At 34.6% G+C, this 70,972-nt stretch overlaps 1 protein-coding gene and 1 long non-coding RNA gene across 7 annotated transcripts; one reads left to right on the top strand and one right to left on the bottom strand.

Moving 5' to 3' along the window:
• Window positions 1-23,999: 23,999 nt before the first annotated feature.
• Window positions 24,000-25,135, bottom strand: LOC104892924 (zinc finger protein 10). The gene has a single exon (XM_010678947.4). The coding sequence runs from the start codon at window positions 24,585-24,587 to the stop codon at window positions 24,054-24,056; it is 534 nt and encodes a 177-aa protein (XP_010677249.2). The 5' UTR covers window positions 24,588-25,135; the 3' UTR covers window positions 24,000-24,053.
• Window positions 25,136-30,480: 5,345 nt separating this feature from the next.
• Window positions 30,481-58,148, top strand: LOC104892925 (uncharacterized). 6 transcript variants are annotated; one of them, XR_007274503.2, is made up of 5 exons: window positions 30,481-30,655; window positions 32,824-32,925; window positions 44,634-44,752; window positions 49,874-50,171; window positions 53,114-53,471. It is a non-coding gene; the product is annotated as an uncharacterized LOC104892925 (long non-coding RNA). The 6 variants fall into 6 exon arrangements; XR_002039917.3 differs by lacking the exons at window positions 49,874-50,171; window positions 53,114-53,471 and adding an exon at window positions 57,953-58,148 and having other exon boundaries at window positions 30,492-30,655; XR_007274501.2 differs by lacking the exon at window positions 53,114-53,471 and having other exon boundaries at window positions 30,492-30,655; window positions 49,874-50,790.
• Window positions 58,149-70,972: the final 12,824 nt, after the last annotated feature.

The following is a 70,972-nucleotide window of genomic DNA, read 5'->3' as shown; positions in this document are numbered from 1 at the left end:
GGGTGTAGGAACATTGCCGTTGAGTTTGATTTTTTTTTCTTGATGATCAGTAGTCACGAAAAGAAATATCAACTTTTGGATTGTGATCGTAGCAAGAAGAAGAAACTCCGTCATTTCAGTTAAGCAATTAGAAGAAAAACGAAGAGAAAAACATGTGGCTGTGAATTTTGGTTGTTCCTAGTCCCAAATAAGGACTACGCGTATTGGGTAGTCGAGGTTAAGATGGAACATGGGTTTCATAATCACCCATGTGAAACTACGACACATCATGTAAGCCATTAAAGGTGCATTTTCGTCTTTGAAGCCTAATAGGAGGCACATCTACAATTGTAGAGATGTATTAATGTTGTGCATGTACATGTTATGTTTTATGCACATGTTATGTTTTGATGATGAAAATTAATATAATATGTTATAGCATGAAAGTATGCAACAGTTGCAACAGATGCATGAAGAAAGAAATTGATAAACGAAGACTTTGAAGAAAAGAAGAATCAAGAATGAAGTTCGAGTTTATAATTTCTTAGAATAGTAACTTTAGATTAGAATGTAATATGCTTAATAATATGCAATGTGCTAAATATAGAAATATAAAGTTAATATAATTATTATCTTCTTTGAGTTAAGAAAGTAAATAATTATATTAAAATTATATTTCTATATAAAAAGGAAATAAGTTTTCAAAATCAGAAATCAAAAGGAATTAGGAAACCGAGTTTTTAAGAAAAATATTTTTCTGAAAAATTGCGTTTATAAAAGATTTTAGTAAAAACAAGTTTTATAAAAGATTTTGATAAAAACGTGTTTTGAAAAGATTTTGATAAAAACAAGTTTTGAAAAAGATTTTATAAAAATCGTGTTTTTATATAAAACGAGTTTTAAAAAAGATTTTGAAATAAAATCATGTTTTGATAAAAGCCGTAGATTTGGAAAAAGATTTTATTTTCAAAAACGTATTTACAAAATCAGATTTTGGTTTAGAAAATATTAGTGAGTTGAAAAAGAAAATCTATATGGAAAACTTATCTTTGTTTGGTTAAAAGATAAACATAGAAAAAGATAAAGTTTTATCCCTTAAATCAAGGATTAAAAGATAAAGATATTTTTAAGTGATTTTCGTCCTAAACAAGTCTTATAAAAGGGAATCAGAATTCACTTTTAAATCTTACTTTTCAGAGAAAAATCGAGTCTACTAAAAGCTGAAAACTATTTCCTTGGCACTGAGCATAACACTGAGCAGTTAGGTTTAAGTTACTATTTCATAATTGTAATTGTCCTCTATTTGCTTGACTAAGAAGCACATCATTGAGGATCGTTCTTTTTGTAAATTTTACATTATAGAGAGTGTCAACACTTAGAGTTAAGTGTTGGGAGTCATTACTAGGGTTAGTAGTGAGGGAATCGTATTGTATCAAGAGTTTGATATTTTAGGATTCAAAGAAATAAAAGAGTTTTTGTTTCTTGTGGACGTAGATCTCAGAGGTGAGATTGAACCACGTTATATCTTGTGTCAAATCTAATATCTTTTAAGTTTGTTATTCGCAAAAACTCAAATACGCGATTTACGAGTGTTCAACTCAGTGCCAGGCACTGAGCCACAAAAGGATTTTTGCGAAAAACGATTAGATTTCACCACTCAATTCAACCCTCCCCCCTTCTTGAGTGTTCCCTTGGGTTCCAACAAGTGGTATCAGAGCTTTATTTTCTTTAAGTAATTCCTTATATTCTGTTTCTAATCCAATTTTTAGCGTAGTCAAATTTTTTATTTCCCTTTTCATGTTATCAAAATTATCATTCATGTTTTGACAATCACCAATTACGTTTTCAAGCAATATGACAAGCTTACTTTTGGAAAGAAGATGAATTGAAGGTTTTAAAGAAGTTAGACTTACCTCACTGTCTTCTTCCTTGTCAATCAGGTTTCCTTCATCATCTTTGTTTTGAATAGGAAGAGGTCCAGTCTTTATGATTCTCCAGCATTGAAAGTCAGAACCTTGAATGTAGATCCTCATCCTAGTCTTCCACCATCCATAGTCTTTCCCTTTGAAAATTGGACACTTGGAATACTTGTCGCAAAGTCGTCTTGTGTGTTCATGGTTTCTATTCTCTAGATGTGAGTCTTACGAGAATAGCTTGCTCTGATACCACTTGAAAATAAAACTCTGATGAAAAGGATTGACGAGAAAGACTTAGAGATAAACACACTAAAACAAGAAAAAACTCTAGTTGATCGTAAATAACTCAGTGCCAGTCACTGAGTTCCAAGCTGAAAAGTCGAGTCTTGAGGAACAAATTGAAAATTTAAATCACGAGTTGAATGAACTTAAAAACTCAAGACAACAATCTGAAATTGTCCCACTCACGCTACCTAGTGATGATAAAATAAGAGAAGAACTGGATAAGGTTAAAAAGGATTTAGAGATTTCCCGAAAAAAAAAGTTGTGATTTAAACACCTCAGTTGAATATTTGGATTCACAACTTTCTGATGCTCGAAAGATGCACGAAAAATGGACCAATGGGATGAATGCTCTAAATTACCTAACTTGCACCACAAACAACATGAACAAAACTGGATTAGGTTATTCTGCCCAGCAACCCAGTGCCAGGCTCAGTGCCAGACCATTCGAAAGAGACTTTCGAAAGAGAAAATACGTGGGCCTTCCTGAATATCTAATTTGCAATTTTTGTGGAAATAATGGTCACCTAATTGAGGACTGCAACAAAAAGAAAAATCGAATTGCAAAGAACATTAAACATGTTACTCAAATCTGGGTTAGAAAAGACATTCTAGATGCTCAACGTAAGAAAAAGGGACCCAAGCAAATATGGGTTCCTAAAACTAACAAGTGATTCTTGTGCAGGTAAACGTGAGAGGAAGCAACCTATGGTATCTCGACAGTGGTTGCTCAAGACATATGACTGGTGACAAAACACAATTCCTCTCACTAGTAGCCCACAATGGAGGGTGTGTTACATTTGGCGAAACAAAAAAGGGAGAGATCATTGGAATAGGCAATGTCGGCAATCTCTAACACACTCCATCGAGAATTTATGTTGGTAAATGGACTGAAACACAACTTGTTAAGTATATCACAACTGTGTGATAAAGGTAATGTTGTTGAATTTCAGGCAAATTTGTGCCAAATCTTGAATATGAAAACTAGGGAAGTAATATTGGAAGGTAAAAGATTAAACAATATCTATATAATCTGTCTAGATACCTTACCTAATGAGAAAATTTCATGCATGAGTCCCTACAAGATAATCCACTACTTTGGCATAAAAGACTTGGACATGTTAGCTCTAGACTGCTTAACAAATTGAGAAAAATGGATTTAGTAGATGGTTTACCATCCATAAACTTTGATTGGGAAACAATTTGTAATGCATGTGCTAGATGCAAACATGTTCGATCATCTTTTAAGTCAAAGACATTTGTTAGCGCCTCTAAACCCTTGGAACTAATTCACATGGATCTTTGTGGCCCAATGCGTGTAAGGAGTAGAGGTGGTAGCAAATATGTGTTGGTACTTGTTGATGATTTCTCAAGATTTGTTTGGACATTATTCATTGGTGGAAAGATGAAACATTTGATGTTTTTCTTGTTCATATTCGAAAAGTTCAAAATCAAACAAATTGTAAATTGCTGTCTGTCCGTACTGATCATGGCATGATTTGAAAATACAGATTTCGAAAAATTTGCAATGACAATGGAATTGATCATAATTTCTCTGCACCAAGAACACCACAACAGAATGGAGTTGTAGAAAGGATGAATCGTACTTTAGAAGACATGTCTCGAACATCATCTTTACAAAGTGGCTTACCTAGAAATTTTTGGGCCGAGGCAGTAAGTACTGCATGCTATATATATAACAGAACTAAAGTACGATCCATCTTGAATAAAACTCCATATGAACTCATTAAAGGTAGGAAACCAAATATCTCTCACTTAAGATGTTTTGGATGTACTTGTTATGTTCACAACAATGGCAAGGATAATTTGGGTAAGTTTGATCCAAGAAGTGATGAAGCAGTGTTCATTGGTTACTCTCCTCATAGCAAAGCATATAAAGTATACAACAAAAGAACAATGCGTATGGAGGAGAGTGTCCATGTCATATTTGATGAATCTGATAAAAGCTTACAAGATGTGCAGGTAGATGATGACGAAGACTTCTCTATTGGACTGATTAGAGAGTCACGAGACAAACCACATGATGAGAATCAACCTGAAACAAGTTCTGAGGCTCAGAGCATGGCACAGTCTGAAGAACAAATCAACAACTGCGACGAGAATGAAAAAGATGCAGAGGTAACTGAAACTTCGAAGAAGAAGTGTTGGCAGAACCAACAGAAGCTGAAAAAACGAAAACAACAGTGAACGCTCAGAGCATGGCACTGAGCCACAGAACGAAATTTTCACTCCGAAGAAGTGGAAACACCAAGGATCACATCCTACTGACCTAATACTCACAGACATATCAAAGGGAGTCCAAACTCGTTCATCTCTTCATAACTTTTGTGCTTTCAATGCTTTTATATCTGAAATAGAACCATCTAATTATAAAATTGCATTGACTGACCCTGATTGGATTTTGGCTATGCAGGATGAGTTGAATCAATTCAAAAGAAATGAAGTTTGGCATCTAGAACCTCGTCCCACTCATCAATCAGTAATTGGAACAAAATGGGTTTTTAGAAACAAACTGGATGATAGTGGGATGATTGTTCGAAATAAAGCCAGACTAGTGTGCCAAGGCTTTAACCAACAAGAGGGAATTGATTATGATGAGACCTTTGCCCCTGTCGCCCGTTTAGGAGCTATTCGAATTTTGATATCCTTTGCAGCTTTTAAAAATATTAAACTTTTTCAAATGGATGTAAAAACTGCATTCTTAAACGGGTACTTAAAAGAAACAGTGTATGTTGAACAACCTCCTGGCTTTATTGATCAAAATTTTCCTAAACATGTTTATAAACTAGATAAGGCACTTTATGGTTTAAAGCAAGCTCCTAGAGCTTGGTATGAACGCCTATCTATCTTTTTAATGGAAAATGGCTTTAAACGAGGTTCAGTAGATAGGACATTGTTTCTGAAAAGTAAGGGGGAAGAATTGCTAGTTGTTCAAATTTATGTTGATGATATTATTTTTGGAGCAACTACAGAATTATTAGTCATTATTTTGCTGAACTAATGAAGAGTGAATTTGAAATGTCTATGATGGGAGAATTAAGTTTCTTCCTAGGTTTACAAATCAAGCAACTGGATAATGGCATCATGATACATCAACAGAAATATGTGAAGGAACTATTGAAGAAGTATGGTATGGAAGATTCAAAGACTTATCCTACACTGTACCTACTGCACTTAAGTTAGATCTGGACGAAAATGGTAAGAAAGTAGATGAAACAATCTACGAGGTATGATAGGTTCTCTTCTTTATTTAACTTCAGTCGACCAGATATTCTTCACAGTGTATGTCTCTGCGCCAGATTTCAATCATGTCCAAAGGAGTCTCACTTCAAAGCTGTCAAACGAATCCTTAGATACTTAAGAGGCACAATAACTTATATCTATGGTATCCTAAAGGAGGCAACTTTGACTTGATTGGTTTTTCTGACGCAGATTATGCAGGTTTTAGTAGATGAAAAAGTACCTCTGGAACAGCCACCTTCTTAGGTCCTTGCTTAATCTCATGGGCTTCCAAAAAGCAAAATTCCGTGGCTCTTTCCACTGCAGAAGCTGAATATGTTGCAGCCGCATCTTGTTGTGCACAGGTATTATGGGTAAGACAACAACTTAGAGATTTTGGTGTTTTAATTGATAATGTGCCCATTATGTGTGATAATACAAGTGCCATAAACATATCTAAAAATCCTGTTCAGCATTCACGTACAAAGCATATAGAAATCAGATATCATTTTTTACGTGATCATGTAGAAAAAGGTAATATAGCCCTTGAATTTATTTGTACTGAAGACCAAATAGCTAATATTTTCACTAAACCACTTGCTCGTGAAAGATTTGAAAAACTTAGATTAGCCTTGGGGTTGATTTCTAGTGCCTAGTTGATTTATGTGTTTATTTGATCCCTTTACAAACTTAAGAGTTCAAAAGATTATACCTACACTAAGTCAGATGTTTGATTTAATCCAAGACTCCTGAAAAGGCTATTGATGTTGTCCTGATAACTGACATCTAAGTTCTTCAGAAAAATTCCATGAAAAATTCCAACAAAAGTATCACAATTTCGAAATTTCCATTGATGTTGCTTTGATAAAACCAAAAATAATTTCAAAAACTTTGTTTTACAACTTTTTCGAAAAATTATGCAAGGCTTTCAACATAAAAAATAAGTGGACTATCACCTACCCTCATAAACAAAACCCACCTAACCCTAAACACTTCCCAATACTCGTCCCCTCTTTCAAAAACAAACCCTACACACTTCACCTTCCTTTTCCCAAAAACCGGCTCCTCTCAAACACAACCCTACCCAACCTTTTCCCTTCTCTCTCTAAATGGGTCGAAAAATGGTGGCTAGGCGGCGCTATCTCCGGAAAAACGCCCCTCCCCCTACTCCCTCACCGACCCCCACACCCCCGTCCTCTCCTCCGCAAAATCCGACACCCCCACCATCACCACCGCACCCTTCTTCTCCTCCTACTCAGCCTCCACCGTCCCAACCACCTCCGAAGTCCACAAAATCTCCACAACCCTCGCCCTCTGGTCGTCGCCCTAACACTCGCCAAAGAACTGCACCAAAACCCTCCACCCGCAAACGCAAAACTTCCGCTGCCACTGAGCCTCCGTCGTTTGAACCCTCTTCTTCAACGCGTCAAAATCCGGTCACAACTACCGGCGCAAAGGTTCTTTCTAGGCGAGTTTTTGCAGATCCGTGGCGTAAGCAACCTGTTTTCAAGTTTTTTCTTGACGCCATACAATCTCAAGGTTGGTCTAATTTACTTTCCTTTACTGATGCTGTTTTTGAAAAGGAAGTTAAAGAATTCTATCAGACTTTGGAAATTTCACATGTGCTTGAATTAAAAGCCCAAGTTAATGGAAAATGGATTCATATGGGTGTTGATAGGTTGGCCGAAATTCTTGGGGTTCCTGCTTGGATTTCTGAGTATAAAACACAATCTTGGCCGTTTATTTATGGGGTTGATAATGCTGAAATTAGCCGCACCATTTCTGACCATCCTCTTCCACATGCTCAGATCTTTCCTACCTCCTATCTCTCAGCCAAAAATAAACTGCTTCGAAGTCTGATAACTAAAACCATTTTGCCTAGGGTCGAAAGCCGTGGTGAGGTCTTGATTATGGACCAAATTCTGCTTTGGTTGTTGCTTCATGGTCATCCAATTAACCTGCCCATCCTCATGATGCTACACATGCAACATGTTTCTCAGTCTCCTCATTTTTATCCGTATGGTTTATGGTTGACTCGGGTTTTCCGCGATTTTGATGTGCTGTTGCCTACTTCTGTTGGGGTTACTGTAAAGGATGTTATGAGTGATGGTGTTTTGAGCAGAATGGAATTATGTGTTTTAAAAGAAGAATTGTTGAAGAAAGATTTTCTGGGATTTCAACCACGGGAAGCTTGTGAAGGTTGTTTGAAAATGATGGAGGACATGCGAGTCATGAAGGCTCAGATGCAGCAGCTCTTGGCTCGACAACACGCCAGTGACGCTCTAGCTGCCCAACGTCACCGTCAACTTATGTCCAAACCTTGATCACCCTCTTTTTCTCCTAGTCCTACTTTAAACTGATGATGCTGGCTTGTAGTTTTTTTTGGATAAACTTGTCGTTTTGTTAAACTATTTTGGTACTTTTGGATGTTTCTTTGGAACTTTCTGTTGATTGTGAATTGGTGTTGGTTGTAGCACCAGCATCACTAGCTCACTTGGTTGAGCTATTGGATTATTTGGAATATTCTGACTATGTGTGTTTTTTGTTCTTTTGTGCTTTTAGAATGACAAAAGGGGAAAAGAAAGCATATAATATTGACTAGAACTTGATGATATCCTAGGTTGAGATAATGTGAATAAAATAATAAATGAGCATGAAGGACGAAAGTGAATAATTAAGCTATTAATCTGATGTACGGATAGTTCTAAAAGGGTAAATAATCAATCCATGCATTGTTTGAGGGGAACAAAAGTCAATATGCATACTTTAAGGGAACAAATGTTTATTTAACAATATTATATTCATGGTTTGTTATCATAAAAAAGGGGAATTTGTTGTGCATGTACATGTTATGTTTTATGCACATGTTATGTTTTGATGATGAAAATTAATATAATATGTTATAGCATGAAAGTATGTAATAGTTGCAACAGATGCATGAAGAAAGAAATTGATAAACGAAGACTTTGAAGAAAAGAAAATCAAGAATGAAGTTCGAGTTTATAATTTCTTAGAATAGTAACTTTAGATTAAAATGTAATATGCTTAGTAATATGCAATGTGCTAAATATAGAAATATAAAGTTAATATAATTATTATCTTCTTTGAGTTAAGAAAGTAAATAATTATATTAAAATTATATTTCTATATAAAAAGGAAATAAGTTTTCAAAATCACAAATCAAAAGGAATTAGGAAAACGAGTTTTTAAGAAAAAGATTTTTCTGAAAAATTGCGTTTATAAAAGATTTTAGTAAAAACAAGTTTTATAAAAGATTTTGATAAAAACGTGTTTTGAAAAGATTTGATAAAAACAATTTTGAAAAAGATTTTATAAAATCGTGTTTTTATATAAAACGAGTTTTAAAAAAGATTTTGAAATAAAATCATGTTTGATAAAAGCCGTAAGATTTAGAAAAAGATTTATTTTCAAAAAACGTATTACAAAATCAGATTTGGTTTAGAAAATATTAGTGAGTTGAAAAAGAAAATCTATATGGAAAACTTATCTTTGTTTGGTTAAAAGATAAAGATAGAAAAAGATAAAGTTTTATCCCTTAAATCAAGGATTAAAAGCGTGGATTCCTACTCCAACCAGGCCAGGATCCAATAGAAGCGAGGAGAGTTTATGGAAGATTACCTATCTAGCTAGATTCAAGATGGGTAAGATTAAGTGTCATGTTAGCATTCCCGAAAGGGAATTCGTACAAATGGCTCAAGAAGGAATGTTGATTCAATTTAGAAAGAGGTTTGATGGTCATGCCTTTAGTGATTTTATTAAATTAGTAGAATTAGTCGTAAGGTATGAAAGAAACCTACAAGCTGAAAGTGCAGCAAGGCACCAGAGTTTCTTTGCTCAGAATGAGGAGCCTTTCCACTTTGAAACTGCACAAGAAGTGGATGTGGAAGAAATCATTCATGGAGTACCTTATAAATGTTCTCCTTTAGAGAAGAAAGAGTTTTTGGCTTCAAAGGATATGAAATCTGGACAAAAGAGGACATATACTTTTGATGCCAAAAAGCTAATGCTATTTTTGACTGGTTGTTATCTAACAAAAAGATAAAATTGGTATGGAGACATAGAGTAAGAACTGCTGAAGAAGCTAAGGGTAAAAATATTGTGAATGGCATGATGTAAATAAAATCCAGGATAAAATTGACAAGAAAAATAGCATGTTTTCTGATGATGAAGATGTGAATGCAGTTGGAATCGATGAACCTTTTGAACTTTTCAGTGATATGATAGAGGCTAATAGTGTGTTTACTAGTTACCTTGCAGGCATCTCAAGCTACTGAAATAGGTAGCCAACTCTTCAACAAATTGCTCGATGAAGGAATCTTTGCTATGCCAAAAATAGCCAATGAAGAAGGGTTGGAAGATATGTGCAGATGACACATGAATGGGTTACATAACAGACCAGTGCCAAGTGTTCATAGGATTCCTGACTAGGCAATTGAATCTTAAAATATTGGTTGTCTCAGACATGGAACAACACGCCATGAAGCTGGAAGAGTATCAGTCCAACGTAGCCAAAGCTAAGGCACATGCTAAACCAAACCCAATAATGCATGAGGAAAGAGCTTAAACCTAAAAGGAAGTAGCGCAAACATTCCCATTGCATGATAGGGCAATAGAAGGGTTGAAGGCTCTAAGGAACAGAATATGCTCACAATGTGCAGAGAGGTTAACCTTTGAAATGGTTAGAACTCATATTATTCCAAATGATCCTACTTATGTGCCTGCTTATCAGCATCCATTCTAGAAAAGGTCCAGAAGTCAAGGACCAAGAAAATATGACATCCCTTCCTCAAAAGGAAAAGAAAGGGAGCCAAGTCATACTCCTATTCTCAAAATTCTTAAAAGAAGGGTGAAGTCCCACAGGGACCAAGGGGAGATAAAAATCAAACCTGCAGTTAATCCATTGCCACTACAAGATGTCCAAAACATACCTAAGAGTAGGATGAGAGAGCTAAGTGCAAAAGCTGTTGCAGCAAGGGCTCAAATTAGTAATCAAAATATGCAGGAGTCCCTCATTGCAAATGTAAGAATTGATTAAGAGGCACTATAATATAAGCTGGCATCACTAAATTGTTACCTATGGAGGAGGAATAATGTGGTGAATCATCTACGAAGAATGATGACCAACAGCCTCAAGGAGGTGATTCTCTTATGAAAGGATTACCAGGAAATGGCTTTAATGAGGACTATGGTTTAGAGTTTGGGTCTGACTTACTGGTTCAGACAATGACTTAATGTTGGATGGAAACCAACTGATGAATGAGCCTCAAGCATAAATGGGAGAGAGCCAGAGCGTGCAGTGTAATGTGGTCATGCTACCAACAGAGTTTAAAAAGCCAGGAGATCAATCGAAATTCCAGACCAATACCACATCATGGGTAGATGAAGTTGACAAAGAAGAAAGGGCAGGTAAATTTAAAGTTTCTTCTTCTTGAAGTTTGTCATCTTATTTAAATGCACCTCACAAGAATGTGCCGAATAAGACATCTCTAAAAGCCAACCTAGAGAAATTAATCATAGATAAAATATTTAGGTTAATTGATGTTGACAATAGGCACACTAAAGCTTTATTTCTAAATGTTTATTTTGAGGGAGTTCGTTTAGGCAAAGTATCAGTGGACACCGGATCTACTGTAAATATTATGCCACTCTCTCTGCTAATTAAAAAGTTAGGGAAAACCAGAAGGGATTTGCATAATATACAAATCAACAAAACTGGTTTCTCTGGTTTGTCAGAAAAAGTGGAAGGAATTACTATCCTTAAAATTAGAGTAGGAATCAAAACTACTTACTCTGGTTTCTTCATAGCCGAAAGTGACACTAATTATAATGCAATTTTAGAAAGAGATTGGTTACACCATAACTATGTTATTCCATCATCGCTCCACCAAGTCTTAATTTTGTGGAACGATAACACTTATGAAATGGTTCAAGCAAATGAGGAAGTTTGTCTAATTACATCTCTTGATTCTGTTTTTATTAGGGATTCTCTAAAGTTATATCCAACTATCAACATTGAGGTTGCTTTACAACTTGAGTCACAAACTTACCAAGAGATGGAAGACTCGGGTGCAATCCTCATTGAAGAATTCGAGGATGTCCTAGAAGTTGAAGACATTCAATCAAAATATGAATATGTGCAACAAACGCCATACTATAATCAACCCTTATCTCTCATTAGTTTATAGAGTTATGACGTATTTTCCTTATAAAAGTTTATTATGTTTATAAACCAATAAGAATGTTGTAAGGGGTTTACGCTTATTGTTAATCAAGTAATGAAAGATTTAGTTTTTAGAAAATACCAAGAAGAATTTCTTATAAATTCTAATGCATGTTGCTCAACTTTATACGGAACAGAATCCTCGGAAGAGGAGAATGAAAAAGTATGGGCGAAGAGTGAGGATATTAAATAGGAGGTTCATGATCCACTAGAGGAAGTAAATTTAGGAGACAATGAAAATATGCATGTGAACATCATGTGAATTTAAAGACTTTTTGTATGTGAACATCATGAAATGCCTGGCATTGATAGGTAAATATAAACTCCCTATTAAGGATGGATTTAAGCATGTGGAACAAAGCCTTGGGAGATTGGCGCTTAAACTAACAAAGTTCATACAAGAGGAGATAGATAAACTCCTCAAGCCAAAGTTTATAAGGCCTTGCCAATATTCTGACTGGATCTCCAATATAGTCCTAGTGGTTAAGAAAAATCGCAAAATACGAATTTCCATTGACTTTAGGGATCTAAACAAAGCTACACCTAAAGATCAATACCCCATGCTAGTAGCTAATCTCCTAATAGATGCAACATCAAGATATGAATACATATCTTCCATGGATGGTTATGCAGTATATCACCAATTAAGGATTGCACATGAATACTGTCACAAAACAGCCTTCAGATGTCCAAAGTCATTGGGCTTGTTTGAATATGTGACAATGCCATTTGGGTTAAAAAATGCTGGAGCCACATACCAATGAGCAATGGACGCAATCTTTAAGGACGTGATTGGTAAAAGCATGGAAGTTTATGTGGACGACATACTTGTAAAGAAATGATTTCTTAGTACACAAATAGCATTTGGTAAAGTCATTGACCAGAATGAGAGAATATCACCTGAAAATGATACAACTCAAATATGCATTTAGAGTTAAAGCTAGTAACTTTTTAGGATTCTTCATTCATAAGAATGGAAATTGACGAGAATAAGGCAAAAGCAGTATTAGCAACCAAGCCACCTTATAAATAAAAGGACTTACAAAGATTCATTGGACAAGTCAATTATGTTAGAAGATTCATGGCTAATTTAGCTGGAAAAACTAAAATGTTTTGCTTAAAGCATGAATAATAATTCAAATGGGAAAAGGAGCATCAAAAGGCCTTTGACCAAATCAAACATGACTTGGCCAGTCCTCCTATATTGATTCCTCCATGAAAAAATGGAAAACCATTAAGATTGTATCTATCTGCTTGTGAAGACACAATTGGTAGTCTCCTTACTCAAGAAAATGAAAAAGGATGTTAGAACAAGAGAATCGCAATGACAGAGAAGATAACTTTCAAGACTGTGCCGTGGTAGGAGGCCACTGACTTGAATGCAATTATGGCCCGACAATGGTTGTTATCGAACGTGGTCGGAATGCTCCCCAAGGTTAACACATCAGCTAAGAATGCCACCACTAGCAAACTGAGTTTTGGAGAAAAGCACGAAAACCCAGGAAGAGAGAAAAAAAAGAGAAGGAAGAAGAGAGTGTTTTTTTTTTTTTTTGTGTCTTTAACTGATCAGAAGGCACTGATTTATATAGGGAAAAATCAGGCCTAAAAACGGGTAGCAATAAATTGGGCGGATTATTTGGGATTTGCCATGAATACTGTAACGGTCAAAAACGTTACAGAATTCCAACGGCCACACACGCGTAGCTCCCGGGTCCAAAACTTTAGTTAAGTTAAGTTTATTCCCCAAAGCCCAAGGCCCATGGCCCTGGCCCGGTCCGGGCGGGCGGCGCGCGCGCGCGTGTATGATAGCAAGCCCAAACCAAACATATCATCCAACCACAAAAGCATCTCTAGTTACAACTCAATAGATGGAAGGAGGGATGGAATATAAAAACATGAAGAGATTCCCTCCCTCAAGCAATGTGGGACAAACAACAAATTGAGCCAAGGCTTTTCCAAGCCTTAACTCCAACGATCCCCCACAAAGGCTCAGAAAAGCAAAAGAAATTCCTGGGTAAAGAAGGGAAAGTACTTAAACACCAATATCTTTCGATTTGAATTGATGCATAGGGAAATGAGGCAACAACTTACTATCTAGTGAGTGAATTTCTCTCGAACTCACTAGAGTTCCGTGGAGACCCCCACAACATATACCTACCTTAAGATCGTGCAACCTCCACGATACATCACAAGCGCTTTATAGCCATGCGCATTCCTTGGGTCTAATAAGTGGTCTAGAAATACAACCTTGTCTTTCATAGAAGGCGGCTTAACCTCCACACTTACGTAGGTAGTCCATCAAGTGTTTCTCAATAACACCACCCCGGAGGGATATGGAACTATTAAGAGCAAAATGCTCAACCTCTCAATGTATATCCATCAAGTGCGTCTCAGAAGCACCACCAATAGGCTATGGATAAAAGCACTACCATGTGTCATAGGGATGGGAAATGTAGTGCAAGTTAAGATTTTATGGCTTCGTTTGACCTCAAACGGGTATCCACCTTAAAATCTCAACCAATGGGCTTTAGCCCCATCCCCCTCGACGACTCTAGGACAACTCTCCTAGATAACCCCTTAGTAAAGGGGTCTGTAAGATTTCTTTCAGACCTCACATAGTCCAAAGAAATCACCCCATTTTTCAGGAGTTGTTTGACGACTCCATGTCTGATCCGTATGCGTCTCTTCTTACCATTGTAGACACTGTTCTTAGCAACACCAATGGCTGCTTGAGAATCACAATGAAGAGAGACAGGTGCACCCTGTCCTCCCTAAAGGAACATCAGATAACAAGTCTCTCAACCATTAAGCTTCTTGCCCTGCCAACTCGAGGGCAATGAACTCAGATTCCATGGTGGAACGTGCTATACAAGTCTGCTTAGAAGACTTCCACGATATAGCACCACCACCAAGGGTAAACACATAGCCACTAGTTGAACTAATCTCATCATTACCAGATACCCAGTTTGCATCACAAAATCCTTCAAGAACAGCAGGAAACTTAGAATAATGCAAACAAAAATCAACAGTTCCTTTTAGGTATCTGAGAAGACTATGAAGAGCACTCCAGTGTTCATTACTAGGGTTATGTGTATATCTACTAAGTCTACTCACTGCATAAGCTATGTCAGGTCGAGTACAATTCATGAGGTACATCAAACTACCTATAATTTTAGCATATTCACCTTGAGAGACACTTTCCCCTAAGTTCTTAGTCAAATGAATACTAGAATCATAGGGAGAACTTACTGGAACAACATCAAAGGAATTAAATTTTTTAAGCACCTTTTCCACATAATGAGACTGGCTAAGGGAAATGCGACGGAAGACTCTCTTAAGTCTGACTCCTAAAATCACATCAGCTTCCCCCAGATCTTTCATCTCAGATTTTGAAGATAGAAAAAGTTTAGTATCATTAACCACCTTTAAGTTGTTACCAAAAATCAGCATGTCATCCACATAAAGACATATAATCACACAATCTGATCCTATCAATTTTGAATAAACACAAGAACCAGAGTTACAATGAAACCATTTGACACAACAGTACTATCAAATTTTTCTACCATTGTTTTGGTGCTTGTTTGAGTCCATATAAGGACTTTATTAACTTGCACACTTTATCTTCTTGACCTAGCACCACGAAACCCTCAGGTTGAGACATGTAAATCTCCTCCTCTAAGTCACCATTCATGAAAGCAGTCTTAACATCCATCTAATGTATAACTAAGTCATGAATAGCAGCAAGAGCAAGCAGGGTCTCAATGGTGGCTATCTTAGTCACAGGAGAATAAGTGTCAAAGTAATCTAGTCCTTTCCTCTGAGTGAAACCCCCTGATGACAAGCCTAGCTTTAAACCTCTCAATAGTTCCATCAGGTCTTAACTTCTTTTTAAAGATCCATTTACTATCTATGGTCTTTGATCCCTTAGGTAAGTCAGTTAACTCCCAAGTAGAGTTAGACACTATGGAATCTAACTCGCTCTTAATGGCCTCTTTCCAAAAATGGCATCCACAGATCTCATTGCCTCATCAAAGGTCTTTGGGTCCTCTTCTATCATGAAAGCATAAACTAGTTCATCACTCAACAGGTCAACACAAGAACTTTCAGATAGAAAAGCAGTAACAAAATCAGAACCGAAGTCTTTTGCTACTCTAGGTCTCTTACTTCTCCTAGGCTCATCTACGACAGAAGAACTACTAGCATGCATGTCAACTGAACTACTACTCAAAGTCAAATCAACAGAAGTATCACTAGTAGGTAGAACAACATCATGCGTAGAACAAGTAGATAAATCAACATCAGGAGAAGAACAAGAAGGCACAGATGCAACATCACCTTTTTTCAAAGGAAAAACATGTTCAAAAAACTCAGCATCTCTATACTCACAAATAGACCTATCACCCAAAGACATGAATCTATAAGCAGCATGAGCATAACCAATAAACACAATATCAAAAGTCTTAGGTCCAATATTTGACTTTTTATAGTTAGGAAGCCCAACTTTGGCTAGACACCCCCACACCCTCAAGAAACTCAAGTTTGGAGGATAACCCTTCCATAGCTCATAAGGGGTCTTATCTAACCTTTTGTGAGGAACTCGGTTAGAACATGACAAGCTAAAGAACAGCTTCCCCCCACATTTCATCAGGCAACCCAGAACTTACAAGCATAACTTCATCATATTTTTCAAGACCTATTTTTCCTTTCAGCTATACCATTTTGTTGGGGTACATAAGGAGCACTAAGTTCATGAATGATTCCCAATTTCTCACAATGGTCATTCCAAGAGAAGTTCATATTCTCTACCCCTATCAGACTAACCCTCTTGATTTTCCTATCAAGTTGGTTTTCTACCTCGGCCTTATACTTCAAAAAGCTTCCCTGCCTCACTTTTGGCTTAAGAAGGTATAACTTAATGAACCTCGAGTAATCATTAACAAAGGAAATATACCAGAATTTTCCTCCTCTACTTCTAGTGTTCTGAAAGTCAGCTAAGTCTGTATGAACCAATTCTAGAAGTTGGGTGGTCCTTTGAGTCACGGTTTTGCAAGGTTTCTTAGTAAATTTTGCTTCAACACAAACTGGACACTTAGAAAACTCGTTGAGGACAGATTAGGAATCAAGTCTAAGGTCCTTAGTCTCTTAATAGAAGCAACATTCACATGTCCTAATCTACCATGCCATAAATTTAAAGACTCAGCAATATAAGCAGAACCACAAACAGTTTTATTAATAGCAGGAACAGAAGAAGCAACATTTAAAATAAACAAACCCCCACTCAGATACCCTTTCTCCACAAAATCCCCACCACGAGTCATTACAACCTTGTCAGCCTCAAAAAAAAAATTTCAAACTATCTTTGTTTAACAAGGCACCAGATACTAGGTTACGACGCATAGTAGGAACATACAAGACATTTGAAAGGGAGAGGATTTTTCTAGAGGTAAGTTTTAGAGTGACCTTTCCTTGTCCAAGTACTCCAGCTGCTGCTGTATTCCCCATGTAGACGCACTCACCTTCTGTTGCATCCTGGAAATCATGGGGCAGCTCCTTGTTTGAACAGAAATACCTTGAAACCCCGGTGTCCAGAATCCAGTCAGAACTGTTTTCGACCAGATTTGCTTCAACAACCACATCAACAATAACATCATTCGAAACAGCAAGGTTAGCCTGAGGAGTTTCTTTTTGGACAGAACCTTGGCGTTGAGGACATTGGTAAGCCTTATGATCAGGCTTGCCACACACATAGCACACAAAGGTCCTCTTTTGAATCTTACCACTTGGTTTGTTCACTTTTCCTTGCTTCTTACCCTTGTTGAATACCTTCTTGCCCTTACCCCTGAACTTATCAGAACCTGACGCAGCAGCAAATTCCACCAGATTAGCTTTGGTAACATTGATATTTGATTCGGTTGGCCTCTTCAATCCTCATATGGCTGATCAGTTCCTGAAGAGACAGGAACTCTTTCCTATGCTTCAGATTGTTACGGAACTCCCTCCAGGAAGGAGGAAACTTTTCCAGCAGAACATTAGCCTAGAAAACCTCACAGATTTTCATGTCCTCATTTAGAACATCAGCACACAAATTCTTGTAGACATGAACTTGGTCCATGACAGGCTTGTCATCAACCATTTGGAAAGACAACCACTTTCCTACAACATATTTTTGTTTCCCAGCATCATCAGCCCCATATTTTTTCTCAAGGGCCTCCTAAATTAATTTAGATGACTTATGAACCATAAACAAATCAAATAGATTATTAGTCATCAGATTAAGGAGATGGAAACAAACAGTTTTATTATCTTTTTCATATTTTATAATTGCATCCTCATTCTGCTTAACAACAGCAGCAGAAGGAGAAGTTGAATCAGCAGAAGCAGAAATAGGAGCTGGACAGTCATTGAAAAGAACGTAATCAATGTCTAGTTGCTCGAAAAACATTAACAGTTTCTGAGCCCAACGCTTGTAGTTATTTCCATCAAGGGACTCAAGTTTGGACAGATGAGCCATTGATTTGGTTGAACTTTCTGCCATTGCAAATAATAATAATTGCTTTCAAATTGTTAGAACAAGAGAATCGCAATGACAGAGAAGATAACTTTCAAGACTGTGCCGTGGTAGGAGACCACTGACTTGAAAGCAATTATGGTCCGAACGTGGCCGGAATGCTCCCCAAGGTTAACACAGTAGCTAAGAATACCACCACTAGCAAACTGAGCTTTGGAGAAAAGCACGAAAACCCAGGAAGAGAGAAAAGAAGAGAAGGAAGAAGAGAGTGTTTTTTTTTTATGTCTTTAACTGATCAGAAGGCACTGATTTACATAGGGAAAAATCAGGCCTAAAAACGGGCAGCAATAAATTGGGCGGATTATTTGGGATTTGCCATGAATACTGTAACGGTAAAAAACGTTACAGAATTCCAACGGCCACACACGCGTAGCTCCCGGGTCCAAAACTTTAGTTAAGTGAAGTTTATTCCCCAAAGCCCAAAGCCCAAGGCCCATGGCCCTGGCCCGGTCCAGGCGGGCGGCGCGCGCGCGCGCGTGTGATAGCAAGCCCAAACCAAACATATCATCCAACCACAAAAGCATCTCTAGAACCAACTTAATAGATGGAAGGAGGGAGGGAATATAAAAACATGAAGAGATTCCCTCCCTCAAGCAATGTGGGACAAACAACAAATTAAGTCAAGGCTTTTCCAAGCATGCACTACCTAAGTAGAATCCTGCATGATACGAAAAAAAGGTATACCACGACAGAGAAATGGTGTTTATGTGTTATATGACGCATCAGTTAAACTCATACATTATTTCATGGCCTTTATTGTAGAAGTAGTATCTCCAACAGATGTCATAAAATATATGATATCTCAACCTTTTAGAAAAGGAAGGTTAAGCAAATGGAGTTTACATCTGCTGCAGTTTGACCTAATATGTGTGCCACAAAAGGCAGTAAAAGGTCAGGCTATAACCGATTTCTTAACAACCCATCCTTGTTGTAACTCAGGAATCATTGATGAAGATGTCGTTCCATGGACCTCATTCTTTGATGGGTCCAACACCAGAGAAATAGCGGGAGCTAGGATATATATTTATCTCGTGGCAGGATCCCCACTAAACTAGCAGTAACCCTCAAGGGTCCATATACCAACAATAGAGCTGGATATGAAGCTTTAATAATTGGATTAGAGATGCTGCTAGAATTAGGAGCTAAGAGAGCAAAGATATATGGGGATTCCCAGTTGGTCACTTACCAAATGAATGAAGAATTCAAGAGTATATCACCAGTATCACATGAATGTGGAAAGAAAGCACAAAAGTTGTCTAAACAATTTAAGGAAATCACTTTCATAGGCATTCCTAGAGAAGAAAATAAAGTAGCAGATCAGTTGTCTCAAATAGCCTCTGCTGGGGAGGAGATACCTTCAAAAAATGAAGATAAATTCTCCAGGAGAAAGTTCTAGAGCTTATTAGGGAAACTGATAAGCAAGGATCAGAAAATATATTGGAAGTCTATAGAATTTCGATATTAAGAGAGTAAAAGGACCGGAGAGATGAAATTATCCAGTATCTCCAAAACCCAGCTGGGACAAAAGTGCCAAATAGAGTCAAAATGGCAGCAACAGAGTTGTATATATAATTTGGTGAACTACACAGAAAGGATCCATAAGGATTACTTTTAAGATGTGTGGATAGTGGAGAAGCTCAAACCCTCATGGCGGAGATTCACCAAGGGTTATGTGTAGCTCATCAAAACAACCTAAAAATGAGATGGTTGTTACACGAGCATGGCTTCTATTAGCCCACCATGAGAAAAGATTCTATAGATTATGCTAAAGGTGAAGGAATATATGAAAGGTTATTTTTCCCTACTTTTAGTAATCCAAAAAGAGCATTTATTGATCAGCTTAGAACAATGGAAGAAGTCATATTTAGAACACTACTGGATGATATTGGCTATAACCATCGGAAGTCCCTTTCTGGTTATAATTTGTGTAGTGTTAAGTGCATCACTCCACAAATCGCTCAGGGGGGGAATTTTTTACTATCATTTTCGGATGTCGAGTAACATTTATTATGGTACATTGAATCAAACCTTAAAAGGTTTAATTTATGTTTTAACATAAGGGACCAATATAAGTATAAAGCTCATTAAGCGAAGTCAACAGAGCTCAAAAGTCAATTAAATCCAAAGTAAGATCATTAAGATTATCAAGAGATGAAAGTCAAAGGCAGTAAAAGAATAATAATAAAAAGGTAACACTAGTAGAATAATTGGTTATTGTTGCGGTAATTAAGTGGCCTATTGCGGCAGTTTTGGCCGCGTAGCAATAGCTAATTAACCTATTGCTGCGGTTTTGACCGCAGCAATAGGCCAAGCTATTGCTGCGGTTCCCGGTCAAAATTGCAGCAATATGTTACACCTATTGTTGCGGCTCCTAGCTAGCCAAGATCGCAACAATAGGTACTGATACAGGTAAAAAAAAAAAAAAGAATTTTGCATTTTGCCATCAAAATTTGAAAGATAAAAATGGTAAAAGAAAATAAAACACTATTGATTGAAAATAATGACAAAGAATGCTTATACAAAATCAAAAAACCTGAAAAATACAAAAAGACAGATTTGAAATATATAATTACAATATATGTAGGGCAGATTTTTTTAAAAAATCAAAATTATAGTACCAAAAAGGCAACAAATCTGAAAAGAAATTATAACAATTATCTTAAAAAAATCACGCAACATAAGAATAAGAATAATTGTAACTCCAAAAAGAATACAAGAAAAAATATACTATAACTATAATATGGTAATACCAAAACACATTAGATTTGAAAATATTATAACAGCAATCATATAAGTTATAACAACAATAATTACAAAATTCAGATTTGAGTCAACCGTTCTACAACCAGATCCACATATAGTCGTCGAAGCTCGATACGAAAAGGGCCTCTCGCGTCGCTTTGTGGTCAGCGCGCCGTTGATTTGAGTTGTTACTGAATCTGGCGAGCGACGTTGCGACGAATGAACGATCGACGACGAAGGATGGTTGATGTCGAATCTGGCGAGCGACCTTGAGACATTGTGATTTGTTGTCAAAGCACTCGTATGTGGTGGTTATGTATTGTGGTTTAAGCTACGCGAGAATGGATCAGGCAAGAATTGAGAGCATGAGAGGGTTAGGAGGTGATTGAGATGATGAGAGGGTTAAAGGAAGAGAGAAGATGTGGGGAGGAGAAGGCGTGAAAACTGATGAGAGGAAAAGAGGAGGAGAGAGAGTGAGAGGAGTGAATGAGGAAACCCTAGCTGGGTAAATGATAGAAGTAAACGGCGCCCAACAAGGAAACCCTAGATGGACCCTTTTATTATTAATTTTAAAAGCCTATTACTGCGGTTTTTTGTAGAAACCGCAACAATAGGTTCAAATGTTATTAAAAAAAATAATATTTTAATCTATTGTTGCAGTTTTGGGTGGGAACTGCAACAATAGATTTGTTTAAACCAGTCAAACAATGTTGAAAAATTCCCATTGACATCTATTGTTGCGGCTTTGGGTGGAAACCGCAACAATAGATTTGGTCAAACTAGTCAAACAATTTTAAAAAAATTCCCGTTGACATATATTGCCGCGGTTTCCATTCAGAACCACAATAGGTTGATTTTTTATTTTACTTTTATTTTCTTTTGACGTGGTTTATTGCTGCCTATGGGTAAAACCACAACAATTCAACCGCAGCAATAAGCAATTATTCTACTGGTATAATTAGAGGATGGTTCAACATGAAGACAAGCATGCACTAGAGGGCAACAATTATTATTCATCACCATAAAACAGTTAAGGTTTGAATCAAATATGATTTAAACATTTTCCCTCCCCAGCATGCATGGAAATTATATGTTATGATTCTCTGTAAATAAAGAAACTATTATCAAGAAAAGGATACACAAACAATCCATCAAACTCTAGCATTTCTTAATTTCTTAGGGTAGCTCAGCACTAGCACAGCTCAACCCCATTTTGGGTTATAGTTTAGTCCTTAGATTTAGCTTAGGCATCCGGGCATGTTCTAGACACCATTAGGAAAGATCTTAAATTCTCACTTCAATTGAAGAAGGGAACCATGGAGGTAACAACCTTCGTGTCTCCTTTTTAGTTGTCCAGTCTGGCTTATCCTTTGTGTGTTGTAAAATTCATCTTTAAGTTTGTGGCATGTATGAGAATTTTGTTCTTTAATTAAAAGCTTGATTACTGTTTGCTCTATTTATTGCTTTTGCCTGAAATTAATATATAGTTTAATCGTTAATTAAATTACAAAAAAGTATGTTAGAAAGATTTTATCGAATTAAAACTAATAACCCCCTGTTACTACCACTTTTAGATGATGACTAAGCATTTATTATGGTATGTTGTATTAGACCCCAAAAGGTTTAATATTATGTTAATATGGAAGTCCAATCACATTAGGAGCCCATGAAAGAAAGTCAACAGAAGTCAAGGAACAAAAGCCCATAAAAGAAAGTCAACATAAGTCAGAAACCAGACGGAGTGTTCAGGAGATGGAGGTCAAACGACGGGCAATCAGCAACGTGATCATGGGGCAAGCTACGTGGGCATTTGAACGTGGTCATTCCAGCGCCAGAAAAGGCAGTTATGATTTTGAATCACAGATGATTTAAATCATTTCCCTCCAAAGACGCATGGGAGTTATGTATCATGTTGGCATATAAATACGAGTGAAAGGATCAAGTAAAAGACAACAAACACAATACACAACAACGTGCAACTTTCTTTCTAGCGTAGCCTTAGCCTACCCTAGCCAACCCCCTTCTGGGATTATAGTTTAGTTTTTAGATCTAGAGCATGTACTGTGACAAGTTTGTTCATCTCTAGTTCTAGCCGGAACTCATAGAGGTAATCATTTTTGTGTTTTTCCTTTAATTGTCCAGCCTGGATTATCCTCATGTATGTTATAAAAGTTTATTCTAGAAGTTTGTGATATGTATAAGAATATTTGGCTCTAATTAATAGATTAATTATTGCACATCTTCTGCTATTTAATGCTTTTCGCCTGAATTAATTATGTGTTGTAGTTTAATCAATTAGATTGCAACAAAGTACGTTAGCAAGGTTTTATCAAATATAGTAATATGAAAAAAAAAACTACAAAATGTTCTTTTCCAGCAGTACAATGTAATCAACACTAAACAAGATATAGAGCATTTGAGACTATAAGGCTCTGTTCTTTTGGAGTGAACTGAATTGAATTGAATTTGTCTCAATTGAACTGAAATGAAAAAAAATTGGACTGAGCTGATATGAATGAAAATTGTGAGAGGAAACTAACTGAACTGAACTGAAATCAATTGAACTAAACTAAACTGGAATGGAGGTATCTGAACTGAATTGTATTTTTTTTAATTCAATCCAAAAGAAAATAGCCTAAAAGTCACATAGTACAATTGTTATAGATTTGAGGAAAGAGGGATTAGTATTATTATTATTGTACTCCAATCATCAATTATATCTGTTGTCACTTTTTTTTTTTTGAGGGGATATATGTTGTCACTTGGTTCATGTAAAATTAGTTAGTTTCTTTGAAATTTTCTGTTCTTAGTAGACAATTTTGGAAAGTAACTTCCTACTAATCAAGGAACCATCAGATCACAAATCATTATACACATGAGATATGACAATGATTTATAACAACGAATTACACTACCAAGGAGGAAATACTTTTTTGGCTGTATTGTGCAACTTTAATAAATAATTTAAAATAAGCATCCAAAGAAAAAAAAATTAACTTACAAAATTTTATTATTATAATTAAAATGAAAGAAAAAATATTCTTATAATTTATTAAAGAGAGGAAAATCCCAACCTCAAGTATCATCTGAAATTAAGAACAGACACATTATTATTCTTCTCAAACAATTTCTCATGTGAGGCTGATGTTGGTATATGTCCCAAACGAAGCTCCAGATCAAGCTCTTCAATGACTCCTTTCTCCTCATGATTAATAACTTGCATCTCATTATAATTATCACTATACCTGTTAATAGGCAATGAATTCCCAACAGAAGATGGCATAACCTCTTTCACATTAGTACTTCTACAATTAGCTGTTTGATAGAAGAGAGATGATGTTTGGCTGGTTGTGGGCATACTCACTGACCGGGTTTCGTATTGGACAGTGGCGGACTGGTGGTGAAGGCGAGCGCGGTCCCGGCGATGGACATTCATGTGGCCACCAAGAGCTTGAGCTGACCTAAACTCTCTCTTACAGAAGGTGCAAGTGTAAGACCTTGGTGGCCAGTTTGTGCCCATGACGCTCTTTGTATCCTCGGCGAACGCCCGAGCTAGCTCCCATGTGTCGTCTCCCTCTTCTTCTTCTTGAGCTATACTTATATTTGGCATCCACATGTGTAAAATGTTATATACAATGAGTTGTGAACTTAAGAAGTTCAAATTTAGGGTTTGTGTTTTTTTCCACTATTACTGTGTCTTGGGGTAGAGCTATTTTAGGTTTATAAAGATGGGTGTAGAATCATTCATGGAGTTATCATATAGGTGTACATTTCAATCTGTAAGATGATAAAATATCACATGTTGTAACAATGACAAAGGTTAATCACTACTTGAGGGTTTCTGCAGTAAAGAATGGGCTAGCTATAGAGAGATTCAGAGAGATGTAGACATAAATATAAATTATAATATGAAACCCTAAAATTTTAGTAACTTGAAGATGATGATGGAATCGTTCCTTTTTATTTATTTTTCTTGTTTAATTAAAAAAAGTTGGTCCCCATTTCATTTACAGAAGGTAGGTCCGAATCTTGGATAGTGGAAACGAGGGGAGATGTAAGGGATAAGTACTGGCCATATATATTTGTGAGTTGTTGGACTATTCCTTCATATCATTATATGAGTTTGAATTTAATTTTCGAACTTTGGAGAGATATGTAAATGAAATAGTTTTTTGATCCATGAGTTACGAAGGTGGTACAAAATGCAAAGAAGGAGAGGGGGATTCGAATCTGTGACCTATCATTCACAACACCTCAATCTTAACCACTAGGCCAAGACATCCTTGATATATGTAAATGAAATAGTAGTATCAAGGAGTGGATCTGTATGATGAACCTTGTTTAGCATTCGGTAAATTTCGTTTGAAAGAAAACTCATGAAAAACTAATTAATCACATGAACTGTCCCTATCAAATTAAAAGAGTGAAAACGATTCTATTATTTTTAATTTAGAATTAGGAAGCGGTCCAAATCCGATAAAAAGAAACGAACCACTTTTCTTCATTTTAGGACTAGTTAATCTATTTAGTTACCAGTTTAATCCAGTTAGTAATCACATACTTCCTCCGTTTCTAAATAAGTGCAACATTTGCATAGTGTTTACTATTCACAGTTTGAACTTTAATTAGCTTTGGTGATTTACATTTTAGGAAAAACATAGTCATGTGGGATCTTGTTAGATTCGTCTGAATGTGAATTTTTTTGATATCAACTTTTTATAATTTTTACTTATTGATAATTGAAGATATTAATGGTTAAAATAATGCATTGGCAAACGTGAAAACAAGAAATGTTGCACTTATTTAGAAACAGAGGAAGTATTTAAATTCCTATAAAGACTAGTTTAATTCATTAGATATGACTGTCGGGTTATATTTAAAATTGTCTATTGTAGTTCGAGATTAAAGGAAAACAAAAGGAAGGAAAAGAGAAGGGAGGACTAGATTGGTGCGAGATTTATAGGGGTAGTGTTGGACCAGAGTAAGATAGAATGGGGCTTGTTACAAGAATGCATGCTTGAATCTATCTAACTCTATGTTAAAATTAGACCGTCTATTCTAATAATTTGTGTTCTTTATTATGCCTACTTGGAATCTTTCATACGAATCACAATTTGAGATAAACTTATAAGTTCTTTTCAATATGTAAAAAAAAAAAGTCATGCATGATCTTGTTTGTTTCGTCTCAATGAGCTACTTTATTAGTATTTAGCCGTTCTAATTTTTACTACTCCCTCCGTTCTTTTTTGTTCATCCTATCTATAATCTTAAAACTGTTCACAATTGAAGAGAATCTTCTAAGTTATTTCAACATATGATAAAAAAATTATGGTCATGTGTAGTCTTGTTTGATTCGTCTCAATTAGTAATTTATTAATATTTAATCATTATAATTTTTAATAATACACAAAAGAAATATATTTAAGGTCAAAGATTTGCATTGGCAAATGCGAAAGTCAAAATAGGAGAAAAACAAAAAGAAACAAAGGGAGTAATATGTAATGAAAGATAATTAATGTCAAAGAAGTACATTAGCAAACGCCAAAAGGAAATTAAGCTGGGTATAATAAAAGAATAGAGGTAGTCTACTACTCCCTCCGTCCCATAATATAGTGCTTGGTTGTTTTTTTGCATGGTTTTCAAGGTATACCTTTGACCTTCAATTTCATCAATTTCGAATTAATATAAATATAAAAAGTTGACATTATAAAAGTACACACATTGTCGCAAATCTAACAAGATCTTAAATGAGTATATCTTTGTATATACTAATGAGAATATTTGATAAAAAATTAATCTAAAAAAGACACTATATTATGTATGAAAAAAGTCACTAAATTAAATTTGGCTTCTATCCTAAATAATTTATTTTGGCTCCTAAAATCGCATTTAGAATGGTGGCGCTTAAGGGCAGGCCTGTTCTCTTCGGCATAAAACAACTGAACTGAATTGAATGGAGCTGAACTGAACTGAACTGATTGGAGCTGAACTGAACCAAACTAAACTGAACTGAATTGAATTAAATTAAATTGAATTAAATTGAATTAAATTGAATGTAATAAATATATAAATAATATTTAAACAATAATAATATGAATATTAAATAATAATTATAATGATAAGTAATAATAATGAAGAATAATAATAATAGTATTTTGGATATTTTTATATGATAGTTATAAATAAATAATATTAATAATCATAAATTAATAATAATAATAATAATGATTAATGATAATAATGATAATTAATAATAATTATTTTATATTATTTGTATTAATATATTAATACTTGATGATGATATATAATAACAATAATATCTAAGAAGTAAACTAATATTACTATTTTAATAATTAGATTTGATAATATAATAATAATTAGTAATAAAAGTAATGATTGGGTTGGACCGCGAAAATTACATCATAAACCGTTTTGACGCGATTTGATTGGTTTATGAGCTAAAAAATGTGGGTTTATTTGTGCTTTGACCTAAACCATGTTCCTTCTAATAATAATAGTATTAATAACAATGAGTAAAGCTATAATAAACAAAATAATATATAGAAACAACAACAACAACAACAACTACAATAATAATAATAATACTTTCCCCCAAAAAAAATAAAATAATAATAATACTTAATAGTAATGATATAAAAATAAATAATAATAATAATAATAATAATAATAATAATAATAATAAGAGTAATTAGTAAAATAAATTATACCAACATAATAATAATATTTAACAAAATGGTTATAACTGAATGGAGTTAACTGAACTGAATTGATTGGAGCTGAACTGAACTGAATTGAAAATAAGCATTTGTGAAGAAAAACACGTGTGAGATGATATTCTATCATATGCTGAAATCAAACCCACTAAAGTTGGCTTCCCTTTTTCAATGTTTTGGTTACCCTCCTTGAATCATTCCTAAGTGTATTAAACTTTTCGAAAAATTACGACATATAGGAAGGTCTGAAGGACCTTAATTTTTCTTTATATCTCTTAATCTCTTAGAACTTCTCTACAATTTTATGAACTATCATGCATTTTGTAATAAAATAAGCAAAGATAAGTTGAACTTAATATAACTTAAGAAATATTTTTAAAAAAAAAATAGAATTAAGAAAAGGTTAAAAAAATTTCAAAAAAAATATGATAAGTTTGGGAAAAAGAAATTGAATAAATCATGCCCTTAATTAGTAAATTGATTTTTATTTAATTTTTCAAATATTATGATTTCCTTAAATTATGGATGGACATAGAGTTAGAAATTTGATATTCTTTCATCTCATCACTTTTATGAAAGATCTAAAAGTAGGTTGATTAAAAAATAGTTCAATGTATGAGTGATTGTTTTTTGTTTTTTTTTTTTTGTAAAAAAATATTTTTATGTATGAGTGAGAAGTACCTTGAGATACATTTTATGTTATCATAGGTTGTTAATAATATTTTAAAAAGTTAAGCATCAAAATTTTATGACCGTGAATTTTCTCTTTCATGGTTTCTTTACCATGTTGTTCTTGAGTATTTTAGTTGTAATTTGATGGTTATATGATGTTATATAAATTTACTTTAATAAATTAAAACCCACATAGCGAGTAACATTATCCGGGATATTGTCCAACAAAAATTATAGCCAAACTCCTCAGGTTGGAGATGACGAAGCATATGAGCTACCATATTACTGGAACTTTTGACAAATGATCAAACTACAACATCAAAATGACTGACTAACACGAGAATATCATCAATGAGCAAATAAAATTCACTAGAGCCAGATGACTTAACCTTGAGCACATTAATTGGACACAATCACTCTCAAAAATCAGCTAATACCCAACCGCTTCACCAAAAGCACACCCTCCAACACGGGTTGAGCTTCGACTACCCGTATTTCCCAACCCGCCCTCTACTGGAGCAAAGCACACCCCTAAATGACCTCTAAGCCACCATGTTATGTAAAGTTAGTTAGATGACAAAGATCGAAGATGTCAACAACATGGCTGATTGCATGCAATGCACACGATTTTAATAATATTCCTTTTTAAATCATTAGAAGAAAGAAAAGTATTACAATAATTTATAGTGAAAGTATTGGGTCAGACCGTCTGACCCAATACTTTCCGTCGGACCTCCCCTCATTTTATGTCTCCACCCAACAACAACAAGTAAGCGCCCAACACTTTGCCCATTTTTACGCCAAAGTGCAATCTTCTTATCTTCTCCCGCACTTGCAACCACCAAATCTGCACCAACAATAAAATCAGTAGAAAAGAAACACAAATCAGATATTCAAATCAAATCACACGCACAAAAAAAGGGGGTAAAAAAAACAAAAAATAACTGGTGTGATTCCACTTGACGGAGTTAACGTGACAACCAGGCGATGGAGTGTAACTGAGAGTGCAAGGATCGCATGACTCGACGGAGACGTCGAAAAGTTTAACGGTGTCGCCTCCGCTGGCAGCCAAGGGAATCAGTAACCTCAGATTATGAATAATTTCCATAAAGATTTGCGTCAATAAACTCTTCAAATTTGATGACAGTTTGCTTATGTTGTTGTTGATGATGTTTTGGAGACAGAAAATTGGATAGAAATGGAGAAGAATGTGGTAATGGAGTTAAAAGAGTTAAAGATTGGGTAGAGAATGCTCTTGAAAGTGGAGACAGAAGATACTTGATATGGTAAGTTACTTTCATTTGGAGGTAACTTACTTTCATTTGGAGGTAAGTTACTTTCATTTAGAGGTAAGTTACTTTCATTTAGAGGTAAGATAAGTAACTGAACTTAGAAGACATCCAACTGAAAAAAATTTAAAACCAACTGAACAAAAGAAAATTAAGACTAACTGAAAAAAATGAAGACTAATTGGAAAAAATGAAGACTAACTAAAAAAAAAATGAAGACTAACTGAAAAAAATTAAGACTAATTGAAAAAAAATTAACACTAACTGATGTGGTCCGACCAGCTGTATTGTGTCAGACGAGTATGACACAATACCTTCTCTAATTTATAATTAAAAAGAAAGAAAAGTGTTACAATAATTTTCAACACGTAGAAGATATAAATTAGATTGGTACAGAAGTACAGTCATACAACCATTTAGGGCCTGTTCTTTTCGGCATAAAACAAATGAACCGAACAGAACTGAATTGAACAGAACTGAATTGAACTGAACTGAAATGAATAGTGATATGTGAGAGTAAAAATATTGTCTAGAGCTGAACCAAACTAAACTGAAATAAATTGAACTGAACTGAATTGAATTGAACTGAATCGAACTGAACTGAACTGAAAATAAGCTGGAGAGAACATGCCTTTAATATTCCCCGTCCCTTTTAAATTTACCCCAATTTTTTTCCATTTCATTCATCCCTTTAAATTTGCTTCTTATTAAAAAAATAACCTTAATATTTACAATTTTATTCTCACATCCACCCCTATTTAGTACCATCACATTTGATTTCCATGAAATCGATTGAACCATAAATATGAAATTATTTTTAATAGGCAAACAAAAAGGGAGGGGAGGAGTAGTTAAGTGGGCCAATACTTCGGAGGCTTAGACGCTGGGGGGTGTTAGCCTGGAGAAGAAAAGGAGGGAAAAGCAACCCAGAAAAGTTTCTGGGGTATTTGCTTGGCCTTTTTGTAAATCTTCAACTGCGCAACACCTTGGTAATCTATCGCTATTTTGTTCTTACTCAGTAAAGTTTTTGTCATTTTCAGTGTTCTTTATCTCAACTTTATGTTTGTAATGTACTTGCCTCTGCCCTTTTGATTCTGTTTCTTGATGTCTCTGATTGCTTATTTTGCTTTATTTTGTTTTGTAAGTAAATTGTTTATGATGATAATTTGTTGCATTTGGAAACATTTTTTCATTTTACCTCACAATATACTGATATTTGATTAAGAGTATCCCTTTTGTTATTTGTTTTATTGAAATTTTTAGTTTTTGTCAGGGAAATGCAGCTCCTGTTTTTAGAGTTCGTTTGTTCGAACTGCTTAGTTCAAATCATCAATTATAGTTGTTTCTTTTAAACAATACAATGACTAATTTCCTGCTGAATTTGGGTTGTATTGTAGAGATATGATATGGCCAAAGATTAATTTGTTTATTTGTTGATAGGACAAAAGTTTGAATATTGAATAACAATTTATCTTGTAGATATATATATACAAATTACTCGCTCGTTTTAAAAATGTGGTTTTTTTTGTAACGATTACATTATTCACATATCTCACTGCGGCACTATCTACCAATATATAGGAAAAAATGTTATTGTCTACTCAAATGCTATTGAATTTGTCTCAAAAGTATATTTCAAAATATTGATGTTTCATAATTTTAGTTATAGAAAGTCAAGATATTAATGGTAAAAACTAAAAGTTGTACCTTGACAAATATGGAAGTCAAATTGGAATAATTATTTGAGAACATAGTAAGTCCTGATTTAAATGAAACGTTAGGCCTTGGCACGGGGATTTAGGAAAAGAGAGGGATAGAGAGAAAGAAAAAGAGGGACCCATGTGATGAAGAGAGAGACATAGAGAAGTAAGTACCAAATATAGTTACGTTTCATTTATTTTGAGACGGCCTAAAATGGTAAGTGTTTCATTTTATTTAGAACGAAGGAAGTATAATTTTGCCAAAGATTGTTTTATAGAGGACAAAAACTATGTGATGGAAGATGTGATATATGCATCACCAGAAGTTGAGACAAAATGTTTTGTTTTTGTGGTGATGCTATATTGTTATCTTATGTTATGGAGATGTTTGGGGCTTTTTGAAAGGTGACAGCAAGATGGAAATTTTATTAGAAAAAATGGTGCATTCAGAAAACAATAACCTAATTATTTTGCTATGTGCTATTATACGTGTGTCTACTGTCTAGCAGGTTTTTCACTACAACAGAAATGAGAAGAATACTTGCAACAAAAAAATAAATCTTTGAAAAAGTTTCGAGTTGTATTAGTGGCACACTGGAATGTCTAATCAACTAGTTGCCTTTCTTCTTCTTTTTTCAGCTCCTCTTCAAACCTTTACATTGATATGTGCTTAGGTAAGCTGCTATGTATCCAAACAAATATAGAATATTGATAGAATTATGATTTAGTAAAGGCTTGATATATTCTTCAGTTTTCAAGCCCCAATTATCGTATGAATTAGATGGCTGAATGTTTTGAGGTGTGGCATGGGAACTGCTATGTAGGTTTTTGCTTATCGACAACTAAAATGTCAATTTAATAGGTTAGATACAGCTTGGACTCAAGGATCTCACCATGTGGGAGGAAAGCTGAAATTCTCTTTATATATTAGGAATTCTTGGGGTACTGTGTTACTTTTTTTGTTATTAACTTCTACCCCAGCCCCCAATCTTATGTCACTGTTGCTGCTTCTGAAGCTAAAAAGATACTGCTTTGGAATACTCTTGGACTCGTGTGTCTAATAGCTGCTATAAATCTCATTTTCTATCCTCATCCTGTTGTTGAAGAAATTTTTTATCAACAAATGTTTGTAGTGTTGAGCTACACCTTGGTATTCTGTAGCTGTATGCTCGGATTTGTTGGCTCATTAACGCTTGCCCTTCCTGAACTCCTTTTTGGTTTTCCCCCCTAGGACTTACTATCTCCAAATTCTATAAACTCCTACAAATCTCAAGCAATTCCAATTTCACAATGTAATATCCATGCAATGATTCAATCTAAGACTACTAATTCTTATGGATTTGCAGGCTTCTTTTACAATATTGTTGAATCAGCCTCTAATCTTATTTGCTGATGCAACTATCTCCTTCGGTTGCATTCTATAAAAAGTAAATTTCTGTTTTCAATTGGGTTTTCAGGTCCATTCATGAAAAAGTTAAACATGAGCCGAAGACATTGTCCATGTGTTCTCAGCACTCATGTAGCATCTAGTGGAGGAGTATCATGCAGTCGACTCAAAGGTCTGTGCTCATTACTTGCCTTTTATTCTTGTAAAGGCGTTTAATTTAGATCCACAGAAAAGGGTCTAAATATGTGATCCTAGTATCACTTTTATATTAATTTTACCTGCCTTTCACCCTTAAATGTTGAGAAATTGTTTGATTTAATTCTATTTCTTTGGAGTTGTACTTTAGTAGATCAACACAAAATCAAGAGTTGATGGGGTGGATTGGATTTAATTATTGTGATGTTCCTGAAAACCTGCTGTTGCTTTTGGCCATATATTGGATTTTATGACTCTCAAAATTGGTATGGGATCATGGGATGTTTCTAACTCTGGTTCTTCTACGGCACAATTACAGAATTTAGCGGTTTAAACTACTTGTCATCTGCTCTCCTTATAGCTACTGGTTACAAATGAGATATTGTAGCTTTTTATGTGTGACTGGATAAATGATACTCGGATGTGATACATAAAATGAGGAGGAAAAGGAGACATAGGTTCAGATTAATCCGATATCCCTTCCTTTCAAAATATAAATATGATGGTGATTATGTGGGACTTAGGGGATGAGTGAAACTCATCTGCTCATTTTCTTTATCTCTGCCAGGATATCCAATTCATTTTTTCCTGTCTAATTCTTTGTTATTTATTCCTTTCTTGCTTTATGCGAGTAAGCCCATAAAGTTAACCTCCATATTTAGGCTTTCATCATAGGGCTGCTGATTTTTTATTTTTTATTTTAAATTTTTGGTAGGGTTCTTGAAGGAAGAGTACAGACTACAATGCATTAGAAGGTAGAATTTGTTTAGTTGGAAATAAGATAGAACTTAGTAGTCATTTGATTGAGAATAGGTTGTAGTGTTTCCTAGGAAGTTGTTTTCCCCTTGAAATTTAATTTGTTAGGAAGTGCCAAAAGTTGTTTGGTTGATCATGGTAAGTTCTACTTTCCTAGAGCGATCTAGGTAAGCAACTTCTTTCATGTTGTGGGAAGAATAACTTTGTATATTTTTGCGAACCAAATACTTCACATTATTCTACTTTTTAGGAAGTCTTGTCTCCCTTGTTTTTTCATATCAACCAAACAAGTAAAGAATAATTGTGAAGATTGAGGATGAAGGAGACTTGACTTGTTAGTGTTAGAGTTATTTTAAGTAAATTCTTATTATGAAAAGTTAAATAATTGGTTATAGTTATTGTTGGTGATAAGATATAAGAGCTTCAATCCTAGGTACTCTATTTAGTTATAGTTTGTAATGTTACTATATAATTATGATGTAATTTGTGTAAAGAAAATTCAATAAGATATATTTCTCTTCCATATTATATTACATTATTCTACATAATTTTGTATTAGTGGTATCAGAGCCAAGTTATTTTTCCTTTAAAAGAGAGAAAAAGTGAGGAAAAAATATATTATTTCTTTCACACAATATTGTTGAATGGCTTCGGACACGAATTCCAGTTTTGTCCAAGCAACAATTCCTCGATTTGATGTGTTCATTATGATCATTAGAGCATGTTAATGGAAATGTTTTTGCGCTCAAAGGAATTTTGGGTTGTTATTGAGTCGGGAGTCCCGAAGCCAAAGAAGGCACTACTCTTACCGACAAAGAAAAAAAGGAACTTGAAGCTAGAAAGCTTTTGGATTTAAAAGCGAAAAATTTTCTATTTCACGCTATTGATTGATCTATCCTAGAGACTATTCTTTGTAAAGATACGTCAAAAGATATATGGGACTCAATGAAAAAGAAACATCAAGGCTCTGTAAGGGTGAAACGTGCACAACTTTAAACCTTAAAGTAATTTCGATACATTAAAAATGAAGGATAAAGAATATATCACAAGCTACTTTGCTCGTACTATGGAAATATGCAACAAGATGCGATTCCATGCAGAAAGTATGATAGAAACAGTCGTAGAAAAGATTTTAAGAACATTGACAAAAGACTTCAATTATGTCGTTTGTTCGGTTGAGGAATCAAAAGACATTGATACACTCTCAATTGATGAGTTGCAAAGCTTGTTATTGGTGCATGAACAAAAGATGAACAGAAGTTCACCTAAAGAAGATCAATCATTAAAGGCTTCTACCAATACCCTATTTAATAATTTCAGAGGAAGGGGTAGAGGAAGAGGAGATCGCGGATATAAAGATAATGGTAGAAATTATAAAACAAGTCATGACTATTCTCAAAACAGAATTAGAAATCAAAATTCAGATAAGTCAACTATTGAATGTTACAGGTGTCATAAATTTGGTCATTATGCTCTAAATGTTACACGAAGCTACCAGCTAACAAGGAAAAAGGAGAAAGTTCGAATTTCGTCGAAAATAAGGAATTAGGAACATTGTTGATGGCTACTCAAGATAACACTAAGTCTGATAGCGACATTTAGTATGTGGATACAGGTTGTAGTAACCACATGAGCGGATGTAAGTCATCTTTTGCACATTGAAATGAATATTTTCATTCCACTTTAACTTTTGGTGACTGCTCTATGGTAAAAGTTATGGGGAAATGTGATATTGAGATAAAAACAAAGAATGGTTTAATTGAAACAATTTCAAATGTAATGTATGATCAAGACCTTGAAAGTAATTTATTAATTGTGGGACAATTACAAGAAAAGGGTTATAAAATAACCATGCAAAAAGGCACTTGTGAATTTTTTTCGCCAACAAGAGGTTATATTATTGCAGTCATACCAATACCGATGAACTCTAATAGGTTGTTTCCTTTGAAGATTGAAGGTATTCATTCTTCCTTATTGGCTAAATTGGAATATCAAACATGGCTTTGGCATTTTCGTTATGCAAATCTAAGTTTCAGTGGACTAAAGACGCTTCAAGAAAACGAAATGGTGATAGGACTTCCTCATATCACAGCTCCCTCCCAAATTTGTGAAGAATGTATTTTTAGCAAATAACATCGTTCTTAATTTCCAAAAGGCAAGTCTTGGAGAGCAAAAGTTGTTTTGGAATTAGTACACTCAACATTGTGGTCCTATTGACTTCTCTTCAAAAGGTGGTAAAAAGATATGTGATTACCTTTACTGATCATAATTGAAAGAAATTAATTCCTTGATTTGAAAGAGATAACAACCTCAAGATATATAGTTATTACATGGCTAGAAATTAGGAACTAATTATGCACATTTCCTAAATACAAGACTAATGAAAATATTTTATATTTACATATATTCTAACACACCCCCGCAGTTGAAGCGGGAGGAGGATGAATGCTGAGAGTGTCCCTAAAATCTTCAAATAAAATCAAAGGAAGGCCCTTTGTAAAGATATCTGCTATTTGATGACGGCAAGGGACATGTAGTACTCGAACTTCACCACGGGTAACCTTCTCACGTACAAAATGAATATCCATTTCAATGTGGTTAGTACGCTGATGCTGAATGGGATTGTCGGATAAGTAGATAGCGCTCACGTTATCACAATACACCAAAGTAGCTTTGCGAATCAGACAATAAAGCTCCACAAGTATATTTCATAACCAACAAGACTCAGAGACGACATTGGCTACCCCTTATACTCCGATTCGGCACTAGACCGAGAGGGAGTAGTTTGGCGTTTGGAAGACCATGATAGCAAATTATCGCCCAAATATACACAATAACCAGATGTGGAGCGGCGAGTATCACGACAACCACTCCAATCTGCGTCAGTATATCAGATGAGTGTAGGTGTGGAAGAAGGGTACAAATGTAGACCATACTCAAGTGTACCTTTAACATAACGAACAATGCGCTTGAGAGCATGCATATGTTCCTCCATAGGTTGATGCATAAATAGACACACTTGCACTGCATAGGAGATGTGGGGTCCGGAGAAGGTGAGATATTGTAAAGCCCCGACTAGACTCCGATAATGAGATGGATCACTGCATCGATGCTCAGATGTGGCATTGAGCTTAGATTTAGTATCAACAGGAGTAGGGGGAGGTTTGCAATTAGACATACCAGCTCGCTTAATAATTTCCTCCGCATACTTTCGTTGAGACAAAAATAAGCCACCTCCATGACGAGTCACACCAATATACAAGAAATAATGCAATAACCCCAAGTCTTTCATAGCAAACACGGAGCCAAGAAGTGTCATAATAGACTTCCGAAGGGAAGTAGAGGAAGTAGTGAGAATAATGTCATCTACATAGAGAAGAAGATAAGCCACATCATTACCTCGCTTGTAGATGAATAGAGAATTATCACATTTGCTATTAATAAAGCCAATCTTTGCAACATAGTGAGCAAACCGGTGATACCAGGTGCTTGGAGCTTATTTGAGACCATATAAAGACTTCTTCAGGAGACACACATGATTATGATATCTAGAATCACGGTAACCTCTAGGCTGATGCATGTACACAATTTCATTTAATTCTTCATGTAATAAAGCATTCTTTACATCCAATTGATGTAAAGGCCACCCCTTAGAAACTGCCAAACTGAGCACTGTATGTATAGTATTCGGTTTAACCACCGGACTAAACGTTTCTCCACAAGTTTTCCTATCACCTACAAGACGAGCTTTATACCTCTCAAAAGAACCATCAGATTTTTTTCTTTATGAGCAAATATCCACATAGATCGAATAATATTAGCATTAGGAGGACGAGGCACTAATTCCCAAGTCTTATTGTTAATTAGAACATTAAATTCATCATCCATAACCTGTTTCCAATTCGGGTCACGGAGGGCCGACACGGGATTTTTAGGAAGAAGAGAGCGGTCAACTTGTGTAAGAAGAGAGAAAACCTTTTTGGGTTTTCGAATTCCATGTTGACTCCTAGTGACGGGCCTTGAACCAAGAGTGGAATTAGGAGGGGGATTGGGAGCATTTGTGGATGGTTGATGGGTTAGAGAGGGAGAAGATGGGCCTGGTGAGAGGGACGGACCAGATAGGGATGATGGTGGGCGAAGGAGGGGGAGGGGGGCTGTTGGGCGAGAGACGCAGGCCTGGGGGTCGCTGTTCGGCTGTTCGCGTGAGGCGAGGAGGGAGGATTGCCATTGGGCTGTGGAGAAGCTATGGGCCCACGCATCACACTTGGGTCAGCATTGGGAGGACCATTAGGCTGTGGAGTGTGAGGTGTTTGGGCTTGGGGAATGGATGGCAAATCCAAAACAGAACATGGACTAAGGAAATCATAAGAAGTAGAATGAGGAGTATGAAGAGAAGTAAATGGAAATTTGTTCTCATCAAATATGACATGTCTACTAATAATGATTTTTCGGTAAGAGAGGTCATAACACTTATACCCCCGTTGATTTGGTGGATAACCCAAGAAAACGCATGGTATGGAGCGGGCTTGAAGTTTATGAATCGTAGTGGAAGGATAAAGTGGAAAGCATAAACACCCAAAAACACGGAGATGAGAGTTTGACGGCTCTTTATTGTAGAGAAGTTGGAGAGGCGAATGATATGCATACATCTTATTCGAAAGAACATTGAGGAGATATGTGGCCATTTGAAGAGCATGATGCCAAAAAGTGGACAGGAGAGAGGAATGAACAAGAAGACTACGAACAACATTGTTTATCGTATAGATTTTGCGTTCCGCTTTACCATTTTGAGAAGATCTATATGGGCAAGATAGGCGAAAAGATAAGCCATTATTTTTACAAAATTGCCAAAAAGATGCATTATCAAACTCCCTACCATTATCACATTGTATATATTTAATGTCCCGTTAAGATTGTTTGCGGATATAAGCTCTAAATTGTAAAAAAAATAGAGTAAACTTGCGACTTTTTAGACATTGGAAAAGTCCACAAATAATTGGTATAATCATCCAACACAACAAGATAATAACGATGACCCAAAGAACTTAAAACGGGAGATATCCAAAAATCACAATGTATAATATCAAATGGCATCAAAGTACTAGAAGTATAACTAGAAAATGGCAATTTCACGTGTTTTCTGAGAGGACACAAGTAACACATATCTAAAGAGTCAATTTTATTACATTGAATAGGATTTTATGCCTAAGAGACGCCAAAATGGAAGACCCCGGATGACCCAAACGAGCATGCCATAAGGATGGAGCAAGAGCAACAAAAGTTGAAGGAAGAGTGGCTTGATGTTGGTGTGTGATGATTGGATAGAGGGTACTCCGACTCTCAAATCTCATGATTTGCCTCCCTGTCCGAAAATCCTTCACAGAAAATCCAAACGGAGCAAATTCATTAGAAACATAATTACCATTAGTGAATTTGCGAACGGAGATCAAATTTTAAAGTTTGGGTGCATGAAGGACATTTTTGAGAGCTAAAGGAGGGTTGGGGGGGGGGGGATGACAAATATGAATCACCATAACCACGAATTGGAATACTTCGGCTATTTCCGACTACAATACCATTTAAATTGCTCGAATTAAAATAAGATGTATTTGGGTGTATTGTTTATGCCCATGTTCCAGATATTCAAAGAAAGAAACTCGATGACAAAGGTGAAAAATGTGTCCTTTTGGGAGTAAGTGAAACTTTGAAGGCATATAAATTATATAATCTTTTTACACAAAAGATAAAAGTTAGCAGAGATGTTGTATTTGATGAAGAAAGTACATGGAATTGGAATGATAAGTCATTCTATTCCATTAACTTTAGATGATGATATTGAGGATGGACCAATAAAACAATTGCCTTCACATAATATCGAAGAACCAATTGATGCATCTAAAGCTTCACCAAATGTTAGTGAAGATTCGCAAATCAGTCATGCTGAAAATGAAACACGCCGTAGTCGTAGAAGGCTGGCATGGATGAAAGATTATGACATAACAGGAATAGATCAAGATGAAAACTCTATTTTTTCATTTTGCTTTATTTGCAGATTGTGATCGTACAACATTTGGTAGAGCTATTAAAGAGTCTAAGTGGCGTAAGGCAATGGATGATGAGATAACATCTATTGAAAAGAATAATACTTGAACACTGAGGTGTGAAGTGGGTTTTTAGAACAAAGTTGAACAAAGACGGTGAGGTAGACAAGTACAAGGCACGATTAGAAGCTAAGGGATAATAAGCAACAATTTGGGGTTGATTATACAGAAGTATTTGCTCTGGTAGCAAGACATGACATGATAAGAATGGTAGTATCCTTGGCAGCACAAAATTCGTGGCCTATTTTCCGGCTAGATGTCAAATCGCCGTTCTCGAATGGGTACTTGGAAGAACAAGTGTAGATTGATCAACCACAAAGTTATGTTAAGGTCGGAAAAGAAGAAAAGTTTTATAGATTAAAGAAAGCTCTATATGGATTAAAACAAGCCCCAAGAGCTTGGTATAGTCGCATTAAGACTTTATTTCTTAAATCTGGTTTCGCAAAATGTCCATATGAGCATACTATGTTTATTAAGATTGGAAAAGAAGGAAAAATGCTCATAGTTTGCTTATATGTTGACGACCTCATTTTCACTCGAAGCGTTAAAGAGGAAACATTTCAAGAATTTAAAAGGTCCATGATGGAAGAATTTGAAATGTCTGATCTTGGATTAATGCACTATTTTCTAGGCATATATCGTTCAATCAGTTCAAGGAATATTTCTTTCTTAGAAGAAATACAGGAGGATATATTGGAGAAATTTCAGATGAAGGATTGTAATCCTGTAAGTACTTCAATTGAATGTGGAATGGAGCTACATAAAGACATACATGGGAAGAAAGTTGATGGTATGCTTTATAAACAAATTATAGGCAATTTAATGTAATATTCAGTAAGCCTAATTAGTTGATACATGGAAAATGCGACGGGATTACATTTGTTAGGTGCTAAAAGAATTCTTTGCTATCTACAAGTAACTCAATACTTTGGATTATACTATAAGAAAGGCAATAAGTCCAACATGGTTAGTTATACTGATAGCGATTATGCATGAGATCAAGATGACAGGAGTACTTCTGGTTGGGCTGGGACATGCCGGCCAAGATTCTGGTTATGTCTTTTTGTTCGGTACAGGCGCTAAATCTTGGTCATCGAAAAAGCAGCCCATTGTTACTTTATCTAGTACGGAAGTAGAGTTTGTTCAGCTACAACTTGTGCTTGCCAAGCATATGGTGAGAAAATTTTAAATGAGCTAAAGTTCAAACAAACTCGACCTACTAAAATATATTGTGACAACACCTCAACTATTAAGCTGTCAAAGAATTCGGTGCTAAATAGAAGAAGTAAGCACATTGACGTTAAATACTATTTTTTGAGGGATCTATGCAATGATGGAATATTTGATCTTATACATTGCAAGAGCGAAGATCAACTTGCAGACATATTTACAAAAGCTCTTAAATGAAATATGTTTGTGAAACTCAGAAATTTGTTGTGTGTTCATTCTTTAGACACTAATAAAGTCTAAATTGATATTGTACCATTATCGATTTGTGGGAGGCAATTGTTAGAGTTTTAAGTAGATTCTTATTATGAGAAGTTTGTAATTGGTTATAGTTATTGTTGGTGATAAGATATAGGAGCCTTAATTCTAGGTACTCCATTTATTTATAGTTTGTAATGTTACTATATAATTATGATCTATTTTGTGTAAAGATACTTCAATAAGATATATTTGTCTTCCATATTATATTACGTTATTTTACATAATTTTGTATTAGTTAGAACATAATGGCTAATGCTAATGTTCCTAGTATAGCTATATTTCAGAATTTCTTTTAGAGTAATTGAGTCAGCATGAAAGATCTTTAACCTTCTTTGTCTTTTTTTCCTGCCATCCTGATTTGAAACACTAACATTCCCTTTGTAAGCCCTAACAAATGACAAAATGATCATAAACCTTAGGGTAATTTTTGGTTAGGGAAGTTCCCTGTTAATGTCAATGGAGATGCTTGCCCATCCCCATCCCTAACAAAATTTTTTTACTATCCATTACCCCTTTGGAATGTGGCATCAAGAGGCTATTGAAATTTATAAAGAAAAACACATCTTTGGATCAAACTTATATTACCATGAACAATGGCATGTTTTTGCAAAATTACCATAAAAATCATTACTAGTTTACTACTATAACCATTTATTATCGCTTGCCAGACGAGCCAAACATGCACTATATAGTAATGTTAACGGGTAAGTTAGTAACTTGGAGGGTATGAATATGACGCAGTATGAAAGTTTTACTGTGTAAGGGTGTTTATTTTTTCTGGATGCCTGGTTTGTGTCTTACATTTAAATCACCTGGCTAACAGCTGCCTCAATCAGAGTTGGAGAAGCCCTTTATCAGAATTCAGAAGCCCTTTCCATTAGCGGGAAGCTTGTTTTTGATTAGGATTGATTGGGTTTTTCCTTCTCTACTATTATGAGCACTTCGTTAGGATCCAACTGTATTAGGCCAGGTTTTTAAAAAGGCAATTGCAATGCCTTATGAAAATCACACTATTTGTGCAACTTATATGTAGCATATTGCGTATTTTGAACAATGAAAATGGAGATAGAGAGTTATACTCAGCACGCATCAGTTTTCTTTTGTCTTCTCTTTTTTTGAGAAACAAGGACCGCATTAGTTAAATCGGAATATAAGAAGAGCGAGGTTTCCCCACATTAGATTTTACAGGCGAGTTAAAAAGGTTGCTCGATGAGTTTGAAGGTTTATCAAGCAAAATAAACAAGTGCAAAACACTATTTTAAATGTTTGTTGGTATTGGATGTTTGATAAACATAGACGATGTCATATTTTTCTTTACAGGAACTTTTCGAACAATTTTCCTTACATGTTATTTAAGTTTTATTCGATGTATTGCACAATTTAGCTTCCTATTTGCTTTTGCACGCAAAGCGTGCATACAAAGCTAGTTTCATGAAAACCAGGGGAGGGGACTGCAAAAAAAAAAAGAACCACACCTTGTTTTCCTTTGCCAAACTTGCTAGTGCATCCGCCACCTAGTTTGCTTCCCTTCCCTCATACTGAATTTTACTTCTTGGCATTTGTAGGAGAAGATCCCTGGAGTTCATTTTTTGACTTTAGTTTGTATCTTGTTTATGGAATGTTGACTATGCTAGTCACTGCTTTTGCACAGGAGAGGATATAGTTTTCTTAAGCTTCCTTTCTTTTTTTTTTTTTCAAATTCAAGTTAGGCCCTGTAAGATAGCTTAAGCTCGGCTTCAAGGGGATCTATTGAGTAAGATCTGAATACACATCCCTCAACCAAATCTCCCATGTAATATCTATAAACTGCTGTTGCGTAGATTCATAGTCAAAGGAGCCATCTGTGTTGAATTTCAAGGAGTTTAAAAGTGGAGGTGTCCACTTAGGCGGGGGGGGGGGGGGGTTTCAGATGGTTATGGGTATAGAACTATTCAGTGGCAGTCCAATAGGAGTTTTAAGGACACGAGATGGAAGTTTTTTCTGTTGAAGACCTGGAGTATCTATGGAGCCAAAGATGCCAGATAGCAAACGAGAAGAGGTCATTTTCATACACACAGATTTGGCATAGAGTTCTATTCGGCAGATGTTGGATTTAATTCAGTCACAGAATTGGGATTAGTATCCAGAGGGGTAGTGGTTAAAGCCCAGAATTGCACGGCTCTAGGGCAATATCTACAGATGCTTCAAGTAATGAATGAGTATCCTGTGTTGTTTGACAGAAGGAACACTTTGGAAAAAGCTCTTATGTGTTATTACTGGCCTTTGAAAGTAAGACATGCCAGAGTATTTGGATAGTCCGGTAATGCCTTACGGACAAGAGATAGCCATTTATATGAAGCCACATAGATTATCTGAGATCCAGCATTTTAGATTAAATAATGGTTTATCTGACTATCTCAGGGCACAAGTCTGTGAATTCAGGTTTGATTTATCAGTTGCGCATTAGTCAAATGAATGTCCTTCATTGTCCTCCGTTTTCTCCAGAGTTCCAGATTTTGGTATCCGTCATCAGCCTGTAACATCAAGTTTTAATGAGAATGATGGTGTTCTCACCCTTAAGTGGCAAAGTCCTCGTTTTCTACTTAGCAGAAACAAGTGGTAGTTGTTTTTAGTCAGCTGTAGCTTATGATTATTGGAAAGAAGACAGGATGGGGATGGGGGGAAATATATATTTTTTTTCCATCCATTGGAACTCCTCAAACTGCAAATTTTCATATAGCCTGATTTTTTGTCAATAAGTTGGGCTATGTTACTCGAACCCTTCATTTTACTTCAGTACCCGTGTTGGATTCTTGACTCTCTCACATGGGTGTGGGCACTTCAACACTTCAATGAGGCCAAAATCATGGATTTTATTCATAATATAGTTGAATGAGACACTTGGACCACTCTAATTTGCAGTACAAGATAGATAAGTGACATTTGCTGCGTAAGTTTGTTAAAGTATCCCGAAAGTATGCCATTTGCATGCAACAAACGCCTTCATTGAGATTGCAGTCCTTAAAAGTGTTTAACGAACTAGGTAACATTATCACTGACTTAGACATACCCGTGTCGAATACTATTACTCATGTCCAAGTAACATAGGTTGTGGGGTACTCTCCATCCAGATCAATCTCTTCTTAATTCGCTATGTCTCATATATAACTTGTGTTTTCGCATGGCATCCCTCTTTCCAATTTTTTTTTTTAATAAATCTCCCTGTGCTGTTTGGCATGATGATCTTTTTATTTTCATCTTTTTCTGTACAAATACTGGAAGATTTAGTTTAAGAACATGCCTCTTTCAGAGTTTCTCCATATGTGCTGTACGACAATCTTTTTGACTCCATCCTGTACAGGTTTACAGCTTATGAATACACAGAGGCAGCGATCAGAATGTTGTGCTTTTAGCAGTGTCTTTGATTCATTGTGATTTAAAACTCTGTAGTTTCCGTATCTTCATCATCCATGTCATGAGGTCAGTACTGTTGGTGTTGCATTTAATTAGAAATGGAGCTCAAAACTTCAGGTATATGTTAAAGCCCTATTTTAGTTGAACATCATTTTTGGAAACGAACATGGCTTCTAGATCCATATGACTCTTGCTTACTGCTGTTCATGCATTTGTTTCTGTATATAGTGTGTATTGAATTTTTTTTCTTTCTCCGGTTGACTTACTGGTTTTGTAGTGTTATTCTTTTTTCGAGAAGAGAATTTATAACAAGAGTACATACAAAGTAATAGTAGTAAGCCTAGTAACATAATCTAGAGGACCAAAGGCCTCTAGTACAGAAAGTAATGATGGAGTGGATGTTAATCATGCTGTGCATATGGCAAAAGGTCGGAAAAATTCGTGCGTCCATAATATAGTATCAGGATAGATTCACCCTTTTACCCATACATTTAAACAACCTATAGCCTCAAAAAGGAGAATCTTACATTGCAAAGCTTTATGCCTTTGTATATGTTCTGTCTAGGCTCATAGCATGTGGCAAAACAATAAAATGGCTCAATTTGGAGTTAAAATTTGCCACTGCTGATGATTGTGCATATCTGCATATCTTTTGCAATCGGACCAATAATAATGAGCAAGCTATTCCTGAAGGCTATTAGGGATCCTGCATTCATAGTGGTGGATCCTTGTTACCAAAGATCTTAAATTCTACATGAACTTAATTTTATTGGTTTATGTTGAACTTTCCTACATAGAACTTTAATATCCAGAAAACATCCAAAAGGGTTAAAAGTGAAGTGTCTAATATGATGTCACAAATATATGGTCAATCACACACAACAAAAGATGTTTGTAGCTTGATCCTATCTTGATGACTTGATCTATTAAAGGAATTGATCTAGATCATTTTCTAGTATATTAGATAATTGTTTTCTTGGAACACGAGGTCTGTTATAGGTTAGTTGGTAGAGTTAGAAGAAGTGAGGATGACACGAGTTTAGATTTATCAGGCCTTGAGGTATAAACTGTTTTATTCATGACAACATAAGAGTAGAAAAGAGTTGATATTTGTTATTGATGATGATTGATAGGCTAGTCTTACATAGGCACATGAGAGTAAAGATCGTGTGTGATAGAGAGAGTATATATAGTTAGAGTATGTGGTGCCTCAGCTTGGTTTAGTTGGTATGTTATATAGTTAGAAGAAGTGAGGATGACACGAGTTTAGATTTATCAGGCCTTGAGGTGTAAGCTGTTTTATTCATGACAACATATGAGTAGAAAAGAGTTGATATTTGTTATTAATGATAGGCTAGTAAACGACGTAGTAGAGTTGTATAGGCACATGAGAGTAAAGATCATATGTGATAGAGAGAGTGTATATATAGTTAGTGTATGTTTTTCCTCAGCTTGGTTTAGCTGAATCTCTTAAACATTAGTTTACGGAGGATTTAGATGAGATGGTTCAAGGTACTCCTCACACAGAGAAACTATTTATCGGGGAGATTTAAATGGACATGTAACGGGAAATTGCAGTGGTATTGAAAGTGTTCGTAAAGGGTTTTTGGATATGGAAGAAGTTTTGAAGTGGGAGAGTCCATAGATTTTGGATATGGAAGAAGCAATGTAGGGAGAGAGACCATTTTAGATATTACTCAGGCATAGACTTGAACCTTGCAAGCACATGGTTTAAGAAGTGGGATACACATTCAGTGGCATATAGTGACCTTTTGAAGTAAACAATGCAACAAAAATAGACTTTCTCTTAGAAAGGAGCTCAGATAGGTGTAGCTGCCTAAACTGTAAGGTTATCCAAGGGAAAGTGTATCCTTTGTTGCTCGGTCTCTTTAATTCACCTCAAGTATCCGTGTCGGATCTTCGACACTCGGACATGGACGTGACACTTCATTTTGGGCCAAAAATAGCAGACACTTGGACACGTACCCGTGTCGGACATGGGTACTCGAGTCCGAGTAACATAGAGTGTAGCTACTCAACATAGAATTCTAGTGCCAGATGTTCGAGGCAAGTTTAAGAATAATAGATGTTAATAAGATGGTGAAGTTTAAATGAAGGTAATGGTAAAGTTTATACCCACAAAGTGGGGTGATTGGACCTTAGCACAAGATCTTCGACTCTAATTGCACGGAAGATTGAAATTTGTATAACTAGAGTAGCCTAGGAGGACCTTGGAGAATCAAAGGGAAATACACTTATTTAGAGGGATACAACGTTGTTGAATATGTACGTAGAAACAATGATTAAGAATAAGAACGCTAAGGTTAAGATTTTAAGAAGCTATCTGAGTCTGACAAGCAATTTTAAAGGTATATAAGGACGTCTACAAAAATCAAGACTCGCGGTGAAAAACTAATCTGTAAGTTAGCTAAGATAAGGCAACTGTTGAGCAATGGTTTATCTGTGTGTAAATGATATTGTGAAAGATAAAAGCAAAGGATCCCGGTTTAGCATAGAGAAACTAAGGATAAAAGCTATTTAATGGAAGTCGAATTAATAGCTATATGCGGGAACTTAAGTGCGATTATATACGCAAAAATCCAGAAAATAATGGTAGACATCGAAAAGAATGAAATTTACAGTTTGCCGAAATGGTCTCCCTATTGAAGTTTGGTGATGCATAGGGAAGGTTCGTATTGATTGGTTATAGACTTATTCAACAAGATTTGGAGGACAGATAAGATCCCACAAGATTGGAGAAAATTCGCATCACTACCAATTTATAAGGGCTAAGGAGATGTCCTCACCAAGTGCTGAGATGAGAACTTTTGCTCAGTTACAAATTGACAACAATATATTAAAGGAGAGAGAATTAAGGAAGAAGAAGAAATAAAGGTGAAATAGAAGGATATGATTGTATTCCTTTGAGCACAACTAAATGGTTACTAATCTGCCCACTTTCAAGAGGTAGGTACTCTTCAAGGTATCAAACTTCTTAGAATTTTCCGGATAATCACGCTTCTTCAAGGTAATGTTGGAATTTAGAGTATAAGATTAGTAATTTCATGATGTATTAATTGAGTAAATTGGTCATGGTGTTTTACTCAAATGATACATGTAATATACAATGTGGCTGTGAAGTGAATGCTTGTGTGGCTAAGCCTCGCACAAGCTATACACAAGCACAAGTAACAAGCTCAAGTAATACGCAAGCAAGAAGAAGGGCACGCAAGCAGGAAGAAGGGCAGCACTGCACTGGTCGCGACTCGCGACCTGGGTCGCACCTCGCGACGCTGCCCAGGTCGCGACTCGCGACACTGATCTCGAGTCGCGAAGCTCCTTCTGTTTTTCTTGCGTTTTTGCGTGGCTTTGCAAATTGACGGTTTGTCAATACATTGTTTCGGTTTCTAAGAAATAATGGGGCACTAGTATATATATGAAACATGTCATATGATGAAGAATAATGAGAAAAACAACTTCTTCTCTATTACATACAAACTTGAAAGGAAATTTAACAAGTTCTTCATCTTCACAAATACTCACAAATTCATTTTCAATTTGATAGTGTTCATAGTAAGCGTGACCACTATTGTTTTTCTTCTTTGTATCTCGAAGGTGAATTCCGTGATACCCGTGCTTTACGAATAGGGTCGGAATATTACTTTTGGGAAAGTGATCCACGCCTAGAAGAATTGTTCATCTTGTGACTCTTGTTCATTTCGTAATTTATTCTAACAGGTAACAAGCTTCTTAGAATTATTTTCTCCTCTTAGCATACTTCCTTCCAATGCACAGTCTAATACTGTTTTAGGATAGTCCCAAAACACCCCTGTGTGTCCCATTATCTACCTAACTACCTATGCAATGACAGGTATGTCCTTCCTTCTTTTCCAGGTGCATGTGAAAAAAAACAGGAGGGTTGGTTCAATTCTATGCAGTGAAAGCTCGATTGAATGATGCACTGGTAAGGGTGGTGAAGGTAGTATGGAGATTTTAGAAGAAGTTGGGGGACCGAAAGATGACCTGGATACAGAGTGTTAAGAATGATGTGCGTAGTTGTCTCCTAAAGTAATTCCAAGAGGAAAGGCAACCTGCGTGAAAGAAAGAACATAATCCATGAAAGTCCGACACTAGTGTTATTCATGCCAACCTAAGAACATAACAATAAAGCTAATAAACTGTGGAAGTTTTAGTTTCTTATTTCTCCTTATGTTCTCCAAGTCATTAAAAAGAAAAAGGCATTAGGCATTCTCTTATGCGAATTACAAATGCCAGAGACAATTTTCATTGAGCACATCTCTATAGTCCTAAACTCATTAGTTGGTTAACTTTTCTAAAACCACAATCCATGCTTAGGTCTTCTCAACTTTCTTCCCTTGCCTCTGCGCATCATATAACCTAAGTATCTTCTTCTGCTGTATCCAAAGAAATGTAGCCTTCACTAAATCTCCAGAAAAGTTCTGTATTTGAATCAAGTAGTTGTAGAAAGCATAGTACGAAGTACTCGTAAGAAGTAAGAACATTGTCAAAATCTCATATGAGCTTTACCAATCACTAGAATAATAGGCCTGAAATCCCTCACCGTTATAGTGTTTTTTCTTTTATGAAATAAGAACAATGAAATTGAAATTTGTATTTGACTCTCTAGCTCTTTAAGCAAATTATCTGTTATAAATACCAATCTTTGGAGAAGACAGTAGCAAGACGAGCACTAAAATCAGCTTGTCTAAGCAAAAAACAATAGTCATAGCGTTTATCTGCTGGAAGTTTTGGTGTTTGCTGATAAAGGAACTTTGTTTCTGGAATAGGAGCCTCAAGATTTCTATTGTAATGGACAGTTTGCTTAAAATGAACTGCTTGTAGTTTGCAGAAACACAGTAGTAGAGTAGTAGTAGCCACGTTTGTTATAAAGTGAGATCATTTTTACTATTCCAACTTGCTGTCCTGCAAGTGACAACATTTCAGGGCTGTATTATGTGCCTCTGGTTTAAATCTGTAATATGGCTATATTAAACAATCAGCCGATTATCTATAAGTAAGTTGCACTCCTATTTGAGAATTAGACTGTTTCTAATAGTGGTATTCAGTACAGTAGCTCACCTATATCTCTTATTACAACCATTCTTCAACTCACCTATAGTTAATCCTTCCGACTACCTGTCTAACACGAGTTTTCTATTTTATCAGTTTAGTTGCAGGTTCTTGGGTCTTCTGTCCTCATTTGATCCAATATCAGGTGTTTCTACTCGAGCTTTCCCCATATAGTTGAATTGTACACTAGCCCTACAATTATTGAAAAAATGGCATCGAGTTTGAACCTCTTGTCCGATCCGGAGAGTGAGTTGTCACTCCTCCATTACGCATTAACTAAAAACACATCACCAGAACGGGTTATTCTCCATATTTCTCCAGGTGTGTAAATTTTCCAGTGATTATCAGACTCTGTAGCTAAATTTGCCTGTACTCTTCTTATTGCGCAGTAGAGGTAAACCACTAACTTGTTCTCCTTGGCTTGAACCCTCATCTTGGCACTTGTTATTAGCCACTAGTTATCCACTACTATAACAATCATGTTTAAGACAAAAGAATCAATTCCTTACAGAAATAAAGGATCATTTTTACCCCGTCATTCTCAATCCAATCCCTGGACCACAAGAAAAAGGGCATGCCGTTATGCTTTATGGGAAAGAAAAACACTCCTCCTTTTGTATTTCATTGGTCCAGTTAATAAGCTGACTTTAATTAATATGCTCTAATCTCGGTGTCCCTAGATTAGGTTATGCTAATTCTTCTGTCATCTTTACTGTTCCATCTGTTGAAGTGATTGTTATAGAATAATGCGTTTGGTTCGTGTTCCATTCAGGATACGTATCTTAGCTCGACTAATCACTTATTTTAGTAGAAAAAAGCTTCAGTTCTGGTGGCCTCTTGTCATAATATGTTATCGTACAAAGTACACATATCCCATCTAAAACAATTGATGTTTAGTTTACCTACTTATCTGCAATTTGATTATTTCAAATCACTTTTGGCTAATATAACTCTTAGATTAGCCTTAAACTACATGTAAGTTTCTATAATCTTACCTATAACTTGTTTATTTATTACCTAACTTTCTGCATTACATTTGGAAGTACAAAAGTGCATGAAGTTCTCTTTGTATTGTTAGAACTATATGCTGAGAGTTTGAACCTTTTAAAGTAATTTGTCCATCTGTCACATTTTAGTCTCATGAATAATTAAGTTGCTTTTGAACTTACTGTGTGATTGGATTAGAGATGATTACTATAGAAGTTTCCAAACTCATGACGTAAAGTTTAATGTTTAGTGCATGATGTTAGTTGAGAACTGATCTAGGCATTACCTTGTGAGTGTGTGATTAGGTTAAGTTGCACTATAGGGTGATAAGGACCTTGCCTGATGATTAGGCATAGATAATATAATTAACGGTATATTGGTTTGGAATGAATGTGAATTTTCCATCCTACACCACAAGTGAGAGTATTATCAACTCAAAAGCTTACACAGAGTTTTAAGAATAAGAAAGCTAACACTTTATTTGATGTGGAAAATCAGAAGATTCATAGTAAGGGAAAAATCACGGTTTGAATTTTTTTGGAAGTAATAGTGTACTACAAATGATGAAAATCTCTATAATATAAGCCAAGGGAAGCTATGGAGTCCCCCTTTAAAAAGTCATTTTTGTCCTTAACTAAATATATATTTGGATATTCAAATTTTCTACAATATATTTTTTCCTAATTTAAAGATGTGGTCAAAGTTCTAATGATAAATTAAACTAAATAAGCATTAACAAAGTAACTTGACACAATGAGAAAAATGGTTATTTAATTTTAAGAAAATTACAAATTTAATTTGGCTATAAGACCTTATATCTGAATTTTTTCCTTGAATAATGCTAAAAAGGGGATTAATTCCCAAAATGTGCCACAAAATTTTTTATTTCCCTGCGTACCGTCCACGTAGGACGGCGCGCGAAATTTTTTTTTTTTTTAAAACTGCAGTAAAACCGCTACTCAGAGTAGCGGTTAATGCATAAAAATCGCTACTCAGAGTAGCGGTTATATTTAAAATCAACCGCTACTCTGAGTAGCGGTTTTCTTTAATGAACCGCTACTCTGGGTAGCGGTTTACAAGATTTTGGACCCGTTGTAAACCGCTACTCAGAGTAGCGGTTCATTAAAGAAAACCGCTACTCCGAGTAGCGGTTTATAAAAATCCCCAATTCAGACCTAAATCCCCCAATTTCCAAATTTACAGGTGCTCGAAATTTTTTTTCTCTCACAACCACTTCTCCCCCTTCTCTTGATGCCATTGCAGAGACTCATGAAACCACACCTAGCTCATCTACACCTTCACAAAAGAAGAAGAGAGGGTTTTAGAAGTTTCATTTATTGTTTATGTAGTTAGTTAACATTATTTTCTCACTCTAACTTGTAACTAAATTTTTTTTACATACATTTGAATGTGTATGAACTTGGTGATGAGTGATCAATGTGTGGCTTATATTTGGTGTTGTTGAATGGAATTTGGTGCTGGAATTGCAGGTTGGATAATGTTGAAATTGGAGTATGGATAATTGTTTGGAATTGCTGGAATTGCAGGTTGGATGTTTGTTTGGGATTGCTGGAATTTTTTTGGCTTTCTGGCAGTTGGCCAGTTATGTGGGAAACAATTAGTGAGTTGTGTAGTGGGTACAAAACCGCTACTCAGAGTAGCGGTTTAATGAGAATGAACCGCTACCTGGAATAGCGGTTAACCCGAGGGGGAAACCGCTACTCTGAGTAGCGTTCATACATTTAAACCGCTACTCTGAGTAGCGGTTTATGTGAATGAACCGCTACTCGGAGTAGCGGTTTTTGTTTGAAGTGAACCGCTACTCCGAGTAGCGTTTACCTCCGTTCAAAAAAAAAAAAAACTTTTTTTCGCGTGCCGTCCTACGTGGACGGTACGCAGGGAAATAAAAAATTTTGTGGCACATTTTGGGAATTAATCCCCTTTTTGGCATTATTGAAGGAAAAAATTCCCTTATATCTAAATGTTCATTACATTTTCTAAGCACTTGACATTAGTTTGTACAACAATAATTATAAATCACACTTCTAAAAATTATATTTAGATGAAATTTATTAAGAATATACCCCAAACAATTGGGGCACGCATTGCATGCGTAGAAGGCTAGTATGATATAAGGGTGACAATAAGGTTAAGATAAGTTAAGTTTAGAGTTAAGTTGGACCACTAAAACTTATTTTACAATTACAATACGTGTAGACATGGTCCAAACAGTTAACTCGGATATTGCTGAAATGAATTTATTTGAAGTTTTTATAGCTGGTTGGACTTAGTTAATCCTAAAATTACAAATTTACAATTTGATTAAACTGGAGCAACCAACCCTTATAGATGGAAAATGAAGGAGGACGAAGCAGCTATTTGATGGGCCTGTGACATGGGCCAGCGCCAAATTTGAGCATTGGGAACTGAGAAGTTGACAAGTTGCGGTTGGGCCCACGGAATTTCTAGAGCTAATGAATTGCTGTCACGTGGGAGCGTGGGAGAGGAAAGAAAGGAAAATTACTTATCGAAACCCAACAAATCATTAAACAGGGCACATGCAAGTACCTCCTTAGGGCATAGATTCTGACGTTCCTTGAGCGCACGTGCTCACATGCCTAACCCTATAAAGTTTTTTAAAAGGATAGATTAATAAAGGTAACTTAAGCTCTATGGGTTTCTGCTTATATTTAGAAATTAGCTAGGAGCTTCAATATCTTGAGTCTTGACTTCATGTGATTGAACTTCCCATGCGTTAGAAATAGAATGCCTTAAAGGACAAAACTATGTTATAGAGTATATAAGAGGGTAAGTTGTGATTGCAACTACAACATATGAATGTAGAATAAACTTCTTTACAAATCTAGGTTGATGTATATTCTCTAGTATAGAGCAAATGTAAATCATCCAAAATTGTCATTGATGATAAAAGAATCTAACACGACTGCGATGGAAATAACAAATAAGGCGCAATAATGGCTATTAGTCATGAAATTGGCTGACATGTTAGCTTCTGTAAAACAATTAAAGACGGAGTGAACAAACTCTTTTAGATCTACTTCACCGAATTGTTTTTAAAAATTTATAGTAGATCCATCTCTAAATATTACTTTATTTTTCATTTTGAATTGCTTGTAAAAAGACTCTGTTTTTTTCTTGAGGAAACACGATCCTTACTATATCGTACCACATTTCTTTTGCTTCACATGCAAAAAATAACACTGCATACTGTCCGCTCAATCAATATGATTATTGAAACACTAAATAAGGAAAATGGGGCAAACAAATGGAGATAGATAATATATAGATTGTTGATATTGGGGTAAATATTCTCCTCTATCTTTGGCCTATTGTAAAATTTAAGATATTAGTCATTACTCATGAGAGAAGATGCCTTGACTCTTGAGCTTATCTTGTCATTTGCTTATCATGGATTCTCATATCCCTTCCTGTGTTTCCTTATAAGGAGCCTTATTCGTTTAACTTAGTATACTTTAGGAGTATATCCTCTTTGCTTTGGTTGTTTTAAAATTACTATGTATTGGAACTTGCTTCTAGGCTGCAGCTTGACTTTGGCTGGTTGAGGTCTCGTGGATTTGAATGCTGAGATGCAAATTACTAGTATCTTTTATTTGTTTCTATCAAGGAATTCCTTAACATGATATTGTATGCTATTATAGTCACTTTTTTCTATTCTACCCATAGAAAGTTTTGCGTTGACCAGGCTCACAAAATGTTATTATGAACCCAAACCAAGTCATAAAAAATTGACTACATCAGAATAAATCGAGTATATCAAATGAAAAACTAACTATATCATAAAATCGATTATATCATATAAAAAAATTAACTATACAAAAGGTGATTATATCATATAAAAACTGACTAAATCAGGTAGAACTTATATATCAAGTAGAAACCTACTCTATCAAGTAGAAACTTAAGATATCAAATAAAAACGGACTATATCACGATACCTCGTTCACAAGAAGGTCCATTTAAGTTTTTCTTTTATTATTTTACCCTTTTTATTTAAAGCGGGGAAATGCATAAGTTTTCATCCCACCCTTGTTTCTCCTTTTTATAAGGGGGTTACTAAACACAGTATCACTTTACTAACGTAGTCCAAAAAATAATCCTTATTATCATATTCTTTCTAAAAAACCTTTCTCTCTCTGAAAAATATGTTCTCCTCCTCCTTTATAATTGTTAGAGGAAAAGAACTTCATAGAAAACTTAATTCACAAATTTTAATCTGATACTCAATAAACGATAATTTTGACTCAAACGAATTTCAATTTGGTGTATGTTGTTCATTTTTTTCGTTATTATGCATTGTCGGGCGATTATTATGCATCGGTTTGCCTTATTTCGTGCAATTTACAAGAACCCAATTACTCTATTTCGTACAGATTGAACGAAACAGTTTATTCTGTTTTGTGCAGATTGCACGAAACAATCTATTCTGTTTCCTGCAGATTGCACGAAACAGTCATGGGATCCAAACAAACCAAATTCGCAGCATAGGAGTAATTATGGAGCGTAATCTAGAAGAATTCATAAAGTAAGTTACAACAAAACTGAAAAAAATGCAGAAAATGTCAACAACAAATATAGAAGATGAACCGATTTGCTTCACTTCGTGCACTTTCCTCAAAAGTTAATATCTAATTCGCTTAAATTCGAACCTTCAATAATTTTTGTAGTTTCCTTCCAAATTATAATTTGCAATTTGTTGTTTGCTGTTTTAAAACCATGAAAATGGAGAAAGGAGGAAGAGAAATCACGAAAATGGAGGAAAGAATAAGACAAAACCACGAAAATGGAAAAAGGAGGAAGAGAAATCACTGAATTTGTTGTGTTTGTTATGGAGAAATCATTCGTAAATGGAGGAATTCTTAGAAATTAAATTGGTACAACCCTAAATAAAAAAACCAGAGAAATGGTATAGAGATCGTCGGTAGAAATTGGTAGATGGTGAACGGAGTTATGAGGGGTATCTAGGGTTGTATTTAGTAAAGTGAGGTTGCATTTAACAATCATGTTTTATGATTGTGCACTAATTTATCTTTTCAAGTTAAAAAAAACTAATAAGAATATATTTCAGTTTAGCAATTTATCAGATAAATATTTATAGATAGGAAATTACTTCAGATCTTTCACTAGCCTTCCGAGAGTTTGTGTCATAGTTGTGTCGGGCGTGAACCTAAAACAACAACAATTACTTCGGAAAATCTTGACTTATTTATGTCAGAAACCATAGCGAATGAATAGTTTGGACAAGAAAGAGGGAAGTGTTGGACACTTTGGAAACTAAGACTATGTGTTGTACACCATATTTGGATTTAATATATTTGAAGAGTTCGAGTAATATAGAGAATATATAATCAAGATATATATTTTTTGTTTGGTAAGATGAGAGGGACTCACTCTAGGGGGGAATATTGGGAATTCCTCATAAGAATCCCATGAAATTTGATCCCTATGCTTTAAAGATAAAAGATGAGAAGCGATATCACTACTACACCCCTAACGTCATGTATAATCAAGATACAAAAGGACACTGTAACATAGTATTGCTAAGTGTACTCTTATATACTTACGTCGATGTGCTAGTCCAAAGTATCTCTTTATGAGCAATATTCATATTCACTAGAGTTATAGGCTTTTATGCAAAGTGTACTAACTTAATCGATAGTTCTTATTTGCAAAAAATGGGAGTCGTGAAATAGAAGATTGAAGGTATAAATATAATGGCTGACATTATAAACCAGCAATTTTTGTCCCTTAAGATCTTAAAATCATTGCTTCATGAACTCTTGTCGCATAAAGAGATATCTGAGCTGGCTGTAGCTTCGATAAGGCAAAAATTACTTCTATCTCATATTATTGACCAAACTTATCATTAATACTAATAATTTATTATGTCTATTATTATTATTATTTATTGCGTTCCATTATGAAATAATAAAACTTGCAATTTTTATAATACAGTTGTCCGAGCATCATGGGTTTTGCTTTGAAGGTTGACATTGCAAAGCTTTCTAGACGTCATTGTGTTTGACAATATCCAGTTTTCAAGTATCATTAGATTCTATAGTATGAACCCTATGGATTACTCCATATTCCCTTTTTAGGTGTTACCTATTATATTGTCGTCATTTATTTTTCTATAATATTTGAAAAATGATGTATATAATCTTAAAAATAACGTATTGTACATTTAAATAGGCAGATTTACTCGGTCAAATGAGCAAAAAATAACTTGAAAATGAGTAAGTTTGAATTTAAAATGTTCGAAAAAATAAGCTGAAGGTGAGTAAGTCCAAATTTAAAATGTGCGAAATGAGTAAAAATAACTTTGAAATGGACAATATGGCTTTTAGAATGAGCAATATGGCTTTTAGAATGAGCACAAATTAGTTGTGGTTAAAGTTTTGAAATTACGCCTTAAAATGAAAATATTAATTAACATCATGAATTTGTGATACTCCCTCTGTATTTTTTTATCTTTCTCACTTAGAATCTTGACACTATTCACAAGTAGAGAGAATCTTTTAGATTTCTCTCGATATATAAGAAAAATATAGTCATGTGGGTCTTGTTTGATTCGTCTCAATGAGTACTTTATTAATATTCAATTATTATAATTTTTACTAATATGTAATGAAAGATATTTAACATAGAATAAGTGCATTGGCAAACGTGCAAAGTCAAAGTAGGAAAGATAAAAAAATACAGAGGGAGTACATTTTAGGACTTGCATTTAATATTTATCATTAATTAAATCCTTTGGACTAAATCTATCAAAACCTTAACATAGAATGTGTGGATGAATTTTTTTTGTTGTCGAGTTTTAAAATGTTCTTTTTTTCTCGGAAGAGATAGTATTATAGGACTAAGATTTTGTTTGAAAACGAATTTCTTTTTGTTTATACAATGATTCTTATTACGAATAATTGACTATCAAGACTCAAGATTAAAACTCATAATCAAAAAACAACTTTTATTTAGATACATAGGTAGTCATATAATATTTCTACGAATAATTTTTGGTGCATATTTCTACATATTAGTATATTACCCAAGATAAGGACAAAGATTTGCATGTTTGATCCCAAGATGGTCAAAAGTAGTATTGTTTTGAAATTATTGTGGTTAATTATAAGCCTTTTTGTTTCTTCTTAGTTGATGCAGGGATGACTGTTTGGGATTCAAAAAGGAGAGCAATCATCGGGGTTGCATTATTTAGTGACTTATATGGAGGTGTGTTACATCAGAACAATTTTAAACATTTCAGTCAAATTATCAGTTTGTAAATATTCCTTACTTTTTATTGGTGAAATAAATATTCCTTACTATTCATAGTAACATTAAACAAAATCTTTCAGAAGTGGGCATGTATATTAGTATATATATTTATATATATAAGAAGTATTGGCCACTTATGATTATGAGACGTGTTAACTATATGTCTATATGTTATTGTTTTCTTTAATTGATACGTACAATACGATTATTTTTCTCTGGAAAGTTGCTCAAGCAGTTATCTATACTTATCCATTGGCACAGAGATATTTTACCTGAATAGAGAAGATTCATTTTTCAATAAGCTGACAAATTTTTTTAATCTAGGTTATTGAAATGATAATAAAAGAGTTTGTATCGCCTACTTTTAAATTAAAACTAGTTATTAGGCCCGGGCTATGCCTCGAGTAAGAAAAATTTCATTTATTAATATTGTACTTTGATATGATATCACTAAATACAACTTGGTCAAGTGGTTAAAACTTTAGTACATGAGCTTGAGGTCACGGGATTGAAACCTATACTATGCAATTTCTAATTTTTTTCATTGTACATGGATTACATGACCTAAAACTCCCTAGGGAGAGAACCGTGTGGCACCGTTCTTGATTTACGCACGCCTTTTAATATATTAGTATAGATTAGGTAATGGTTCCCCTCAAAAAAAAAAAAATAGGTAATCGTAAGTCCAATATTAAAAGGAGAATTAGCCCAACAGTGACAAGGTTAATTTCTTCAATGACTAGTTTAATCCATTTAGTGACTAGTTCTACGTTTATATTAAAATTAGACTATTTCTTTTAATAATTTTTTATAATAAAAATCTACGCGTAGTTCTTTGTAGTTTTTAATGTATGTGAAGATACATCCAACAAAAGTAGTGATAGTAGACGAAATTCGATTCAAGGTTGTCATTGCTATTTGGTATCACCACATACTTCCTCTATTTAGAAATAGTTGCACAGTTTCATGTTTTTGCGTTTGTCGATGCATGGTTTCAAACGTTAATATCTTCAATTATCAATTAGTAAAAATAATAAAAAGTTAATATTAAAAAAATATACATTGAGACGAATCTAACAAGATACCATATGACTATATATGTTTTTCCTAAAATATAAATCACCAAAGATAATCAAATTGTAAAATGTGAATATTAAGCACTATACAAATGGTGCAACTAACTTTAAACGGGGGAATATATTTTAAGCAACTAATTAAACTAGTTGAATTTAACAAAAAAAACATATAATTGATAGTGTTGCGTGTTCAAATTTACATTACGAATTATTGGAAGTGACTATGATAGTTTACCACTCTACTTATTGGACTAATGTTATATGAGTATATATCTTTTTCGGTTTTTTCACCATACGCTCCGCCAATTTTGATTAGATTCATAATATACCCTCCAAGTTTTGAATTCTCACCAAATATCCGTGAGTTACAATATATTAGCATTTATTGTCTTTTTATCTAACTGACATAATGCTCCATTAGCCAATATTTACAACTTTGCTCTTATTTTGTGGCGCCATTATGTTAACCTCTTATTAGAACCTATCACCCCACTTCCAAAATTTATTTCCCCTCAACTTTCTCTCCTTTGTTCTATTTCATCCATGGAACCCTCAAACTCAAGCTTCTACATAGAGGTGGGCATGGGCCGGGCCGACACGATTTGGGCGGCTCGGCCCGGTCCGTTGTCCGCTACGAGGGCCGCGGGCCTGTCAAGGTTAAGAAATTTTATTTTTAGCCCGCACCGGCACGAGCCCGCATGGGACTCCCTGCGGGCCGATCCGTTGTTTTTTACCCTAAAACTGTCAAAAATACAAAATACAACATAAAACATGGGCCAGGACCGCAGAAAGCACGAGCCCAGCCCGCAGGCCCGTGGACAAATTCTTGAAATTTCAAACCCGTCCCAGCAAGGCTCGTCACTCATGGGCCCGGGCCCGGCCCGGCCCGGTCCGCCATTTACTCAAGCCCGGCCCACGCCCACCTTTACTTCTACACCAATTTTTTAGCTCATTTGTTGCGCATTGTTACGAGAAATGGTATTAAACTTCAAAATGATAACTAAAGACACTCGAAAACAACTCAATTTCTGCGAAATTGCGAAGACATCCAAAGTTCAAAGTGATGTTAAAAAATTCTCGAGGTAAAATCTTTCTTCATTTTGTTTAGTTTTTATCGCTTTTATGCTCCCTTTTAGCAAAATTGTGGAATTGGATGCTTTCTGTGGTTGTTGGATTTAGGGTTAGTTTTTTTACTTAAGTTGGTTTTCGTTGCATCTTTTTATGGTTTATAGTTGTGTAATCTTCAATTTTTGTTTGCTTGTAATGTAATTATGTTTGTAGGATGGTGGCTATGTAGTTATTACTCCATTACAATATATATGACTTTGATGTTAGGGTTGGAAACACTGGTTTATGTCTTTTAGGGCTCGATCGGTATTAATGTGATTTTCTGTTTTTTGGTTTTTTGATTTTCAAAATCATATGATATACGTCCTATAATGAATAACAAATTAGTCAATTTTATTCGGAACATTATGATTTTGAAAACTGACAACTAAAAAGTGAAAACCACTTTTTTTGGTTTCATGTTTTTGGTTTTTTAGTTTTCAAAAAAAATGAAAACTAAAAACAAAAAATGATAACGAACAATGTTTGTAGATTTTTGTTTTTGTTTTCGTTTCTGTTTTTCGTTTTCTTTTTTCTTCGGATTTTAGATATGTTTGTAGATTTTTGTTATAGGATTTTTTTTTTATTTCAGATTCTTATTTTTTTTGTAATATATTTTTTGTTTTTTTATTAATTGTGTTGCTTTAGTTGTTTATGTTGAAGTAAGTTGTGTTGCTTCTGTTTCTTCTTGAATGATTGAGTGATGCTTGCATTTTTTTACAAGAAATTTGTGTTTGAAACTGGTATTGTAATTTTTTGAGAAAGTTTTGTTTATCATTACTTTGATTTTGTTGTGTTTTATTTTTTTTTCCAACATTTTTATTTTTCAAAATTGATGACAAAATTCAAAAAGAAACTTTTTTTTAACTCTACTAGTACCTATTGCTGCGATTTTCGCTAGGAACCGTAGCAATATGCCTATTTTTTATTATTAATTACGGCATATTGCTGCGATTTTTCCCAAAAACCGCAGCAATATGCTTTATAAATCTGTTATAAATTATATATATTGCTGCGGTTAAAACCCGAAACCGCAGCCATATGTTTAAATATTGATGTGGTTTAAAACCACAATAATATATTAATTACCTATTGCTGCCCCCTTAATTGTTGCACGGCCAAAACCGCCGCAATATGCCACTTAATGACCGCATCAATAAGCATTTATTCTACTAGTGTAGTGAATAATCCTAGGATTAACCAAAAAGTAGAGTTGTGCACTTTTGATTTAATAAAAATGTGGATGTTTGGTCCATGTAAGGATATTGTTGATGTATGCATAAAGGACATTATTGAATCCTTGCTAGTGTTGTTAGGTTAGTGCTTGGAGAGAAACAAAGTGAGAAGAGGGAAAAGGCTGAGAATATTTGGGGAACTGACGAGATATTGTAGAGAGAGGAGGAGGTGAAAATGAAGGAGACAAGAAGAAGAGGAGTAGGAAAGGAGAAGATAAGAAGAAGAGGTAGAGGAGAAGAGAAGAGGAACAGTTATAGGCGGCTTAGGGATTCTGTGTTGTCTTAGAGGTACCGGTGCTTTCATTTAATGATGGTGGGGTTGAGTACATGATAGTGTAATCCACCAAGAGGATGATGAATCTCTTCCTTGGGTCCTTTCAACTAGAATCTCAAACACAAGATCTATAAACCCACACAAGCAGTTAAAAGAAAGAGAAAGATAATGACCCCAAAACACAAGAAGAAATTTACTCCTCAACCAAGACTTCCACTCGAGCCCCAGCCCACCACTTCACAACGCACTCCTAAACATGAAACACCCCAAAAAAATTCTCACCACCTTAACCAACACCACCACAACATTAGCCCACCCATGAACCAGAACATGTGCCACTTGAAGCTGAACCAATTCAGAAGAGGAGGAGAGGGTGAGGAGAAAAGATTTCAGGGTGCCTAAAAGTACAACAAAATGGTAGGGCATCTATGTCTCCAGAGGACATAGAAGTGTAAAAGGGACTGAAATAAGATCTACGAACAAGATCTTTTATATGGGGTGGACAATGGATACGATGAAGAGAGTATTGAATGATGATAACTATATTGATGAGGAGGATGAAATATCAGATGAAGATGATGTTTTGGATGATGATTATATGGTTAACGAGGAGGAAGTGTTGTATAATGATATTCTGAGAAGGGGTCGGAGGACTCCTTAGATACAGTTTTAACGTGGATAAATTGTATAAGAATGGTAAAATATGGACTAATCAACTATATGGTTCTATTAAACTATAGCGTTGCTTGATCTCCCTGACTAGCTACGGGTGCTCTCCTTGAAGTTTAAAGAGATTTTTGTATTCAGGAGGGGCTTTGGATTGTCTGTTGTGAAGGCCGATAACAGAAGATTTACATCTGATTTAAGTCATGGAAGCATGTGAATGGAGGATGATTCATATTTCCAGGTTAACTAATAAGATGAATTTGGCAATCAAGACATTAAAGAAAGACACAACATGTGGCAGGCTAGAGGAGAACCCTATGGTATTATGTAGTTGGTTGTACAATTACTTGTTGGATATGCTCTAAGCTAACCTTGATATGCCAGTTGAGTCTTTGCAAAAGATGACCCAATATAATATAGGTTTAGGGTTATAGTGAAGAAGATGTTGTTTTATTAAGTAAAAGTCATGACCAAAGAGTAGATCCATTTTGGCCAGGGTAGAACCTCCTGCACAAATATGATGAAGTTATCAAGGAAACAAATACTAGGTTATATGCCCTAATTATCTAGGCAGAGAACAATACTCCAGTGCAACTAAAGTTCAAGGCTTGTTTTTTTTTTCTCATTTGCTGCTTGGGTAAGATGATTTCTATGGGGTTGTAACCTCCTGCACAAATATGATGAAGTTATCAAGGAAACAAATACTAGGTTATATTCCCTAATTATCTAGACAGAGAACAATACTCAAGTGCAACTAAAGTCCAAGGCTTGTTTTTTTCTCATTACTGCTCGGGTAAGATGATTTCTATGGGGTTGTAAAGCCATCATAGGCATAAATGTAGCCATTTTAGTTGATACTATAACGGCCTCTTGCTATCAACCCTGGGTGTGGATGGGAATAATGACGAGTTTTTTTTAATTGCATATGGGATAGTGGACACTGAGAGCATATAATCTTGGGGCTATTTTTTAGGTACCTAGGGATTAATTTGCTTAAAAAAAGAGAAGGTTGTGTGGAGGATGATTTTGATGCTTCATCAATGCAATGACTGGATAAGAGGGGTTGAATAAGTTGTTTATGAGGTGTTTCCCAAGGCAACTAGAAGGGTCTGCTACCAGCACTTGTACATAAATTGTAAGAATGCAGGCTGGAGTGGAACAACCATTCACAAACTGTTATGGACCGCTGGAAATAATGCATACAACACATATTTGTACAATAAAGTCATAGAGAAAATTTTGGTGGATTAGTTGTTTACTTGAATAACACCATAGAATATTAGTTTAGGCATATATTTGATACAAGTTGTGAACATATAACTCAAAAAACTTTATTGGAAGTTTTAATGCGTGCACCAAATCACACATAGATTTGCTTGTTCTCACTCTCCTTCAAGTTATAACTACTTGTTTAAAAATTTTCAATTGGTATATAACATGTGCATATGTTTGTTGATATAATAATTTGATTTATTATTTATTTCAGCAATCAGAACTTAGTCTATGAAAAGAATTGGTGCAATATTTTCAGCTTCTTATTGATGTTCCAAATTATGTGGGAAAGAGTTACATTATTCATTTTCAAGCTACAAAGAGAACTAATACAAACATAACTAACCCTAATTTAATTACTAGCCTAACTAACTTCTTTTGTTCTTTCAGTTTTTTCTTCATTTGCTTTCAACTCTTCTTGAATATTGTTTTGTCATTGTCTGTGCTTTCCATGCTTTGTGCTTCTTGGTGGTTGCCTCCACTTTGCTCGACACTACCTTTGCAACACCTGAAAGTATCGCAAACATCGCAATTAAAGTACAACCTTTGTGGGTTTAATGCTGAATTAGAGCTCCGAATTCCCTCCCACAATTATAAATTCAATTGGGAACCCTAATGTATATGTAGACTCCTGGTTTGAGGAGTATGTTTTAGATAGAGATAGATCATTATAAAAAGTAGGAGAGATGGCAAAGGAGATAATGATGTTGCTAGTCAGGCAACAACGTATCATCAATATATAAAGAAATGAAGCCAAACACAATAGTCGATTTTTTAAAATCAACTAGTTTTTAGACTCGAGTTATGCCCCGGGTAATTAATTATATCGTTCATTTATTAATATTTTACTTTAAAGTATTGACATAGCGGTTAAAACATTAGTATATATGTTTGTGATCATAAGATCAAATCTTACATAATGCATTTTCTATTTTTTTTCGTGTATATAGATCACATGGCATAAAACAATCTAAGTGAAGGCTCTACGTGGACATCGTTCTTTGCTTATGAACACCTTTCAATATATTAGTATAGATTTAGAGCCGTTAAATGACATGTTCTATTTATTAAGGGGTACATGGTGATTAAAGTTTAAATTAAGGGGTATCTAGTGAATTGGCTTTTAGGCTATTAGATGGTTGACAGGAAGGAAAATTGGATGTATTGTCATACAACTAAGGTGTATTTGGTGAATATTCAAAACTTGGAGGGTATATTGTGAATTTTGTCAAAACATAAGGATATTTGACTTTTACGCATAACAATGTAACATATTAACAATTAGTAAATCTAAATGATTTTGAAGGAAGATTTATAAAATATTCATATCTTGAAACATTATTAGAGGCAAATTTCACAAGATCCTTGGTGAGTATGTTTTCCCTAATTTACGAATCACCAAATATCGTTAGAGTAGGATATGCAGATAGCGAAAAGTCGAATTATTACATTAAGAAAGAATAGATGAAGTATAAGCTTTCATGTGTCGCGAAGTGACTAGATTAAAACTTAATCTAAAATTCTGATAGAACATAATTGTCTGTTTGTCTTAAGAACCTAACTGAACTTGCCAAAAGTACTTAAGGAATAGGCAGGGGCCGTCAAGAAAATTTTGGGCCCCCTTTTCTATAATAAAAATTAGACCCTTCAATTTATATAAAATAAAGATAAAAAGTTGAAAATTTAAAGATTAATCATTTTAAAATTTATTAAGGATGGAAAATAATAGTTATTTTATCAAATATAAAGTAACTTTTTAAAAACTAATATATTTTAGAGCCCTTATAATTTTTGGACAATACATGTATTGTTGTGTTTATTACACACACTCATCTACCCCCGGAAAAAAAAGGTTCAAATTTTTGGACCATAACTACTTTTATCTAATACCTTGAACTTGCGACTTTCCACCGTTAAGGATGAGTGATGCATGAGATTTGTCGGACAAGTGCCCAAAAATTTGGTAAAATTGACATGGTTGTTGATAAATATTAGGCATGATTAAATTTTTTCGGGATTAATGCTTTGTCGTTAATGACGTCGTAGCTGAATTATAGTCATGTTTTTTTATCAATACTTGAATTGTAGGTTAAAACGTGAAAAAAAAAAAAACAATTACATTCAACTTTTTATAAGCATTATTGAACTATAAAATTTGCTTTCTGATTTCTTGGATTAACCCCAAGACTTGAAAGTTGAGAATAAAGATTAAACACCCCTTAACACATGAGCTTAATTGAAATGATATAAAATGATCCCAGAACTTGATCTGCCTAGATAATTGCATGATTGCATAGTGGTAAGTGGTGTAAATAGAAGTAATTTGGTTATTAATATGCTAAATTAAAGTAGAAGTACTCTCTAGTGGTCATTGTCATCCGCGTGGATCACTATTTGTTTCTATGTTCAAATCATTATTAAAATTCATCAATTAAATCTTCTTTTCCTTCCGTTGATTAAGAAAATAATAATGGTCTATATCAACTTCATGGAATCTATGCTGTAAGGGTTGTGAGTTGTGACTGATTAATAAAGCTAATAGAGGTAGGGTCAACTTTAAACGAATAGATTACCGTCCTTTGATCGTACATTATATATTGAGTTTAATACTAACAAGTTGGATTAGTTAATTCATATGCAATCTGAAAGGGCAGAAAATTAAAACAAAGTTGTTGGTAGGAATGTGTTGTGCTTGTCAATTTGATGCTCATGCCCTTTCAAGCTCTTCAAATATTAAATTAGAATTTCAAGAATTCATAGATCGAATTATGCCCTTCATGTTTCCTTGGTAGGTCAAGAGGAACAACAAATCATTTAAGGTCTAATTTCTTTGTGACACAACATAAATATGTTGTTTTTTTCATTATTAATAAGTGTTCATATTACTTATATTAGTATAGGTTGTGAAGAAGGGAGGGGAAATAATTGATAAACTCTATATGTATAATGGATATCCATACATTAGAGATAGACATAAATATTTAATTAAATTCAAACCAAGTCCCTAGTAGGTGGACTAGTGATTAACACCACTTGATAAATGTAACATTCTCAATAGATAAGCACCCAAAAGTGCAAAAGTAACTTCTGATTTTTGTCATAGTTTTCCAACTTTATACACCATTTGTTAACAATTTCTTGCATTGTCTATTTATCAATAATGGCTTGGGAAAGCCAACTCACACAAAAATTTTCAATAACTTTTTTAAAATGTTAAAATAGTATTTGTGATTGGTATTTTCAATCAAAAAAGTATCTTTTTCAAAATCTTCTTCTTATTTACTCCATTGGTTTCTAATAAATATTATATTTTCACTTTTTACGCATACCAATACAAATAGAATTAATATTTCTAATTCTATATTTGTAATAATTATAAAAATATATCTATTTTAAAAAAATATTAAGACAAATCCAACAAGATCACACATGAATATATTTTTCCTCACGTACAATCACAAACGATGGTCAAAATGAAATTTGTAAATAGTGAAAAATATCAAAATATAACGATTAAAAAATAAAGGTTGTATATGTCTTAAAACTCTTTTGAGAGAGGGTAATGATAAGTGGTAATTATAATGGTCTTATAGGTTAACTTTTCAAGAACATTTGAACCTTATGTGCCACGAAAATGTTGTCTATTCTAAAAAAAAGTATCTTTTATCTTCATTTAGGACTGTACATTACTACTCTAGAGGTGGTGTTAAGTGGTAATCCATTCAGTTTTGGTTTAATTTAATATTAGATTTACGAATACTCGATTTAACTACACGTGCATTATCAAAATCTAATTTGGATAAAAAAAATGCATATTTTACTTATGAATTGCCCATTTATTTTAAAAGATACTGACTCTTTGCTAATGATGACGATGATGATGATGATGATGATGATGATAATAATAATAATTATATTATTATTATTATTATTATTATTAATTATTTTATTTATTTATTATTATCATTATTATTATGAAAATAATAGTAATAACTATAACAATATTTGGACTAAGAAAATAACAATATGTACATACAATTGTGAGGCATGTATATCAATTGTAGTCGTTGGATTAAATATACATGGTTGTCAAGATTTCTTCTCACCCTTCTCATTTAAGCATCCTTCTCATTACTCCCTCTTTATTATTTTATTATGTTCATTTGGAATTTTGACATAATTTACAAGTAGATAGTATTTCCTTTGTTTTTTTTTTTTGTCTTTCCTACTTTCATTGTGCACGTTTGTCAATGCACTTCTTCAATCTTATATATCTTTCACTACATATTAGTAAAAATTATAACGGTTGAATATTAATAAAATATTCATTGAGACGAATCAAACAAGATCCCACATGACTATATTTTGCTCATATATTGAGAAGAATTTAGAAGATTCTCTCTAACTGTGAATAGTATCAAGATTATAAGTGAGAAACATAAAAAAAATACAAAGGGATCGGAGTATCTTCTAAATTTTTCTCAATATATATAAAAAAATATAATCATGTTGGATCTTGTTTGATTCATCTCAATGAGTACTTTATTAATGTTTAATAAAATATAATTTTCACTAATTAATTTATGATGAAAGAAATTTAAGGTCAAATAAGTGCATTGATGACAAATGTGCACAATCAAATAGGTATAATAAAAGAATAGAGATGGAGTTTTTTTTTCATAAGGTAAGGACTAAGGAGAAACTTTGATAAGTTTTGTAGGGTAAGAACCAATCTCAATACCTCTTGAAACTTGGAGAAAAGCTATATTTATTAGGCTATTCCTCACTCTTTGAATTCAAAGGAAGTATCAAATTAAAACTAGAGTTTTTCAGAAAAAAAAAAATAGAATTAAAGTAATGTTTGGCAAAATGCCATCGTTTTAATAAGCATCATTCAATGAAGTCCTCTAGATTATAGGAGAACTTTATGAAGTTGTGCTAGTAGATTTTGGTCCAGAACTTAAATGTGTACGTGCTCAGATTGAGATTCGATATTACTGGTCAAGTTTGAATGTTATTCGATCACAGTTTAGGGTTTGAAATCACAAAGGCAACAAAAAGAGCGTACAAGAAGTGAAAGAAAAGATACTACAAACTTTAACGTATAGTTTGACAGTAAGTCTACATCAATGACATTTATGACCACACTAGCACCAAAAGTCAGAACAGTATCAAAGGCTGAAGACAAACGGAAGAAATACTTCATGCCAAATAATGAATCCTATGTGCACAATTATTTGGACTTGCAAGTGACCATTTTGTACAATGTTGTCTTTTTTTTTTTTTATATTGTGTATATTAATTGTAGATAGTCTTTTTTTTAAGATGGTCATAATAAGTATGAGTGTATGACCATAAAACTATGATAAGATTATGATCTCTTTGTACACATTTATATGTTAGACATATTAGGATTTAGCATTGACAAAAGCTAATGCAATGCAGCAATTACATTATAAATTAAAATATATATGCTTTTGACAAAGATTGTGAGGTTGGGGTGACTTATTAGATTAGTACTTATTTTACTTACCATGTTTGGGGCTTGTTCCTATTGCGGCCAAATGTGTATCTGAAATTACTATAGTAAATTTAGTAAATATATGATAAGTTATATGAGAAAAAAAGTAGCATATCATCTCTTAAAAATTGAGATATATATATATTACCTATGTTTCACAATACAGGTACTATTTGCCTTTTAACACACTCCAATGCTCTTCTTTCGACATTAATATCTTTAATTGCGTATAAATAAAGATTATAAAAAGTTGATGTTTGAATGCATTGAGACAAAATTTATCAAGATTCCACTTAACTACATCTTTTATTACATAGATTTGAGACAAATAATGTCACAGTTGTTTGTTGAATATTGTCCAAATGAGAAAGGTACATGTATTGTAAAATGGAGGTAGTATATAAGGTAACTTTTACCAGTTTTAGGATAACTTTATGTACTTTAGGGGTAACCTTTGCCTGTTTTAGGGTAACTTCATTATATTAAGGATAACTTTATATATTTCAAGGGCAACTTTTAGTACGTTTAGGATAACTTTATTATGCCATAATTAATTTTTCATCTTTCTAGGGTAACTTTGAGTATTATAAGGATAACTTTGAGTATTATAAGGGTAACTTTAACTAAGGGTAACTTTTAACTAATAGTATTACAGTAACTTCTAAGTCTTGATATTTTTCCCAACCTTCTTCTTCAACTTTCATCTTCTTAAACCTTCTCTTTCTTTCTCAACTCTCATAATCAGAAAACTAGACACCAAAAATCCATCGATACAGAGATAAATCGAGTTCATCGAATCAAGGCATCATATAATACTGTGTTCGATTTATGCCCCAAAAATTAGGGATTGGTGCTTCATATACGATTGGTTCAATTAGTGCATTCAACTAAAGCTTAGATTTCAATTGCAATATCGATTTTCTGCAATTCGATTCAGGAATGAAGGTAATTTGGACTTCATTGAAGAACAAAACAATGGTTTCCCGAGGATTTTGATTGGAGGTGGAAGATATGAAGCGAGGTTCAGAAATGAAGAGAACGCAAAACTCGAGGATTCTCCGTCGAGTGAGAAACCTCGATTAGAAGAAAGGTTTCCATTGACGAGATGGGAGCTCGTTGTTGCTATAGCAGTGTTCTTTGTTTTTGCCATTGGTTTGTTCAACCCAAAAGTTTATCCATGAATTTCACCCAGAAGTTCTCTATGGTTGGAATTCAAGCATTAGAATACATGAATTCATCCGAAATGGCAGATTTTGCCTTTAAATTATGCACACCCACCATGAATTTGCTTAAGTTCCTAGAAATCAAATGGTGAGAGAAGATATAATTTGGGGTTTTTTTTTCTGGGGGGGGGGGAAGAGGATCGAGAGAAGGGGGGTTATTTTGGATTTTATGAGGGAAGGGACAAAGAATTCCAGCCCTTAGATCATCTTAGTAATATTATTTGATGGCCCAGATATTCTGTTTTCAGTTTTCACATTAATGAGTGTTTTCACAAGTAGATCTTATTCATATATATATATATATATATATATATATATATATATATATTTACCCGTTTTCCTCTTCATCATCATTTGCATCTACATCGATCTTCTTCATCAATAACTATCAGCAAACTAAACTCCGACAACTTGTGTGAAACAACTCCTTAGTGTTAAGTACCATCATCTGAGACTCCATTGGAAACACAAGTAGAAGTACGTCCTTTACTTTCAACTTTGGTACAATCCCAACATACTAACC

The sequence above is a fragment of the Beta vulgaris genome, chromosome 5, assembly GCF_026745355.1.
Source record: "Beta vulgaris subsp. vulgaris cultivar EL10 chromosome 5, EL10.2, whole genome shotgun sequence".
Taxonomy (NCBI): domain Eukaryota; kingdom Viridiplantae; phylum Streptophyta; class Magnoliopsida; order Caryophyllales; family Amaranthaceae; genus Beta; species Beta vulgaris.
Note: the sequence above shows the minus strand (reverse complement) of the source record. Positions and strands in the feature narration are given on the sequence as shown.

What these genes read in the sequence shown, in the direction of transcription:
- LOC104892924 (XM_010678947.4), bottom strand. Translation starts at nt 24,587, where the DNA reads ATGTGGATGCCAAATATAAGTATAGCTCAAGAAGAAGAAGAGGGAGAC.